The sequence below is a fragment of the Podarcis melisellensis genome, assembly GCF_964234715.1.
Source record: "Podarcis melisellensis genome assembly, chromosome: 7".
NCBI classification, from domain to species: domain Eukaryota; kingdom Metazoa; phylum Chordata; class Lepidosauria; order Squamata; family Lacertidae; genus Podarcis; species Podarcis melisellensis.
The window spans coordinates 3,894,968-3,967,056 of record NC_138539.1 but is presented as its reverse complement, the minus strand read 5'-3'; positions in this window follow the sequence as shown (position 1 = coordinate 3,967,056).

The window sequence follows — 72,089 nt, the reverse complement described above, 5'->3', positions numbered from 1 at the left end:
TTCTATTTTTTTATTACTTTTGTAATTTCTTTTGAAATTTTAATAAATATCATTTAAAAAAAAACACCAGAATGGATCGGTTGGATCTTCTTGCAGTCCATGGGACTCTCAAGAGTCTCCTCCAGACCATAATTGAAAAGCATCAATTCTTCAGTGATCAGCCTTCTTTATAGTCCAGCTCTCACTTCCATACATCACTACTGGGAAAACCATAGCTTTAACTATAAATGGCCTGTAATTTGTCTCTAGGCAGGTCAGCAATTTCACATTTGGGTTGAGTAAGAATTCTTGGGTGGGTGCCATCTGAACTTTCATTGCATCAGGCCACAGGCAGAGGAATCCTCCTTGCTTGGTGTGCTGCCCACACTAAGCCTCTGAGCAAATCTGAATCTGGCTTTTCATCCACTACATTGAAAACCCATCCTGCTATTCCAAACTGGAAAGCAGGCATATGCTACATGGCTCATCACTGATTTTAAAAACTATATCTGGTGTGAGCATTAAAGCCTTTTCTTCTGCTGCTGCTTTGCCTTTATTCAGTCTGCAACCAGAACAGGAATCCCTATGGCTCCCTTCAAGTAACACTTCTGAAGCTATGCCCTTTTGTCTTTTGGGTGGGATAGGGGGAAGATGAGGCTTGCTGAAAGAGAAATTAACTCAGAAGAAATCCACTGCTGAATCTCAGAATCAGCCTGCATGGAAGGAGGAGGGAGGGAGAGAGATTCTAAAAATGGGCTTTTCAGTTCTTCCGTGTCTGGGTAGCTAAATATGATGTCACACCAAGCAAGAGAAATATGAGCTTTCCGCATTCAGAGAGACAAGCCGAGATGAGAAACTGGTCCCAGTGATAGATTTTCTGATTGCTTTGAGCTCCCGGCACCCGGTTTCACTCCCCCTCCCACAAATACATAGATTGCTGTTTGTTTTGTTGTGTTATTGCTCCAGCCAGCTCATCCACAGCTATCATTCACAGAAATGGTGGGGTATTTAATTTCCGGCTGAAGCTGCTTTTGACATAGTTTTTTTTTTCCTTCCCCTTTCTCTCTCTTTTTTTTTAAAAAAAGAAACCAAAACACTACATTCAAGCGTAATCTCTACCCTTAGCAATTGTCTTAGCAAGGCTTTCGGAGCAATCCCATCAAAGCAGAAACACCTGTCGTGTGATCTGTAACCATCACAAAAAAAGTATTTGCAGCATCTTTGACATCATGCACTCTAGGAATGCGGAAAGTGGCCTTGTACCGTAGCTCAGCATTGCCTACAGCAACTGACTGCAACTCTCTAGGGTTCCAGAAAAAAGGGCATTCCCAGTTCTAGCTTATTTTTATGCTGTGAACCACCCTGTGAACTTTGGGTGAAGAGAGGTAACGGTAAAGGGACCCCTGACCATTAGGTCCAGTCGTGACCAACTCTGGGGTTGCAGCGCTCATCTCGCTTTACTAGCCGAGGGAGCCGGTGTACAGCTTCCGGGTCATGTGGCCAGCATGACTAAGCCACTTCTGGCAACCCAGAGCAGCACACGGAAACGGCGTTTACCTTCCTGCCAGAGCGGTACCTATTGATCTACTTGCACTTTGATGTGCTTTCAAACTGCCAGGTTGGCAGGAGCAGGGACTGAGCAATGAGAGCTCACCCCATCGTGGGGATTCGAACTGCTGACCTTCTGATCGGCAAGTCCTAGGCTCTGTGGTTTAACCCGCAGCACCACCGACATCCCTTTGAGACTCCTTAGGGTAGTGATAAAATGGGATATCAAATCCAAACTCCTCCTCCTCCTCCTCTTCTTCTTCTTCTCAGTTCCTTTCTATTGCTTCCTATGCCTGTCCTTCTGCAGCTGATTGCATTCGGAGTCAGATGCAAACACAAATACATTATTAAATGGGTGTAGTGATCGGAGAGCTTTCCCTGGCTCATCTCATAATTAATTTGGTTTTTCCAAGCTGCTTCCCCTGCTCCCTTAGGAAACTTGTTGCTCCAGTCTTCATTACTTCTGGGATGCGCTGGGAATTGGACTTCACACACCTCCCTCTTCGTCAAATTGGGCTGGGAACTAGAGATGGATGAATCTGTCCATTTCAATTTCTCATTTTTTTTTGCCGTGCTAAGTTGACTTTGCCATATTTTTGCATCCGTTTGTGAATCCTTAAAAAAAATCTTTTGGTAGCATTTTCCTGCACATTTTTCCTAATATGCACATTTTTGCAAGCGATCTTCCCCAGTATAAATGCATTTTTGTTGTCACTAATAAAAACACATTTTAATGCACAGTTCCCACAATATACATATTTTTGTGCACATTTTTTCCTTGCTTATGGTTGAAGAACAGTACTGTAAAATTCAGAGAAATATGAATTCTGAAGGAAGGCTGCTTTTCAATTCATGTATTATGTTCAAAAGCACAATTGATGCAAATCCCATCATCATGCCTAGCTGGGACAAACCTCAGAAGGTCCATCTCAAAGGGTTCCTTCTGCAAACAGCTGTATGAGGAGGAGTTCCTTAGGTTCAAAACAGGGATGAGTGACTCAACATAAAATAAACTTGTGGGGTTCACTGCCATAAGATATATTTCAATAAGGATTAAATTTATGGAGGATACGCATGCCAATGGATATTAGTCAATACAGCTTAATGGAATCTCCATGTTCATAAATCGGACACTTCTGAGTGCCAGCTGTTGTGGGGACAAATAATGGAAGAACATCATCACCTCTGGGCACCTTTGTTGGCAAGGTGATGTCTCTGCTTTTTAAGATGCTTATTGTGCATTAAACATAAAATGAGGTAATGATGTATATGATTGGTGAAAACTGAAATGCTTTGTTTGAAATTTTATAAATACCACTGCCCGGACCACTGGGCGGGGTTGCAGTTTTGCGGAATAATCCGACTGTAACCTATTGCTTTGCAATAAACAACATTGGACTCCTAACTCCTCACGTTTCTGAGTTTTATCGGTGTAAACTCAGGAGATCAGCTATTTTCCGGCTTACAGCAGGAAGAGTCACTTGGCACACAGAGCAGACTCTGTTGTCTCCGACACAGCAGACTCTTGCCACTACCGGTCCCCCTGCCTTGAAGTTCACAGTGGCACGCAGAGAGATGAGATATGTGTTAGGCATTTCTTCGTGGTCACATGCCAGCTGGTTCATCTGGACTGCCTGTAGTGGAGCTCAGGAAATTGCGGTGCCAAAGGAATCAGCACCCTGCTGGTGAAATTCCTACCCCCAAGGAGACCGGTCTGGCGCAAACACTGCAACGCTTTCACCTCCAGGCAAAGAGATTTCTTACATCCTCCCTCCCAGACACTCTTTTGCTGCATCAAAGGAAATTGTAGCAACCAATTGCTGAAATGCCAATTAAAGCCAAATTAGCAGAGGCACAAATAATGTTCTCAGCATCACTGGATATTGCCGTGCATCAGGGCTGTCACTTGAACAAGGACTGAAGCATTTGGTCAGGTTTCCTCGCCGCCTTCTGAAGGACCAGTTTGTAGGTACAGCTTCTAGTAACAATTGATCAGGACAGATAAGAGAGAGGACTTCTTCATGTAACACACAGTTGATCTATGGAACTCCCTCCCACAAGAGAGTGTGGTGGCCACCAACCTAGACAGCTTTACAAGAGGATTAGACAAATTCATGGAGAGGGTTATGAATGGCTCTTAGTCATGGTGGTTCATATCTGTCTCCACTGTTGGAGGCAGTGATGCTTCTGAATACCAGTTGCTGGAAACCACAAGTTGAGGAAGAATGCCCTTGTGTTCAAATCCTGCTTTTTCCCCTACAGGCATCTGGTTGGCCACTATGAGAAGAGGATGTGAGATGTAGTTTGGTAGCCATCCCTACCTACTGTGCAAATGAGGTCCACAGTTTATTTGCTGTGTGAATAAGTCATTTCTTTTCTCACTGAGAGCCAGTGTGGTGTAGTGCTTCAGAGTGGTGGACTCGTAATCTGGTGAACCGGGTTCGATTCCCCGCTCCTCCACATGCAGCTGCTGGGTGACCTTGGGCTAGTCACACTTCTCTCGTCTCTCAGCCTCACTCACCTCACAGAGTGTTTGTTGTCGGGGAGGAAGGGAAAGGAGATTGTTAGCCACTTTGAGACTCCTTAGGGTAGTGATAAAGCAGGATATCAAATCCAAAGTCGTCTTCTTCTCCTCTTCTTCTCAGTATGGCTTCAAGTTGTGCTGTGATCCACAAGCAAATCTGGTTTAATTTCCTGCAAAAGGAGGGAGGGAGGCTACCTAGTTTGAAATTCTGCACAGCGCTCTGTATACCAGTGATATAACGATGGTGCTAACATATCAACACCAGCCCAAACGTTGACTTCTTCTCACGAAAGCGATGTTCTCCTGCTGAATGTCAGGTGTCAAATCTTGTCAAGTAGTTCAGACATCAAATGCTGATACTGAATCTTCACAGTAGGCTTTTACGCCCAGAGAGGGTACCCAGGAAATATTTGCCATGGAGATGGGTGGAGGAGAACTGGGATTTGGAAGGAAGGGGTGGTGGGCATTCATTTAGCCCCAGGGCAAAGAATTTGCCCCGATGCTCCCATTCTGCAGTAGAGCAAAATGTGAGTCAGCAAAATCCCCTGTCTGTGGCAAAGTCCCAAGTGCCTATTAGCTAAAGGATTGTTTTCTGGGAGGAAAGAGACAGCTCTTTTGAGTAAAGGTCAAAGGAAATTACACAAGGAACCATCTGGGGATACTTCAGAGCAGTTGTCATAGGCTCTCCTCTGAACATGTTTCCGCTGTAACCATAACCTGTGGCCTTTACACAGTCAGGCAGTGGCGTGGGGGATTGAGAAAGAGAGAAAATCAGCTGGAAAAAGTGTTTTATTCACCAGCGTACATGGCATTGGCTCATTTCCTATTATTTCATTCATCCAGCCAGCCTGGGATTAAAAGAGTCCTGGCAATTACAGCTCATTTTCATTCACTTCCTTTCGTGTGCGGTGGAGTGCAGGATTTGATTCTCTCGGCATTCAGCTGTTCTGTGCCCCCACCTTGGGTCAGCTGCGAGAAGTTTAGGGCAGCAGTGTTGAAAGCCAACTGCACTGGCTCCCGGTGGAGTACAGGGTCAGGTTTAAAGTGCTGGAGGTCCGTTCTTAACCTGAAACTGTTCTTAACCTGAAGCACCACTTTAGCTAATGGGGCCTCCTGCTGCTGCCATGCCGCCGGAGCACGATTTCTGTTCTCTTCCTGAAGCAAAGTTCTTAACCCAAGGTACTATTTCTGGGTTAGAGGAGTCCGTAACCTGAAACGTCTGTAACTCGAGGTACCACTGTACCATCATAGTAGCAGAACCACAACCACAACAGTCTGTTGTGAACCCACTCACTTCACTTTTAGAAGCAGGGGGACAGGAGGATTGCATTCAATGTCCTATGAAGCAATCAGTCATGTAGAATAAGGGTGGGGAAACTGTGGCCCTCCAGATGTAGCTGGACTACAATTCCCATCATCCCTGACCATCAAACAAGTAATAGTCCTCCTCTGTTCTGCTTTGGCCGGACCTGGAGTACTGTGTCCAGTTCTGTCCACCACAATTTAAGAAGGCTATTCACAGGCTGGAAGGTGTGCAGAGGAGGGTGACCAAGATGATCAAGGGTCTGGACGCCAAGCCTTTTGAAGAACAGCACAGGGAGTTGGGGGATGCTCAGCCTGGAGAAGAGAAGTCCAAGAAGCCACATGGTAGCCATCCTCCAATATCTGAAGAGCTGTCACAAGGAAGATGGAGAGAGCTTGTTTTCTTCTGCTCCAGAGGGGTGGTCTCAAACTGATGGCTTCAATTGACAGGAAAGGAGATTCCAACTAAACATTAGGGGAAAAATTTCTGGCAGTAGGAGCTGTTTGACAGTAGAACGGAGGGCCTTAGAAGGTGATGGACTATCCTTCATTGGAAGTTTTTTACAGTCTTTCCCCAAAAGTAAGACATCCCCCCCCAAATAAGACCTACTTCCAATTTTGCCTCTCGCTGTAATATAAGGCATCCCCCCGAAAATAAGACCTCCTTAATAATAAGGCCTCCCTGGAATATAAGGACCCCAAAACTACTGTAAGGCGTCTGACACCTCTGGACCGTAGCGGCAGGTGCCACCGCGCAGCCACCTGCTGCTCACTCTGCCCTGATGGAATCTGGCTGACTCACAATTAGACAATAAATGTGTACCGTATTCTTCTTCATGGGAAAGTAAGACATCCCCTGAAAATAAGACCTAGCGCATTTTTGGGAGCAAAAATTAAAATAAGACACTGTCTTATTTTCAGGAAAACAGGGTAATAGTGGTTGGGTGGTTTTCTTGGATGTTTTAGCTGTGATTCTTCCATTGCAAGGGATGGGACTAGATGGCACTTGGGGTCCCTTCCAATACTACAGTTCTGTGATTCTAATATCTGGATGAAGAGTTTGGATTTGATATCCCGCTTTATCACTACCCAAAGGAGTCTCAAAGCGGCTAACATTCTCCTTTCCCTTCCTCCCCCACAACAAACACTCTGTGAGGTGAGTGGGGCTGAGAGACTTCAGAGAAGTGGGACTAGCCCAAGGTCACCCAGCAGCTGCATGTGGAGGAGTGGGGACGCGAACCCGGTTCACCAGATTACAAGTCCACCGCTCTTAACCACTACACCACACTGGCTCTCTCTTCCCCATCCTTGTCCTAGCTGGCCCTATCCTCTGACATTGTAATGAGTTTCACCTAGCCAGGCTGGAAGTGCTTTTGTTCCGAGTTCCAAGTCCTCTCTGGTCAATGATGCCTCCTTCTCTTCCTCCTCGTCGCCTCTCGGCCCCCGCAGTGGTGCTTGGGAAGGATTCCCACCAAGTTCAACCTTCGCAATATATCTGCAGGGTCAAGAGCTGTAAGCAGGGATGGCGATAATCGCATTAATTAAAAATCCATTATGGCACTTAGTAGCAAATCGTTTGGCTGATATGATTAAGGAAAGACAACATGCCATTATGCCCTCTTTACAAGGTGCAAACATTTCATGGCCTCAGCCGTAAATGACAATGCCTGCCCTGGGATGATGAAGTGTGGCCTTTGTGTAATTTATGGCAATCAGCCCTGAGTTGTTGTTTTTCAAAGGAGAAAACAGAGTGTGCAGGGGGAAAGAAAAGGATGTTTTAAGACCATCTTATCTGATTGGGGATGCGGGTGGTGCTGTGGGTTAAACCACTGAGCCTAGGACTTGCCAATCAGAAGGTTGGTGGTTCGAATCCCCGCGACTGGGTGAGCTCCCGTTGCTCGGTCCCTGCTCCTGCCAACCTAGCAGTTCGAAAGCACGTCAACGTGCAAGTAGATCAATAGGTACCACTCCGGCAGGAAGGTAAATGGCATCTCCTTGTGCTGCTCTGGTTCGCCAGACCCGGAAGCTGTGTGCCGGCTCCCTCGGCCAATAAAGCGAGATGAGTGCCGCAACCCCAGAGTCGGCCACGACTGGACCTAATGGTCAGGGGTCTCTTTACCTTTACTATCCCCAATCATATTTCTATGGAGAAAGAGCTGAGGTTCAAGACCTTTTCCAACCAAAGGTCCTCATTCCCTTATGGAGAATCACCTGTCGGACCCTCAAGCTTCCCTGAAAACTAGGCTTCCACAGACTTCCTATCCCCCGAATTCAGCTGCTGAAATGACTCCTAGCATACAACTTGTCTGAGCTGTTGCTTTCACTAAGTATTGAAATTGCATGTTCCTTGCTCCACTCTTTAACTTGCCTTGATGCTTCGTTAGCTGGGGCTCCCTAGATTGGGTGGAACAGGGTCCCCTGAATTTGTATGGCTGGCTAGTTTCTCCCAGCTGCTATTGCAGGCAATAAGGCCGCAGGTTGTGGCTCAACTTTTTGAGAATAAGAAAATTCCTTCCTTCTGATGGATAGATGGGATGGGGAAAGAGTGTCGCTTAAGTGGCTAGTGGGCAATGAAAAGTGAGACAACTGGGAATTAGCTCCTTGAGTAAGATATCTTTCTCCCTGAAAGAGATTCCTAGTTGCTAGAACTGGGAATTAGGTAGATGACCTGCTCTGTATGGGGCTTTAGGAACAAGTGTGGTCTGGGGTAGGAATGTCAGAGAACTCCAGTGGGAACAGAAATTGCTGGTGTTTGCTTATTCATTCCATGTACAGAACAGAAATCAAGCCAGCAATATATAATTGGTATACACTGTTCTTGTTTCGGACTTCAAACAATATATGTTTTGTCCTTTTATTTGCACTGTGTTTTCTTTGCATTGAAATAAATGCTGCAGGGTGTTTTTGCAGCACCATCTCTCTGGGGTGCAAGCCCGGACAGTGTGTCTGGAGGTCCTGGGCTATCCAGACAACAAGACCCACCCCCCAACCTCACTGAGGCAGTCCAGAGGAAAACAGTGCAATATGTTTGGCACCATCTTGGCTGGAGGAGTTGTCAGAAGGAGGCATACAAGATGCCATCCAAACACCTTAGGGACTCTGTTAAGTTGTGGGCGAACATATCAGACGACACAGCGATTCTTCCAAAGCAGCTCTTTATTTGTAAGCTGGAACAGAACTGCCTGAGGAGCTCAGTCAGCCTGCTTATATGGAGCTCCAGAACAATGTAACTGTTGCCATTTTCTAAAACTATCCAATCACTGAACGTCACTTTCGATCCTTCATTTGCATAACTATCTACAGTATCCCCCTGCTGGCCCAGGGTGAGAACTTCAGTACATAACAGACTCCACTCTGAATTTGTGTAGGGTTTACTCCTTAGTGCCACACCCCATAGTCCCCTTTGACTAGACTTAACCATCCAGGGGTCCTTTACCTTACCTACCTGCATTCTTGCAGTGCAAATAACTTAATTTTTACGGTTTTCAGAGTTCTGCCATTTATGCTGGCCACATGACCCGGAAGCTGTACGCCGGTTCCCTTGGCCAATAAAGCAAGATGAGCGCCGCAACCCCAGAGTCGGTCACAACTGGACCTAATGGCCCAGGGTCCCTTTACCTTTACCTAAGACTACAAAATGCATGATGCATTGAAACAGGTGCTCAAAACCCTGTTCTGGGAGCACAGTCTGTTAACAAGAACTTCTGCTGGTACCCTTTGCAACTGTAAGACCGCAAACCCCACAACAGATTGTGGCTTTGAGCAAAATACCCAACCCATATGAAGACTGTACGATCATGCAGTCTTGAAACTACAAGACCCATGGTGCAGCGTTCACAGCAAGGGGGGGGAAATGTATGCAGAACATATACAAGGCCTATAACTGAATCAAATAAAGAGTAAGACAGCATGCCAAAATACAAAACATAAATAGATGTTTTGCTGGAAATTGCCTTGGGCAGAGGAAATGGATGATGATGGACTTCATCCTGGGATATTCGTGACATCTTAAGTTATCATATCCATCTCACGTTACAAGAAGTGGCCTGCAGTGTCTACTTCAGGAGCAAAACACACTCTGATTCCCCTCAACAGGAAATCTGTGCTGAGTTACCCCCCACTGCTGCCATCACTCTGACAGTTCCTCTTCGTTATTTCTTTATATATACATATTTCTCTTTTTTCTGTTAGAAGTAAATTGAATATGAATTACAGATGTCTGGTGTGTTTAAATTGGAAGTGAAATTTGTGTCCCATTGCCAAGTCAGGTTAAAAACGGAGCCGGCTGCCCAGGCAGCTCATAGCACTTGGCTAATTTAGTCCTGACTGTAAGTGGTTATCATATTTTATGGCAATACATTTTATGGCTTGGATTACTGATATTGAGTGCTACGCCTTTGATGAATTCATTATATATTTCTGAGAGCCTTTCAAAGCCCTCGCACAGCGAGCGAGGCAGATACATCATGCTGCTTTTTATTGCTAAATTGAAATTTTGCAAAAGGAAGAAAAATGGATATCGAAATAGATTCCTGAGAGCCGTGCAATGCTTATGAATTTTGATGCCCTGGGAAACTGGACTTTGGTCCCTGGAGAAGCCAAAGTTTGAAGTGTGCAGTGCAAAAGAGGCTGGCTCTCCTGCTGTTCTTTCAGACTAGCTTGTCAGAAAGGCCGACTGTATCCAAGATTATTTCTTGTTAGGCTGATCTCCCCCAAGTAGACACACTGAAATCGATGGACTTGAGTTCGGCACTATCCAGAGTATGTGCTGAGCATGACAGCTGCTGGCTCCACATGGGATTCAATCACAAACCAGCCAAATTCAGGTTGTACAATGGAAATGTTTTGGTGCCCAACAGCTGCCACAAAGCTGCTTCCTCCAAAACTGGACTTTCATATAGAAAGCTCTGTTTCTATTCTCTTTTCCCCCCAGTACAGTTATACGCCTTGGTACTTGGACTTTTTGGCTCCAGAATGTCGCAAACCCGGAAGTGAGTGTTCCAATTTGCGAACGTTCTTTGGAACCTAAACATCTGAAGAGGTTACTGCAACTTCTGATTGGCTGCAGGAGCTTACTTCAGCCAATCAGAAGCCGCACTTTGGTTTCTGAATGTTTTGGAAGTCGAATGGATTCCGTTCGATTTCCAAGGCACGACTGTACAGTGTTCTGTTTAGGATGCTGTTAGCTCAGCCATAAGAATTACCGTATTTACTTGAGTCTAATGCACCATCAAATCTAATGCATGCCTCAATTTTCAGAACCTTCAAACCAAAAAAAGGTATTTGCTGGCGAATGTAAATGTGCCATCGAATAATGTGCACCCTAATTTCTGCAATGTAATTTGGCAAAAAAAAAAAAGGTGCACATTAGATTTGAGTAAAGATGATATGTCTCATTTCTGTGACAACTGTGCTTCAAAAAGGTCCATATTGAGAGTTCTCCAGTATCTGGCTACGACAAGTTTAGGAGTTATTAACAGCTGAGCAATAAGAGCTGTGTGAGACAAATCCAAAACTATCATGAAAAGTTGGAAAGTAAAGCCACTTTAGGTTCAAGTGAGACAGATGGTTTGGTGTTCTGGCTAATCAGTTGAAGGACTTTGGTCCAGAAGTAGATATTTGTCAGGGTTGGAGTCAGACACAGGTTGGCATGAAAGATGTCAGTGAAGTTAACTCTTTCTTCAAGGAAATGGCATACAACTTGGCAAACCTACCCAGCAGGTCTTCCCCATCTGGAGCAGTTGCCAGGACTGAAGGTCCCTGTCTTCTACCCTTTCTAAGGCTCCTCCTCTCCCAGATGTTTCCCAAGAAGTCTCAAACCTTATCTGTGCACCTCTGGCCTCTGTTCCACCCTCCTCATTATTCTGTATGTTCTTGGAGACCAGGGGAGAGGGGAGCTTGTCACAGCAGGAGACAGAGGCTCCCTGGATTCTTCAGCAGTTTCTTGGCTGCCCACCTCTGCTTCAGCTGTGGGATGTGATCCATGAGAGGCAGTCAAGTACAACATTCCTTGAAATGCTAGAGAAGACATGCAAGGGAATGTTTGGTCCAGTCAGTCAAAACTTCCTGTTCCTCCTGGCTGGAGCATCCATCCTTTTGCATGCTCCTCCTCCTACTCCTCCTCCTCCTCTTCTTCTTCTTCTTGGGACTTCCTTCTTCGTTTGACCAGCTTTTAGCCAGGACTTCTCTGCTACCTCTCAGCTAGCAGAGACAGTGGAATTATTCCACCATATGGGGAATAATGTACATATTTGTAACTAAGTCTGCCTTCAGGGATCCAACTGTGAACTGATGTGAGTAAACTTCCTTTATTGACTTTGAATAAGATTATGGTGTCTATATTCTTTTAAGAGGGATTCAAGGGATCTTACCAGGAATGTACAATTCAATCTGATACAGACTGAATTGTATAACAGTGAGAAGCTCATACGAGCTTGCAACCAGCTATCCGCTGTGCATGTAAAAGGGGAATGTAAACTCTGCTAAGTAAAGAAAGTTTCTAGTGCAAGTTAGGAAGGATATTAATAAACAATATATCCTCTCCTACCACCCTGAACATTCCCACAGCAGCCTTGTCTCTGAACTGCTCCCTGTCACAGGCTCCTCCTGCTCACTAAACCCTGTTGCCCCTCCAACATCCCACCAATCTTCTCCCTCTGACCTCTCCTGTGTCCCACCACCAATGCTCTGGCTCTGAGCCTTCCTTCTCTTGGGGGTTCATGAGCTGGTGTCTCCCACCACTCCTCTTCATCCAGCCAATTCCTGACAACAATCTTTGGACAGTCCCACCACATGTGGAACAAAGTGTTGATTTCTTGTAGGATTGAGACATGGTGGGGGGTGCCATTTTCTGGTTCTCCTCAGGCGGCAAAAATTATTGGACCATCCCTAGACTAGAGCACATCAAAAGTACATAACTGCTCCGTTGTTGTTTTCCTTCTGTCTCTTAAAAAATAAAAACAGCTCCCCAGACAGGCGAAACCAAAACGTATGCGCATGCACACCCACACAACGCCACCTTTCAAGCTCTGCCTTTGACAAGAGCTGGAGTGGTAGCATACTTTGCAGTTGCAGTTAAGTGCAATTTGAAAAGCAGGCAAAAGCAGCTTTGAGCCAGCAAAGCAAAGAAGAATTGTAGATGAGAGAGAAGTGGATTGCTGTAAGGAGAAATCTGACACATTGTTTGCCATGAGATATACAAACACAAACAACGGCAAAGGATGGGATTGGGGCTAATGGCAGCAATTCCCAAGATCTCTCCCAGAAGTCCCCCCTCTCAAAGATCAGCTCTTTGTCTAATAGCTCTGAAGCTGTTTCGCTGAGATTTCTAGCCATTATTGTTCATCTCTTCTTCTGAGAAAGAAAGCTTTATGTAATGTGTCAAGAACTTAGGACTGATTGGTTTGTCAACAGTTCCCTGCTAAGCTGTAGCTCAGTGGTAGAGCATCTGACTTGGATTTAGAAGATCACGGGTTCAATCCCTGGAAGGAACATCCAGGTAGTGCTGGGAATATCCCCTACCTGAAACTCAAAGAGCCACTGCCGGCCAGTGTAGACAATACAGAGCTGCTTTGTTGTTGTTGTTGTTGTTGTTTAGTCATTTAAAGGTAAAGGTAAAGGGACCCCTGACCATTAGGTCCAGTCGTGACCGACTCTGGGGTTGCGGCGCTCATCTCGCTTTATTGGCCGAGGGAGCCGGCGTACAGCTTCCGGGTCATGTGGCCAGCATTACTAAGCCGCTTCTGGCGAACTAGAGCAGCGCACGGAAACACCATTTGCCTTCCCGCTGGAGTGGTACCTATTTATCTACTTGCACTTTGATGTGCTTTTGAACTGCTAGGTTGGCAGGAGCAGGGACCGAGCAACGGGAGCTCACCCTGTCATTGTGGGGATTCGAACCACCGACCTTCTGATCAGCAAGTCCTAGGCTCTGTGGTTTAACCCACAGCATCACCTGTGTCCCTTAGTTGTGTTCAACTCTTTGTGACCCCATGGACCAGAGCATGTCAGGCACTCCTGTCTTCCACTGCCTCCCGCAGTTTGATTAAACTCATGTTGGTAGCTTCGAGAACACTGTCCCACCATCTCGTCCTCTGTCGTCCCCTTCTCCTTGTGCCCTCCATCTTTCCCAACATCAGGGTCTTTTCCAGGGAGTCTTCTCTTCTCATGAAGTGGCCAAAGTCTTGGAGCCTCAGCTTCAGGATCTGTCCTTCCAGTGAGCACTCAGGGCTGTTTTCCTTAAGAATGAAGAGGTTTGAACTTATTGCAGTCCATGGGACTCTCAAGAGTCTCCTCCAGCACCAGAATTCAAAAGCATCCATTCTTCGGCAATCACAGAGCTAGGCAGACCAGAGTATGGGTAGAGATCAGCCCCTATGCTCCTAGTTCATACAGAGGTCAATCTAATCAACCATCCATGCTCAATGTCACTGTCATTTCAAGTGCGCCTCTAACACCTTGACCCTGGAAGTGAGTGCAGAAATGTAGGTACCAAGGCACAAAATTTGTAAATCATGTCCTCACTTTTGATCCATCAATCAGAGGGATTCCAACCAGCTAGCTAGCTGGGTAGCTATTCATTCATTCATTCATTGCCTTTCAACTACAAAGGTGCCTGCAAATGTTACCTGAAGGTTGGCAACATCAACCCCACCGTGTGAGAAGTCCTTGCAGAGGACCACAGTGCCTGGAGACAAACAGTCAGATTGTGCATCCATAGCAGTGACCAGAGGAGGAATGACCGCTGGGAGGAGCGCAGAGAGAAAAAACAGCATGCTGCATCTGAGGCAGCACAACCGGACCCCTCCATCTGCCCCAGCTGCAACAAAACATGTCTCTCCTGTATTGGTCTCTACAGCCACAGCAGGCACTGCAACTTTTCAATGGTTCGACTTCACTCCCAAGACAGACGCATACAAACAAAGCAAAACAAAACAAAACAGAACAAAACAAAACAAAACAAAAAACAAAACAAAAAACACACCATTTATAGCATTAAAGGGAAGCCTTTGTGATTGCACAAAAGTCATCTTTGTGACTGCACAGTTCTCATGATGAGGCCTCAGCAGAAGATCACAGCCCTTTCCTGTGACATCATACATTTCTGCACAATTGACTGCTTAAAGGACACAGCCTTAAAGGGTTTTCTTAGCTACACAGTTTCTGGTTAATATGACGGCTGTGCCTAAGGCCTTGGGCAGATGACCAGCTGAAATCCCACTCTCTCCACATGGTCACAACATGTCATCCATGCATTTCCCATGCACAGATCTGGGGTCCTCAGGTTGGCAGGCTCAGTACAGCTTCCCAGTCCTCTCTCTATACCCCTGGATTGTCCTTAGGTCATGCTGCTTATCAGCCCTGCTCTGTATTTACAACATTGAGTGTTTTTGCCTGGCTGGAATCTGTCCCTGAAATCTGGTAATGCCTCTTGCTTGTCTGAATGGTGTGTGTGTGTAGAAACTCTGACTTTAAAATAAATTTTAAAAAGCTTTGTTGGATCAGGCCAAAGTTTCAGGTAGTCCAGCTTCCTATCCCCACAATGGCCAACTAGATGCCTCTAGGGAGCCCAGTAGCAGGACCTGAGGGCCTCCCTCAACACTCCTTCCAACTTATGATTCCCTGCAAAGCCACTTCCGACTTAGAAAGGAGGTGGGGTTGTGGGCTTCACCCTCCCACCATGCGTGCAGGGGCAGGCTCTCAGCCTCCGCGCGATTGAGGGAATCCCCGACCGCATCATCCCCTGGCCAGCCAATCTGCTGGCCTGGGGTGTGTGGCCTGCTCCATTTAACACAGGCGAAAGCCGGGGATCTCCCTCTTTGCTGCTTCCAGCTGCTCCAGTTTCCCACCCTCTTGCCCTTTAAGGTTTCCATCTTTGACCTTGCTATGGACCTCAGTTGGTCGCCGTTGAGGGGCCTGGTAGGAATTTTTTCCACTTGGCAAATTGGCACCAGCCACTTGGTTTTGCACCTACCTTGCTATGGCAAATCGTCACAACTTTCTTATGTACTTATGTAGATGGAAGGGGGGGAGGTAGCGCCATCACCTGCCCCACATATTGAAGGGTAGTTGGATAAAGGATTCTGGGGGGCGTGGCCCCGTCCGAAGCCTAAGGAGGTGAGGGCCTAAGGCACCCCCCCTAGTGGTGACCCTGGGGGAGTTCCTAGTTGATGTGCATCAGCAGGACTCCCCCTACTGGTGGTTAACCCTTCCCGGACTTCTAGCGGACGGGCTGAAGCTGGATATAGTCGGTTAGGACCAATGCCTAAGCCAATACCTCTCATCACCTGTAACCAATAAAGTTGTGGCCACATTTAGCCCATTGACCTTAAATATCTGTGTCATGTGTCTTTATTTCCACTGGGGGGAGGCGGGAACTCTCCACACAACTAGTATTCAGAGGCATACTGCCTTCAACAGGGACTAGTAGCCATTGTAGTTAACAGCCATGAACAGCCTTACCCTTCACGAACTTGTCTAATCTTATTCTAAAGCCGTCCAAGTCCTGATTCACTGCAATGCAGGAATTCATGCTAAAGAGCCTCTGACACATGGCCACCCAACCTCTGTTTACCCCCCCCCCCAAGGGAGAGTCCATTCCACTGCCAAACAGCTCACACACCCCAGAATCTCCTTACTTGCAATTTGAACTCATTGGAGAATATTGAGTTTAGCCGTTCAACAGCAGGATCCTAACTGGAGAAAGGGTATCTTAACCCACATCCCCATGTTCTCCGCGCTGCCTTTTATCTCATGGGCTGCAGCTTCACTTAATTTAAAACCTTTTGCTGCCATCATGTCTTTTAAACATGAACTCGGGGAAGAGCAGATGAGGCTGCTCCTTCTAGCATTTGAATTGTCAAGGGCAGCGAGATCATGGGGCATGAGCTGTTATATTACACTTTGCAAACATCAAGAAATGAATTGCATTTTTATCTGGCTACTCAATATCGTGATCTGTTGCTACTGGGGAAAGTGGAGGGGCGGGAATGCATTCCTAAACAGTCACGTTGAAGGTCTTGGCTTGCGGGGAGAGAACGCCCCATTTATCCTTCAAAGACCCTGCCTCAGTCTCTTTCTGCAGAGAGCAGCTTCCCAGCCCTTCGCCAAATAAATTCTTTTTTTCTGAATTTCTTTATGACTTAATAAAGCTATAGGGAATACATAATGCCTTTTTTATCAATATAAATTTATCCAGAGAAAAGGATCGGGCCAAATTAAATGACAATACTTTCCATTCTGAATTTATTCGGTTTGGACAAACAAAATACTGATATATTATCCCCCCTCCTCCCTTTTTAAAGAAAAAGAAAAAGAAACAAGAAACTGGTGAGATTGATAAAGACGGCAGGAGTGATGAGTTAAAGTGGATTTTCCTACTTTAAATGCATAGGTTACATTTTCTTTATGCAGTCTTTAAATAATTCATTAGTCCCTGAGACAGTTTTATTAAGTCTTCCAACAGTCCTATGGAATTCCAAGCAGCTATAACTTCTCGCAAGCTTATGGGACAGAGCAGTTAGAATGCTAAAACATACTTAAATTGAAATAGTCATATATTTATGCTGGGAGATTGTATTTTGTCATCGCTACCGCTGCTCCAGAATTGGAGCGCATCTTGAATATTGGATCATGAGCAATCAACTGATGTGATCTCTTCGCTGTGACAAATCGATGGAGGCTTGGCAGCTTCTGACGCCGCCGTTGCGTTCAAAGGACCCAAAGGAATAACAAGCATCCCAGTTTGTGTCCCCTCCCTCTCAAACGTGGGAGAGCCATAGCTGCTGGTCCGTGTAGGCAACATTGAGCTAAATGGACCAATGGCCTGACTCTGTATTATGTCCCTATGTTTTTACCCGGGCTGTCCAACCTTCTCAAAGAACTGCAGGGTGTAGAACCCCAGATATCAGTGTCACATTTGACCTTCTGGGACTCTTTAGCTGGCCTTCAGAACTCTTCTCAGGCCACACCTTTCCTTGTGCAGCTTCACACACTCCCAGAGCAAACTCCATATATCAAGGCATAGAATCATAAAACCCTAGAAGTGCAGAGTTGGAAAGGACCAACCTCTACTTAAAAACCTCCCTTTCCGAGTGAGCCCATTGTTTACAATCCCTGGCTGCTACACACCACCCCAGTCTCCGAGAGGTGAGAGACTCTGTGGGTTCCAGGCTTTAGGCTATATGCTTTATTTACAACTATGCCCAACCTAAGCATAAGGTGGAGGGGCTCACCGCATTAACACCCCCCAAAATATCTGGCTTCTCCAATTGTTGCAACTTTGGGTCCAGCACAGAGCAAGCAGGTCTCTGTGTCTCCAGCTTCCAGCCTGGTTCCAGCTCAGCTGACACACAACCCTTTGGGTATTGGTCTCCTAGCTAGTATCTAGGTAAGACAGGTGGAGGAAAGGCCCAGCTATGAGCCAATGATGATTTATTATTTATACCCCGCCCATCTGGCTGGGTTTCCCCAGCAGCTCTGGGCGGCTTCCAATAGAATATTAAAATACAATAGTCTATTAAACATTAAAAGCTTCCCTAAACAGGGCTGCCTTCAGATGTCTTCTAAAAGTCTGGTAGTTGTTTTTCTCTTTGACAGCTGGTGAGAGGGCGTTTCACAGGGTGGGTGCCACTACCGAGAAGGCCCTCTGCCTGGTTCCCTGTAACTTGGCTTCTCAAGGTGAGGGAACCGCCAGAAGTCCCTCAGCATCATCACTCAGCTGCAACTCTTGCAACTTAGCTCTTTCTTTTGTGATGCTGATAAAGACACTTGAGCGGCCAGCTTGCTTCACCAAGAAACTTGTGTGACTACTTCAGAAATAGAACCACCTATATTAGGTTCTAAGTCTAACTGGGAAGAGGACCCCAAGGACTAGAAGGGACTTGGAATATCATCCAGACTAAAGGTAAAGGTAAAGAGACCCCTGACCATTAGGTCCAGTCGTAACTGACTCTGGGGTTGTGGCGCTCATCTCACTTTATTGGCCGAGGGAGCCGGCGTACAGCTTCCGGGTCATGTGGCCAGCATGACTAAGCCGCTTCTGGCGAAACCAGTGCAGCACATGGAAATGCCATCTACCTTCCCGCTGGAGTGGTACCTATTTATCCACTTGCACTTTGGCGTGCTTTCGAACTGCTAGGTTGGCAGGAGCTGGGACCGAGCAATGGGAGCTCACCCCGTCGCGGGGATTCAAACCACCAACCTTCTGATTAGCAAGTCCTAGGCTCAGTGGTTTAACCCACAGCGCCACCCCCGTCCCATCATCCAGACTGACCTCCCTCAAACCCACAACTGCTTTCAAATTGGAGGAGGATTATTACATTCAAGTCATGGGGGTGTCTGGTTGGCCACTGCGGGAAACAGAGGAGGGTGCAGCTTCAACTGGCCTTTTAGTCGGATCCAACAGTGCTCTTCTTACATTTTTGCTTCCTAGCCAAAGAAGGGACTGAATGGCTCTCTTCCATAATCTCTCTTTCAAATTCGCCTTTATAATATATTCACAATTACTTTCTCCCAATATTTACTGAATAGTCATTGCATGCTCAACATGGAAGCAGAGGATACTTTATTTCAATATTTGATGTTTGTCAGGAGATCTTTGACATTACGTGGCAGCTGACACCATGGGCAGAAACTGAGTCCATTGCTCTTCGTGCAGCACTGAGGACCAGGACAATGTTGGCTGGGGCTGATGGGAGTTGTAGTATAAGATGGGAGATGTAGTGCGATAACTCCTATGGATGCAAACTGCAATTGCAGGGGGCCTGATCCAGATTGAGAACCAAAGCGTTCCGGTCTCCCTACCCTGCCACACACACAATAAGGTCCCAATCTGGATCAGCCCTCACACTGGGAATTTGTGCAAAATATCCTGCACTTCAGAGCACAGATCATATGTAGCTAATGTATCATGTAATTTAGCCCTAACCACCACTATGAATAACAACAATTCTCATGTCAATTGTGCCATGTGTGGAGCCATCCTTTCATTTGTGTGTCTGGAATCTACTGCCTATCAACAAAGCAATGTTATTTGGTGACCTCTACTGTGAGGGACGCGGGTGGCCCTGTGGGTTAAACCACAGAGCCTAAGACTTGCCAATCAGAAGGTTGGCGGTTCGAATCCCCACGACGGAGTGAGGTCTCCATTGTTTGCTCCCTGCTCCTGCCAACCTAGCAGTTCAAAAGCACATCAAGGTGCAAGTAGATAAATAGGTACCACTCTGATGGGGAGGTAAACGGTGTTTCCGTGCGCTGCTCTGGTTCACCAGAAGTGGCTTAGTCATGCTGGCCACATGACCCAGAAGCTGTATGCTGGCTCCTTCGACCAGTAAAGTGAGATGAGCCCTGCAACCCCAGAGTCAACCACGACTGGACCTAATGGTCAGTGGTCCCTTTACCTTTACTGTTAATGACATTTTTTTTCCTCGTTCTATTTTCTTCACACCAAGCCATTAAAGCACAATCTCCACAAGACTATGAATTTTCCTATATTTCTACTGGAAGGAGGATGGCATTGCCACCCCGAATAAGACCCTGAAGAGAACTTCTTGCAAGATTCTGTGGAAACATGGTCGAGATGAGCATTCCCTATGAAGTGATTCACTGTTATCACTTATCTTGCATTTTCCTCAATGTATTTTTGAACCCACTAATCAATTTACTTGTGCTCATTACATTTGATACCCACCAGATTAAAGTTCTGGGACTATAGGGGTACAGATGGTAGATTACGCCCCCAATAAAAAATAGAGTCCATTTTACCAGAAATTGTGCCTTTAATTATATTTTTCTGCTGGAAATCGCTCAAATCCCCCATACGTTCCACTTATCTCCAGTCCTGTCCTGATGGTTTCAGCAAGTGATTCATATTCCAGGTTATAATTTTCAGTCCTTTTTCTTCATATTTTTTTTTTAAGTGACTCATTTATATGCCAGCTCAGAGCCACTTAATGCAAGGCTGCCATGGACCAACATTTTGTTCAATATTGGTTTTCAGCTCATTTTCCTTGGGGTTCTGAGTGGCGGGATGAATCACTCCATCCCAGATTTATTGCTAGCACTCCGCAGAATAGGATGTCAAGTGGAAGTGGAGGGGAGAGGTGCCTGGTGACCTGAGTGCTGGAGTGGGCTGGCATTTTGGACAGTACAGGAAGTTCTCTTGTGGAGAAGGATTGATAGCCAATTCCACGGTGATGCAGCTATTGTGAGTCACCTGATTGATGATAAGACACAAGGACGCAGTATATTAGGTTAATGGGCTAAAAAAGGCCACAACTTTATTGATAACAGCATGTGAGTGGTATTGGCTTAAAAGTAAAGGGACCCCTGACCATTAGGTCCAGTCGTGGCCAACTGGGGTTGCAGTGCTCATCTCTATTGGCTGAGGGAGCCGGCGTACAGCTTCCGGGGCATGTGGCCAGCATGACTAAGCCACTTCTGGTGAACCAGAGCAGCACACGGAAACGCTGTTTACCTTCCCACCAGAGTGGTGCCTATTTATCTACTTGCACTTTGACGTGCTTTCGAAATGCTAGGTTGGCAGGAGCAGGGACTGAGCAACGGGAGCTCACCCCATCACAGGGATTCAAACCGCCGACCATCTGATGAGCAAGTCCTAGGCTCTGTGGTTTAACCCACAGCGCCACCCGCATCCCTGGTATTGGCTTAGGCACTGGATAAAACAACAGAGCGTGACTCCACCCCCTCAGGGAGGGGTGAGTCTATCAAGGGTTAACTACCAGTAGCAGGAGCTTGTTGATGCAACTACAACTAGAAGCGCCCCCTGATGTCACCGGGGGTCGTGCCATGGCCCTAGCCACCAGCAAGGGCATTGGACAGGATCCACTACCACCGGATTCCTTTAACAGAATACCTAAAAGTGGAGGGGTAGGCGATGGCCACACCCTACCCTCCAATACACAAACATATCCCAATGCCTAACCGCCAATACCCAAAATGTTGTGGTGATTTGCTACGAGGTAGGCGAAAAACCAGCAGTGCAATGAGAAGAAGTGGAGTTTGGATTTGATATCCCGCTTTCTCACTACCTGAAGGAGTCTCAAAGTGGCTGACAATCTCCTTTCCCACAACAAACACTCTGTGAGGTGAGTGGGGCTGAGAGACTTCAGAGAAGTGTGACTGGCCCAAGGTCACCCAGCAGCTGCGTGTGGAGGAGCGGAGACGCGAACCCGGTTCCCCATATTAGGAGTCTAAACCTCGTCCCCTAAGCTTCTGCCTGATTGGTTGGCTGCCAGGGGGCGCGGCAGCCAGGACAGTAGACGCAGGGGCTGGAACGCCCGCTGCCAACATGGAAAACGAGTCCCACTCACAACTCCTCCCCTTTGGAAGGAGGAGAGGCTTTGCAGAATCAAGTCTTAAAGAGGGCTGAGATAATGGACAATCCAAAAGAGGTCTCCCAGTCTAAACAGAGGGATGCATAGTTGTAGCTGAGTAAACATAAATGTGCACGGCTTTAAAAGAGGATTGGACCAATTCATGGAGGATAAGCCTATTGTTGGCTACAAGACATGATGGCTTTGCTCCACCTCCACAGACAGAAGCACCAGTACTTTCGAATACCAGTTGCTGGAAACCACAGGAAGAGAAGGCGCACTCGTCTCAGATCCTGCTTGCAGTTTTCCAACTGAGGCAGCTGGTTGGGCCCCTGTGAGAACAGGATGCTAGACTAGATGGACCATTGACCTGAGCCAGTAGGCTCTTGTGGTGTGCTTATGGTGGGAATGTTAAGGAAAGTAAAGGTAAAGGGACCCCTCACTGTTAGGTCCAGTCGCGGATGACTCTGGGGTTGCGACGCTCATCTCACTCTATAGGCCGAGGGAGCCGGCGCACAGCTTCCGGGTCATGTGACCAGCATGACTAAGCCACTTCTGGCGAACCAGAGCAGTGCACCAATATCCTTACCCTCTGTGAATATGTCTAGTCCTCATCAAAGTTGGTGGAGCAATTTCCATAGTTTAATTTGGCACTGTGTAAAGAAGTAAGGTGCTACACTCAATATGCCAGCAAGTTTGGAAAACTCAGCAGTGGCCAGAGGATTGGAGAAGATCAGTCTACATCCCAATCCCAAAAAAGGGCAGTGCCAAAGAATGTTCCAACTACCACACAATTGCACTCATTTCACACGCTAGCAAGGTTATGTTTAAAATTCTACAAGGCAGGCTCAAGCAGTACGTGGACCAAGAACTCCCAGAAGTGCAAGCGGGATTTAGAAGGGGCAGAGAAACCAGAGACCAAATTGCAAACATGCGCTGGATTATGGAGAAAGCTAGAGAGTTCCAGAAAGACATCTACTTCTGCTTCATTGACTATGCAAAAGCCTTTGACTGTGTCGACCACAACAAACTATGGCAAGCTCTTAAAGAAATGGGAGTGCCTGATCACCTCATCTGTCTCCTGAGAAAACTCTATGTGGGACAAGAAGCTACAGTTAGAACTGGATATGGAACAACTGATTGGTTCAAAATTGGGAAAGGAGTACGGCAAGGCTGTATATTGTCTCCCTCTTTATTTAACTTATATGCAGAGTACATAATGCGAAAGGCTGGGCTGGATGAATCCCAAGCCGGAATTAAGATTGCCGGAAGAAATATCAACAACCTCAGATATGCAGATGACACAACCTTGATGGCAGAAAGTGAGGAGGAATTAAAGAACCTTTTAATGAGGGTGAAAGAGGAGAGCACAAAATATGGTCTGAAGCTCAACATCAAAAAAACAAAGATCATGGCCACTGGGCCCATCACCTCCTGGCAAATAGAAGGGGAAGTAATGGAGGCAGTGAGAGATTTTACTGTCTTGGGCTCCATGATCACTGCAGATGGTGACAGCAGTCACGAAATTAAAAGATGCCTGCTCCTTGGGAGAAAGGCGATGGCAAACCTAGACAACATCTTAAAAAGCAGAGACATCACCTTGCCAACAAAGGTCCATATAGTTAAAGCCATGGTTTTCCCAGTAGTGATGTATGGAAGTGAGAGCAGGACCATCAAGAAGGCCGATCACCGAAGAATTGATGCTTTGGAATTATGGTACTGGAGGAGACTCCTGAGAGTCCCGTGGACTGCAAGAAGATCAAACGCATCCATTCTTAAGGAAATTAGTCCTGAGAGCTCACTGGAAGGACAGATCGTGAAGCTGAGGCTCCAGTACGTTGACCACCTCATGAGAAGAGAAGACTCCCTGGAAAAGACCCTGATGTTGGGAAAGATGGAGGGCACAAGGAGAAGGGGACGACAGAGGACGAGATGGTGGGACAGTGTTCTCGAAGCTACCAATATGAGTTTGACCAAACTGCAGGAGGCAGTGGAAGACAGGAGTGCCTGGCGTGCTCTGGTCCAAGGGGTCATGAAAAGTCGGACATGACTAAACAACAACAACAACAACAACAAAGAACTACTTTCTTTTGTCCATCCTGCCCATTCAGCTGGGAATCAGAAGCACGCTGAAAGTTTCAGTGAGTCCCCTTTGGCTTTGTCCTAGATTTGCTTGACAATACCAAGTGGATTCTGTGCATGGCATCTACTTCCCTCCCTAGTTTTGGTCAATGACGGCAAAAGTTGAAATTAGAAGCAAGGCTTCTCGTGAGAAGGCGGAATGCTGGATGACGTATCCTTGACTCTTCCTAAAAAAACTGAAGTTATGTAAGGGCCAGAGCTGTGTTCAAGAAGGTAGAAAGGTTTGCCCCTCCTGCAGGTAAGGAACAATAGTCCGCATCACCTGACAAGCGACTCAATAGATCTCCTGCCTGGCCTCTTGGCCAAACCACCTACTGACTGTCTTTACATACATATATATAGATAGATAGATTATGAAAGTGCTAAATCTGTATGAGAGAAAAGTAAAATAGCATTGTACACAAGCAGAGATTGAAAGCTGGGAGAATGCTCGAGTTTCCTTTGTTGGAACAGTTGGGTCCGCATTGTGCAGATCCATTTGTTTCCTCCTCTGCATTTTGCGACACAACAGCTACAAAGCACCCCTGGGATTCTTGCTATTATAATACAGGAAGTGTGTTGCACCGTGGCAGCCCGCAACTCCCTTCACACGGGAATGAAGCAGCGCAAATATGCTTTTCCTCACTGCAGAATGGAGATCAGGAATGTGAACCCAGGGAATGTGTGATAGGGACCAAAGCTGGGGGGGCTATGGGTATACCAATGAATTTAAGTTACAAGAAAGGTGTCACGGTCCGGTTCATGGGCGATCGAAGTCCTGGTATGGGACGTCAGGACCGGGGGCAAGATGGTAGGGTAGGAGCAGGAACGGGGGTCCAGAAGTCAGGAGGCCAAGAGTCTGAGGGTCAGAGAGCCGGGAGTCAAGAACCCAAGGGTCCAAGGGTCAGGAAGAAAGGAGTCACAAAGTCAGGGGGCCGAGGATCAAGAAGCAGGGAGTCAAGAAGCCGAGGTTCAAGGATCAGGAAGCAAGAAGCTGAATGCAGCAAGGTAGGAAGTGTGTTGCTGTGTGAAAGAGCTGAAGGGAAATGCTGGCCTTATATCCCTTCTCAGCTCTTGCCACCAGGTGCTGTGAGTTACCAATTGACCTCACCTGTGAGGCCGCGCCTTGCCTCTTCAGGACAAACTTAGCAAGGCCCCAGTCCTGCAGAGTCCTATTGGTCACAGGGCCTGGCTGCTGCATGTACTCCTGACAAAAGGAGATTCTGACTAAACATCAGAAAGAACTTTCTGACTGTAAGAGCTGTTCGACAGTGGAATGGAGTCCCTAGGGAGATGGTGGACTCTCCTTCCTTGAAGGTTTTTTAAGCAGAGGTTGGATGTCCATCTGTCATAGATGCTTCCTCTGAGATTCCTGCACTGCAGATGGTTGGACTAGATGACCCCAGGGTCTCTTTCGACTGCACAATCCTATTGTTCCTTCTTAGTCATTGCTTGGGTGTGTTTGTCAGTGCTGCTTCTCTTCCTCCTTGACATGAATGTGTGATTCACGGGACCAGCAGATCTTCCTGCTTTCCGCATCCCACATGCTGTTTATGTTTTGTTGCTTTGGTTCCACACAACTGCCTCCTTGTTGTGTCTTCCTCGAAAGGGGAGTCTTCCCTCTATGCCTACACACTCAGACGCAAGAGCAACAGAGAGGGATGCACGCAAGAGACTCCGTCACCTTCGAAAGGGGCTGACAGATGAGGGCAATTAGTATTTCCCCAGTGTCTCCACAAGAGAAAATATCAGTCATGCTCAGCAGAACAAACCAGCAAGTTGATGCACACGCTGTTCTCCTTGTGGGGCAAACTGTGGTTCCTGCATTGCAGGGGTTGGAGCAGATGGCCATTGGAATCCCTTCGAACTCTACAGCTCTATGATGCTAGGATTCAATAGAAGAAGAGGAGGAGGAGGAGGAGGAGGAGGATTTGATATCCTGCTTTATCACTACCCGAAGGAGTCTCAAGCAGCTAACATTCTCCTTTCCCTTCCTCCCCCACAACAAACACTCTGTGAGGTGAGTGGGGCTGAGAGACTTCAGAGAAGTGTGACTGGCCCAAGGTCACCCAGCAACTGCATGTGGAGGAGCGAGGAAGCGAACCCAGTTCCCCAGATTACGAGTCCACCACTCTGAACCACTATACCACACTGACAGAAGAGAAGTTGTGTTTGTCTTGTTGCACCCTAAGGACATGGCAACAGCATCTCCAGGACAGGTTTCCGACACTGGCTGCTTCATTAGACACCTATTAGGAACATAATGAAATGGCATTGCAAGAAGAGTCAAGGCCAGATATTTTGCAGTCTGAGAAGATGGTCAAGGTCGCCTCCCATTCATATTGATGGCTGGTAGACACTGTTAGAATTCCTGCTCCATGATTGCAGTCACATGACGGTATATGTTTTGACTCCACAGATTAGGAAGTGACGGAGACAGGATGTTTGTGTCACTGTGTTTCGTGAAGTGGGACTATTGTCCTTTGTTCTTTTTCTCTTTGCTGTCTGATGCTAGAGAGAGAGGGAGCCACATTGCAGTGCTCCATGTGTGTTTATATGTAAATAAAGTAGATTAGCCAAAACGCTGAGTTGCTGAGGTCTGTTATGCAGGTGCGCAAACTCTACGGATCCCTAAGTGTGCCGGTGTCTGTTGGCATGGGTCGCTGTGATGTTCGGGCTGAAGAAAGCTTGTGAAGCTCACAAACGAAAGGCCAGGAGGCAGAGAACATGCCAGTCAGGCATGTGTCTCTGCCAGGGTTCTACTCGAGTGTAGGCTGAGCTCCTGACTGCACTGCGGGAGACTGTACTGAGGAGGAATGGTGGGGACCACCCTCCCGCCTCTTGAACCTTCCAGGGAACAGGAAGGCAGTATTGATTTGCAGCAGTGGTTTGAGGAAGGTCACAGCTCAGAGACAGGTGAACGGAAGAGTTGGGAGGTGTTGGGAGAAGAGGGGGGAGGAGACAGAGACAGAGCAGCCAGCTGAGACATTATCACTGGAAAGCATTCCCGATACCCCTTCTCCCAGAACCTGGCGTGCATTGAAAGTGCAAGAGCAAAAGACTCAGAGACGATTAACCCCTGGCAGCAACCGTAAAGGGAAATGTTGTTGCTAGGAAGGGAGAAGGGAGGAGCCCAGTTGGAGCAACACTATTATCTGAGTGGCTGCACCCTCCATATTTCTCTGTGAATCTTGAATAAATACATGGGTAAGAAAGTCTGGCATCCAGTCGTGAGGCAGGGCAACTGGATTCCCTTGAAGTCTGACACACAATGGCCTTCACAGCTGGAGCTATTTATGCTTCTGGGCACCAGTTGCTGGAAACCACAGGGAGAAAGGATGCTCTTGGGCTTAAATCTTACTTGTGGGTTTCCCATGGGCCTCTGGTCGGGGGAGGCCCCTCTTTCAGTCCCAGCACCCTGTCAGACATCCCTGGAAGGGGTGGGGAGAGGGCCTTCTCAGTGGTGGTTTCTCCCAGACTTGGGAACTTCCTTCCTAGAGAAGCTAGACTGGCTCGCTCCTTGCTGTCCTTCCGCCAGCAGTCAAATACTTTCTTATCCCAACAGGATAAGGGGGACTAACTAAAAAAAAATTAGTCTAAATAAAGCCCTTTCCTTGAAAATAAAATAAAATAGTTCTTGACTGTTTTACTCTCTGTATTTTAATAGATTGGTTTTATTTTGTTTTTACTAGAGCTTAATAACTTTTGACAATCATCATTTATATGTTTTTCAGCTTTTTGGCTTTTATCTGTGGGCAACGGGAGCTCACCCCGTCACAGGGATTCAAACCGCTGACCTTCTGATTGGCAAGTCCTAGGCTCTGTGGTTTAACCCACAGCGCCACCCACGTCCCATGACGCGGGAATGTACCAGGAAAAAAAATTTGGACATGTAACTGCGCCGAGAAACACAGCAGAAAAAAAGCCCTTTGTCTTTTTGTTCATTGTCAAATGCCACAGATCCTTTGATCCAGCTCTATTTTAATCGCCCACTTCTAATTTTGCTCCAAAATTGGAGCTCTCGTTGACCTTTTCTCAGGCTCCACTGGTTTCATTAGTCTGACTAATTAACCAAACTGACACAAGACCAAAAAAAAGAGAGAAAGGAAAATGAAGAAGAAACATTATGGGAAGAGCTTGTCTTCTAGCTGACTTCTGCAGTGAAACGAGATGCTATCGGGAGAAACTGGAGCTTGGTGAATAAAATGCAATGGGTGTGATTTTAATCTAGACCAAGTCAGGTGCATTTAGAGTGCATTGAAAGCAACTGGCAGAAGCAAAGGATTATATCCGGTGTTAGAAATACTCAGAGTAGACCTATTGAAGACCTAGGGTTCATAGAATCATAGAACTGGAAAGCTGGAAGGGACCACAACGGTCATCTTGTCCAGCACCTTGCAATGCAGGAATCATTCACGCAACGTGGGGCTCAAATCCATTAATTTGATATTAACAGTCTCATGCTTTACCAACTGGGCTATCAGCTTGCGAAAAAGGCTTTTAAGCTCTTGGTGTTGCTTCTGGGCTCTAGGAGAGTTAGGATTGCTCTGGAGAGATCTCATGGCACAATCTGACTTCCTGAATGAGAGCATCCCCACCAGACCTGAATATAGTTGAATCAATCAATCAACCAATCTTTATTACGGTCCAGAGACCCAACAAATCGTTACAAAGCAATGCACAATTCAGACAGCCTACCTCCAGGTTAAACAAGTGTTTTGTTCAGACTTAAAGATAGGGATCATTGGTTCTTGCAACCACCGATAAAAACTTCGCCACTGCTAATGTTCTAGCGTTTGTCCGGTCTTCCAATAGGAACCTGACATAGTGAGCCTCTGATTTTCCCGGGAAAGGTACCAGCAAGGGTAATATCAGTTCAGCCCTGGCTTGCTCGTATTTCACACAGTGCAGTCTCCAGCCCCATCATTCTGCCTGGACACTGAGGTCCAGTGCTGAGGGCCTTCTGGCGGTTCCCTCCCTGCGAGAAGTGAGGTTACGGAGAACCAGGCAGAGGGCCTTCTTGGTAGTGGCACCCGCCCTGTGGAACTCCATCCCAGCAGATGTCAAAGAGAACAACTACCAGACTTTTAGAAGACATCTGAAGGCAGCCCTGTTTAGGGAAGCTTTTGATGTTTAATAGACTATTGTATTTTAATATTCTGTTGGAAGCTGCCCAGACTGGCTGGGGAAACCCAGCCAGATGGGTGGGATATAAATAATAAATTATTATTATTATTATTATTATTATTATTATTATTATTATTATTATTATTATTATTTGGGGACCCCCAAGAGAGTGGGGCCCTAAGCTATAGGTTGCTTAGCTTTTACATAAATCTGGCACTGGGTGTATTTGGTTTCTGGGCAGATGGAAGTGCCATTTCTCATTTTGAAAATTAAGCAAGTGTGTGCGCACACACACACACACACCACTTCAAGGTTAAGGAAGCAGCACTGGTATACAAACCCCTCCAGTCCTGATGTGCTCCACCAACAGCAATGGCTTCTTTTATCCCAGCAGATTTATACCCCCAGCAGAACAGAGCCCCAGCACATTCTGTGACAGATAGCTTAGGACCTTGGAAGAATCTTTGATGAAGAATGTCAGTTATATCCGAATAAGCTACCATGATATACTTGCCTGTCAAAGGCAGAAGAGAATTTCCCCATCTGTCTTGCATGTTCCTATTCACTTCCTCCTCAGCATTGATTTTCTAATTGTTGGCTTGCATGCAGCCTGAACTACTCACCACAGCCAGCGCGGATTCAAATAATACCTGAACTCAAGCTGTAATATCGACCGGCACTCGCATCCCTGCATTGCCTTTTCGGTCTCAGTTAATATTTAGAGGCCTGAGGCTGCAAACCTATACCCACTTACCTGGGAGTAAGCCTCACTGAGAGATCAAGGGACTTACTTCTGAGTAGGGGTGGGAGTGAAATTAAATTCAATCCATGTTTTAAAGTGAATCTAACCAATTCCCGCTTTCTCAAACAGTGCATGACCATCTTTTGGTTTTGTTTTTCAAATGTTATTAAGAATATAGCAATGAGTTAAAGAAAGAAAAAGAAAATATAAATTAAAACATTTTAAAAGGCAGAGAAAAACAATAACAAAATGACAATAAAATATAATTAAGATTACGGAATTAATCTAACATACAGTGGTACCTTGGTTCTCAAACGTCTTGGAACCCAAACACTGGAAACCCGGAAGTAAGTGTTCCAGTTTGCAAACTTTTTTTGGAAGCCGAACATGCTCCGTTTTGAGTGTTATGCTTCCGATTTGAGTGCTGCACTTCTCGTTTTTGCTATTTATTTTGCATTTCTGTTTTTGCGGCTCTTTTTTGTTTGGTTTTTCTGACTGTGTCGTCCCCTTCTCCTTGTGCCCTCCATCTTCCCCAACACCAGGGTCTTTTCCAGGGGGTTTTCTCTTCTCATGAGGTGGCCAAAGTCTTGGAGCCTCAGCTTCACGATCTGTCCTTCCAGGGAGCACTCAGGGCTGATTTCCTTCAGAATGGATAGGTTTCTGGGACTGGCAGAAATGACTGGCAGAATCCGAGACCAGGGAAGAGAGACAGCGGAAGAAGATTGGAAGAAATTTAAGGACTATCTTAAGAAACATTGCAAAATTAATGAATGTTAGAATGACGTTGGTTTAGAAATTATGTGGTTTACAGCTGTAATGGTTAAGTAAAAAGAAAAGAAAGGCTAAAAATTAAATGGAAAATAAGGGAGAGGATTTGCTGAATTAATAATTAGAAATTGGAATACAGAAAGGGGAGGTATGAGGAAGTCGGGGAAGTAAATTACAAGAAAATAAGGGATTGAAATTATACTTGTTTTTGTTTGTTTGTATTGTTGTTTTGTTTTGTTTTTATATAACTTTAATAAATATTTGTTTTGTTTTATATAACTTTAATAAATATTTTTTTAAAAAAAAACCAGAATGGATCGGTTTGATCTTCTTGCAGTCCATGGGACTCTCAAGAGTCTCCTCCAGCATCATAATTAAAAAGCATCAATTCTTCGGCGATCAGCCTTCTTTGTGGTCCAGCTCTCACTTCCATACATCACTACTGGGAAAACCATACCTTTAACTCTACGGGCCTTTGTCAGCAAGGTGACGTCTCTGCTTTTAAAGATGCTGTCTAGGTTTGTCATCACTTTTCTCCCAAGAAGCATAATATATCCTCTCCTGCCCCCCTGAACATTCCCACACATTTAAGGAAGGTGTGAAGCAAGGCCAGTGAAGGTTGTTGCCTGGCTAGCACCCCAAAGCTGAGTGAGAGGTGCCAGGAAGACTGCAGTCAGCCCCCAGAATGAACCCCCAACCTGAATTTACAACACCCCCTGCTGTAAATTACCCCACAAAGTTATCGATTAAAGAGCCAAGCTCTATCAGTAAGAGCTGTTTAAAGGTTGAATGGAAGGTGGTAGACTCTCTTTCACTGGAAGCAGAGGCTGGGTGGCCTTTGGTCAGGGATTATTTAGCTGCTTTTCCTGCATAATAATAATAATAATAATAATAATAATAATAATAATAATAATAATTTATTTGTACCCCAACCATCTGGCTGGGTTTCCCCAGCCACTCTGGGCAGCTTCCAAAAAGGATTAAATAATACATCAAAATGTCACACATTAAAAACTTCCCTGAACAGTGCTGCCTTCAGATGTCTTCTAAATGTCAGGTAGTTGTTTATCTCTTTGACATCTGATGGGAGGGCGTTCCACAGGGCAGGAGCCACCACCGAGAAGGCCCTCTGCCTGGTTCCCTGTAGCGTTGCTTCTCGCAGTGAGAGAACTGCTAGAAGGCCCTCAGCGCTGGACCTCGGCGTTTGGGCAGAACGATGGGGGTGGAGACGCTCCTTCAGGTATACTGGATGTCCCTCTCCAACTCTACAAATCTGTGATTCCAGGATAGGTAGAGTCTCCTTTCACATTAACAAAAGAAATTGATGGTGTGAATCACAGTGGGGCCTATCGAGCTCTAGATTTGTAATATCCCCTCCCCAAATAAAAGATGGCTCCCTTGCTATTTGGTGGCTGGCGTTTGTGAGAGAGAGAGATTTGGCAGAGTTTTGCTGCTAAAAATAAACAGAGCTCACTTTTCAAGCTGTCTGAATGGGAGACCTTTTGGGAACCATTTATAAGCTGATCTGAGCTCCAGGGTGGGGAAAAAGGAGAGCATATGTGAGATAATTAAATGATCAGCCATTTTTTGGGTGAGGGGCTGAGTCCATCCTAAACTGCACGCCGTTCTTCTTCTGCAGTAGCCAATGTATCTTTTCTGAGAGTCGGCTGATTCTCCAAGGTCAGGGGAAGTTCCATGCTGCAGATCAAGTAGCGGAATTCATCTCTCCAAAGCGACCAGCTAGCATTTTAATCACTGCAGTGCCACACGTCCCCTGCTTCCCAGAGGCTGAACTGCCTTAAATATTGCTTCCACCCATTACCAGCCAACACACTGCTCATATGGAAACCAATGTTCTAAAAGAGTAGAAATAAAATATTGTTCGTCTTTGCCACTTTGATGGAAAATATTTTAAAGAAAAAACTTGTGATTTTGTTTAATGCTTTCAACCTCCAGATAAAATTTTGGTAGTTTTCAGACATCACAACTTATACAGCATCCCCCCCCAAAAAAAACACACCCTACAATTTGAACTTCCTAAAAACAGAGTCCTTTAGTTTGGGAATACTATTTGCAATTCGGCTGAGTTTGAGTGACAGGTGACATTCAAAGACTGGTCTTGGATGAGGCTGGGACTAGTAATTAGGAATAACATTGGAGAAAACTTTGAAACAGCTCTCACCAGCTGAAAGTCCTTTCTTGTAACTTGAATCCATTTGTTTGGGTCCTGCAGAAAACAGGCTTGCTCCATCTTCCATGGGACAGACCATTAGATAATTTGGAAATGGCTATCTCAGTCTTCTCTTCTCCAGGTTAAACAGATCCAGTTCCCTCAACCATTCCTCATAAGGCTTGGTTTCCAGACCCTTGATCTTCCTGGTCCCCCTCCACAGGTGAAAAAAACCATTCACAGGCAGGATAGGTAAAAGAAAAGACTTTTTCATGCAGTTCATATATCAGCTATGGAACTCACTCCCACAGGAGATAGCAATGGCCACCCACCTAGATGGCTTAAAAGTGGATCAGCTCAAGGTGGATCTGCTGATGCCTCTAGAATGTAAGAGCCTGGTGCTGGATCAAGCCAGTGGTCCATCTGGTCCAACCTGCTGTTCCCACAATGGCCAACCAGAAGCAGTGATGACCACCAACTTGGATGGATTGGATAAATTCACGGAGGAGAGAGGGCTATTGATGGTCACTAACCATGGGGGCTATGCATGCCAGTGTACTGGAAGAAACAAAGATCCCCAGTGTCAAAGTGATGATTCTTCAACATCAACTTCGTTGGACTGGTCATGTTGTGCGGATGCCTGATGATCGTCTTCCAAAGCTACTACTCTATTCCCAACTTAAAAATGGAAAGCGTAATGCTGGTGGTCAACAAGAGAGGTTTAAAGACTCTCTCAAGGCAAATCTTTTAAAATGTAGTATAAAGACCGACAATTGGGAAACACTTGTCTGCAAGCGCTCCAGTTGGAGAACAGCCTTTACCAAAGGTGTCATGGGCTTTGAAGACACTCAAACTCAGACGCCAGGGAGAAACGTGCTAAGAGGAAGTCACGCTTGGGAAACCCTCATCGTGATCAACTCCCACCCGGAAACCAATGTCCCCACTGTGGAAGGACGTGTGGATCCAGAATTGGTCTCCACAATCACTCATGGATAATAATAGTTAATATTAATAATTATTAATATTAATAATAATAACCTGCCCATCTGGCTGGGTTTCCCCAGCCACCCTGGGCGGCTTCCAACTGAATATTAAAAACAATACAGCATCAGACATTAAAAACTTCCCTGAACAGGGCTGCCTTAAGATGTCTTCTGAATGTCAGGTAGTTGTTTATCGCTTTGACATCTGCTGGAAGGGCGTTCCACAGGGTGGGCGCCACTACCGAGAAGGCCCTCTGCCTGGTTCCCTGTAGCTTTGCTTCTCGCAATGAGGGAACCGCCAGAAGGCCCTCGGCGCTGGACCTCAGCGTTCGGGCAGAACGATGGGGGTGGAGATGCTCCTTCAGGTATACTGGACCGACGCCATTTAGGGCTTTAAAGGTCAGCACCAACACTTTGAATTGTGCTTGGAAACGTACTGGGAGCCAATGTAGGTCTTTCAAGACCGGTGTTATATGGTCTCTGCGGCTGCTCTCTGTCACCAGTCTAGCTGCTACATTCTGGATTAATTGCAGTTTCCATGTCACCTTCAAAGGTAGCCCCACGTAGAGCACATTGCAGGAGTCCAAGTGGGAGATAACTAGAGCATGCACCACTCTGGCAAGACAGTCTGCGGGCAGGGAGGGTCTCATCCTGTGTACCAGATGGAGCTGGTAAACAGCTGCCCTAGACACAGAATTGACCTGTGCCTCCATGGACAGCTGTGAGTCCAAAATGACTCCCAGGCTGCGCAGTCACTTATGGACTCATAGTTAAAACCATGTTGATGGAAGACCATCTTACTCAGCTACGAGTGATGGCTAGAGAAGAAGACGAAAGAAGAAGCTCTGCGTCCACTGTTGGAAACAGCACTGCTTCTAAGTACCAGTTGCTGGAAACCACAGGAAGGGCCACAGCTCAGTGGTAAAGCCCCTGCCTAGCAAGCAGAAGGTCCACAGGTTCAATCCCCACCTGGCATCTCCAGGTAAGGTTCAGAAGAGATTCCTGCCTTAAACATCAGACAGCCACTGTCACTCAGTGTAGACAATAGTGATCTAGATGGGACTCAGTGTAAGGTCGTTTCCTGTGTTTCCAAGTCTTTATATATATATATATATATATATATATATATGCAGGTTTTGGTGTCCTCGGGTGTCTTCCCGTGTAAAAGTTGGGGTGTCTATGCGACGTTTCGACGAGGTCTCACTTGTCATCTTCAGGCTGGTGCTTTCGGCTTCTTGTTACTGGAACAGAGCAGGATCTCAGTGTTTGAGTTCCTATAAATACTGTTGAGGGGGTGTGGTGTATAGCCTCCAATGTTCTGGGCAGAGAGGAAGTTCCCAGGCTAGTGTGCCTTTTCTTCTTTTGTTCCTTAATTACTTGAGGGATATCTTGAGTGATTTCTTGAGTGATATCCTGAGTACCACTTAGGTGGGTCATTAGGTGTGGATTAGTTGCTAAAGTCTTTGTGTCTTGACCTCTTGAACTTTGTGAAGAGTTTTTCTGAGAAGATGGCTGTACTGCACTTAGTTGTGCTCTGGCTTGGCTTCGTGTATAGGGGCGAGCTGTGGTTTTGTGGCCTGTGTCAGCCAGATCTGTGTAGGGATTGCAGGGGGGTGCAGCATCCGGAGGTGCCACCATGGTTTGGCTACTGGATGGTGTCTGTAATTTATCTGTGGAGAGGGTCTGGGTTTGGGTCTGGTGTGGTTGATTGGTGATGGCGTTCTGTGTGCCTCTGGATCTGGTGTCAGTTTTTGTGGGGAGGGCTAATTTCCAGATGTCTGGCAAGCGGGATGTGTCGTCACGCTTGTTCATGTTGTGAGGGTGTTTCTCTATCTCGATGGCTTCCATGATTATTCTCTTGTGGTGATGTTCCATGTTAAAGAGCAATTTGGAATCTGCAAAATTAATTTCGTGTCCTGTTTCTTTCATGTGTTGGAAAAGAGAGGAAGTTTTTTCTTCTTTTTTGACGGCATTCTTGTGTTCTGCGATACGTGCATTTATTCGTCTGTTTGTTTGTCCAATGTACGTGGCTGGGCAGACTTTGCAGGGTATTTCATAGACCCCTTGGTTTTCCAACTGGATTTTATCCTTGGGGTTTCTGAGGATATTGGCTATTTTTTGGTTGGTGCAAAAGGCTGTTTTGATATTGTGTTTATGGAGGATTTTGCTAATTTTATCTGTAGTGCCCTTGATATAAGGAAGGAGGGCCATGCCATTGTTTTCTTCTGTGTCTTGGTTTTTGGGGGGTGTTTCTTTTTGAAAAGGCACACTAGCCTGGGAACTTCCTCTCTGCCCAGAACATTGGAGGCTATACACCACACCCCCTCAACAGTATTTATAGGAACTCAAACACTGAGATCCTGCTCTGTTCCAGTAACAAGAAGCCGAAAGCACCAGCCTGAAGATGACGAGTGAGACCTCGTCGAAACGTCGCCTAGACACCCCAACTTTTACACGGGCAGACACCCGAGGACACCAAAACCTGCATTCCTGTACCCGTGAAAATCTACGAAAGCATATATATATATATATATATATATATATATATATATATATATGATATTTATTAAAAATTTTAGAGGTACAAAAAGAGAAAACAAAAAACATCATTTTAAACAAAAATAAGATAAAATACAAAAAGGAAAAAAGAAAAAAGAAAGAGCAGAGAATTAAAATCCATAAGCAAAAAGAAAAAACAAAGAAAAATACAACAAATCTTCCCATTACTTATCTTTCATTTCCCTGACCTCCTCACACCTCCCTCTTTTGTATTCTAGGTCGATTATCCATTTCAGCAAATCCTTTCCCTCTTTTCAAATTTTTGTCCTGTAATTTGTCTTGATATTAATATAACTCTACTTTCCCTCCTTTCACCAGTTAGCAGTCTGTTTTTTCCTAAGTCTTTGTAACATTTCTGCTAAAATCACATAAATTCATTCCAACATCATTCTAACATTCATTAATTTTGCAATGTTTCTGTAAATAGTCTTTAAATTTCTTCCAATCTTCCTCCACCGACTCTTCTCCCTGGTCTCGGATTCTGCCAGTCATTTCCGCCAGTTCCATGTAGTCCACCACCTTCATCTGCCATTCTTCCCGGGTGGTCCTGTGTTTCCGAGTCTTGTCTTCGAATCCTGATTGCGGGTTTTCCACTGGGCCACCTGGTTAGCTGGCTCCTGTGAGAACAGGATGCTGGGCTAGATGGACCACTGGCCTGATCCAGAAACCTCTCCTTATATTTCAATGCTTGACACTCCATAAGAGGAAAACAGCAAATCCCACCCCAGGGATTTTTGAGCGGCTGGTAGAATTGGAGGAACAAAGGTCTTGGGCCGAAGGATTAAGGCTTTCTGGGAGATGATCTATAATGAATTGAAGAAGGTACTTAAGTACACTTTCCCTAAGAAACCAGAGGCCTTTCTCCTGGGCATCGTCGGCCAATTGGTGTCAAAGAAAGACAGAACTTTCTTTATGTACGCTACAGCAGCAGCAAGAATACTCATCGCAAAGCATTGGAAGACACAAGACCTACCCACCCTGGAAGAATGGCAGATGCACGCAATGGACTATATGGAAATGGCGGAAATGACTGGCAGAATCCGAGACCAGGGAGAAGAGTTGGTGGAAGAAGACTGGAGGAAATTTAAAATTTATTTACAGAAACATTGTAAAATTTTTGAATGTTGATGACATTGAAATGAACTGAAGGGGTTCTAGCAACAAGGTAAAGAATAAGATTGGATTGATAACAAATAAATTAATTGGATATGAATTTGCTGAACAATTTTTTTAAAGGGGATACAAAAAAGGGAGGCGTGAGGAAGTCAGGAAAATAAGTGAATCAAAGATGAGAATTTAAAAAGAGGGATTTTTCTTTTTTCTTTTTCTGTATTTTTTGTGTTTTTCTTGTGTGTTTTTTTTCTTTTTTCTGTATGTTGTTACTCTTAAAACTTAATAAAATATTATATTTAAAAAAAAAGGTCTTGGGCTGAAATACGAGGGGAAAGATAAAGGATAAGGAGAGGCAAAGAGCTCTGAATATGACAAGATTGGAGCCTCAGGTGGATCCAACAGAGGGAACCAGAGCAGGCTTTGATGTTTGCGCATTTAGCAAAACGGTGGAATTCCAAATGCATGCAATCTTTTTCCCTCCCCGGTTTCTACACTCGGCAGGAGCAAAACTCCCTGTGCCTAACATGGACTTTCCTTGCTTGTTATTTTCCGTTCGGTGCCTCGTTATTTTATTTTATTTAACCACTGGCGGATCAGCGGCTGCGTCCTTCTATGTAGATGGAAGAGCAGTGCCCCCTAGTGGCGTAAGGAGGGAACTTCCCACCAACTCCTTTCTCAGGATGCATTTTCGTCCTTCAAATCAGCAAAAAAAGGAATTAAGACGCGCTGGAGATTAGCTAACCTTGACGTAGCCCCCAGGAACAGTCTAGAAAGCTAATCCCCCACCCTCCCAAGGCCCAGGGAGAAAAGGACCGAGCTTAGCTTAGGTGGGAACCAGTCCAGCAAAGTTGTCCTTCAAGCGGCCTCTTGTCTCCTGGCTCCCCTATTTCAGTGAATAAGATCAGCTTCTGGAAATGCTACTGGTATCTGACAAGGGAAGTGGTTTCTGGGGAGGTTTTTGTTTTTTTTTGCTGCTGAGTGAAACTGAAACAAACTGGGGAGGAGGGGAAATCAAAGCAAGAATGCACTGGTGTTGAAATGAACAAAGCATCCAGGCATTTTGAAAACCTGGATTTGGTCACCCAGAGAGCAGACAACCTTCAGAAAAGGAATCAGAGACATCACTTTGCCAACAAAGGTCCGTGTAGTTAAAACCATACGGTTTCCCCCAGTAATGATGTATGGAAGTGAGAGCTGGACCATCAAGAAGGCTGATCGCCCAAAGAATTGATGGTTTTGAATTCTGGTGCTGCAGGAAACTCTTGAGAGTCCCATGCGAGAAGATCAAACCTATCCATTCTGAAGGAAATCAGCCCTGAGTGCTCACTGGAAGGACAGATCCTGAAGCTGAGGCTCCAAGACTTTGGCCACCTCATGAGAAGAGAAGACTCCCTGGAAAAGACCCTGGTGTTGGGAAAGATGGAGGGCACAAGGAGAAGGGGACAACAGAGGTCAAGATGGTTGGACGGTGTTCTCGAGGTGACCAGCATGAGTTTGACCCAACTGTGGGAGGCAGTGGAAGACAGGAGTGCCTGGTGTGCTCTGGTCCAGGGGGTCACGAAGAGTCGGACACGACTAAATGACTAAACAACAACAACATCCTGGCAGAGGACAAGGCTGGCAAGCTAGAACCCCAAGCACTCCATGCTGAAGATTTCAGATGTGATACTACTACTACTACTCATAATAATACTATTTGTACTGGTTGCCATAGTAATGGAGTGAGTTCAACTTTTGGAGACAGTTTTAGCACTTAATTCACCGTTTGCTGTAGCATCAAAGGAGAAGCTGAATGCAGACACGAACGACTTTCTACTGTCAGCAACAACAGCAAATTTCCGGGGCCCTGAACTTACCTGATTCCTCTTGTCGAACTTAAAAGGGGTGGGAGCCTCTTGAAATTAATGTTCCCACATGAAGAGCCATTAGCATCCGAGACACATTTAGATCAATTATATTATTTCCAATCAAGGCTATTTCTCTCACCCATTTGAACTACATTTCCCCAACGCGCCTTTGCTTCAATTATGAGCAGCTGTGATTCATTGGGACCGGAAGACAGGCTGGCTTTTAGACAGTCGCGAAATCACAGAGATCATAAAACTGCGTCAGAGTTCGAATACACTCCCCTCCCCCCAAAAAAGGTCCTGTATCCATTTTTTAAATAAATATTTTTTATTGAAAATTTAAACAAAACATATTATCCAAAACATATCATCCTTAATTTCCCCCCTGTTTTCCCCCCCTCCCTCCACCCTCCCACACAGAACACCCCCCGCCTGCCCACCCCCCGACTTCCCTCAGTTCCAGTCTTTGGTTTCTTTGTGAATCCTTAAATTATTTGGCTAATTATTGTCAATAAAAAGTTTGTGAATGTTTATTCAAAACCTGCCAAGGAGTCCAATTCACTTTGTTACATCTTCAAATATTTTGTAAAGGGTTCCCATTCATTTTTAAAGTCACAGTTATGCTTGTCTCGTAGCTTATGTGCATAGTCCATCAGGTTTTCTTGCCATGATTCTTTAGTTGGAATTTCTTCAGTCTTCCATCCTTGTGCTATTAAGAGCCAGTGTGGTGTAGTGGTTAAGAGCGGTAGTCGATTCCCCGCTCCTCCACATGCAACTGCTGGGTGACCAAAAGCTGTACGCCGGCTCCCTCGGCCAGTAAAGCGGGATGAGCACCGCAACCCCAGAGTTGGCCACGACTGGACCTAATGGTCAGCGGTCCCTTTACCTTTACCTTGAGGTACAGGGTGGGCTATTTCAAAAGTCTATATAAGGGCTTGCATACCATTGTTCTGGGTCCTCCTCCATTCCTGCGTGTGAGGGGAGCACCCTGTTGCAACAGTTTAATAAAGATCAGGCTGACTAGCCGTTTTGCTTCTCAATATTCTCTGGTTGGCCTCTGTTATTTTCTCCTACCGATAGAAAACCTACATAAGGGCTCTATACCCAGGTGTTTAAGAAAGCCCAACAGAGGCTCCATCTCCTCAGAGTATTGCAGAAGAACAATGTCAATCAACATTTGATGATCTCCTGCTACCAGCCCACAATAGAAAGTGTCCTTTCATACTGCATCATGGTGTGGTACGCTGGTTTGGCATCAACTGATAGGAAATGCTGAAAGAGGGTGGTGAATACAGCACAAGATATTATGGGCTGTCCTGTGAATCTACTGGATGACATTGTGGAAGAACGTTGCCTTGGGAGAGTGAGGAAAATTCTCAGGGATGATTCACACCCTGGCCGGCACTTTCTTGATCTCCTGCCCTCAGGCAGAAGATATAGAAGCCTGATTAGTCACACCAACAGGGTAAAGAACAGCTCCTGTCCGTGGGCTGTTAGGCTGCTGAATGAAAAGATAACAACAGGGCAACTGACTTTTGGGTTTGGTGGGTGTGCATCAGTAAACGAGGGGAATTAAGACTAAGAGAGATGAGTGGGGAGCTGAGTGCTTGTGTAATCTCACTGTATACAAGTTGTACAAGTGACAATAAAGGATTTCAATTTCAATATACAGGCTTTTGGGTACCCATAAGGGATAAAGGAGTTTTTTTTTATTATAATGGGGGTCAATGCTAGCAATGTGTGAATGAGACAGAATGAGGGGGGTGCTGGGTAGATCCAGTTTGCCAGACAGTGTGGTGTAGTGGTTAGAGTGTTGGACTAGGACCGAGGACACCAGGGTTTGAATCCGCATTTAGCCATAAAGCTCACTGGGTGACCTTGGGCTGGTCATTGCCTCTCAGCCAAACCTACTTCAAAGGTTGTTGAAGGGATTAAATAAGAAAGGGGAGAACCGTGAGCACCATGAAGCAAAAAGGTGGGATATGAAATGCAATAATGAGGAGCTGGAACTCGGAACAAAAGCACTTCCTGCCTGGCTAGGCGAAACTCATTACAATGCCACAGGGTAGGGCCAGCTAGGACAAGGATGGGGAACAGAGAGCCAGTGTGGTGTAGTGGTTGAGAGCGATAGACTCGTAATCTGGTGAACTGGGTTCGCGTCTCCGCTCTTCCACCTGCAGCTGCTGGGTGACCTTGGGCCAGTCACACTTCTCTGAAGTCTCTCAGCCTCACTCACCTCACAGAGTGTTTGTTGTGGGGAAGGAAGGGGAAGGAGAATGTTAGCCGCTTTGAGACTCCTTCGGGTTGTGATAAAGCGGGATATCAAATCCAATAAGCCTTCAGTTCTGCTATAAACTGAAATTGATTCATTTTTAAAACCCAATTCATTTTTTAAAAAACTCACCCTAGTTGCACCCCTTTCCTTGCCTGGAAAACCCGTTTGCTGAACTTCTCCTATGGATGGGCAGGTTTGGAACATATGACAATAGCGAAATCCTCTCTGGTTTTAAATTAACAGACCTGCCTCCTCTTCCTTGCTACATGATCATTCCTCCCGAGGAGGAAACAAAACATCTTGTTTGAGCACTTCATATTAATTTAGCTTTCCTTGAAAGCACAAGGCAATAATATATTTTTTTATCTAAAAAAAAGAAAAAGAAAAAAAGGTTAACAGATTTAAAGCTGCTGTTCCATTAAATGCCTGTCATTTGTATCTCATACCCAAGCAATCATCTGTAAGTCATTCCAACGGCTTTATGAAAACACACAACACCTATTTTCTGTGAGTTATTTTAAGTGACACTTGGTAAATGCACAGTGATCAATCAGCCCCTTGTAAAATATTGGCTTCCAAGCTTGAGCTGTTTATAAATGGAAGGAAAAGGGGTCTTGAGAGGCAACAACACTTTCTAGCAAGCATGATCCATGGTGGCCACTGAGACGAGGCCAGTATGTAACTTTCCCACCATTGTGGGGTCCCATAAACCCTCTTAGCGCACCCATGGCCACCCAGACATTGCTTTCCAACCCTCTTTTAAAGCCATCCAAGTTGGCTTCCCTGACTTAATCCTGGGGCAGGGAGTTCCATAGTTTAACAAAGTACTGCGTGAAGAATTACCATACTTTTCAGTGTATAAGACTAGGGTTTTTTTTACTAAAAAAATATGTTAAAAGGGGGGGTAGTCTTATACACGGGGGCAATCTCCCCCCATTTTCTTAGTGTTTCCAAAAATAGGGAGCATCTTATGCACGGGTGGGTGCGTGTTATACATGGAAAAATACGGTACTTTGTTTTCTCTGTCCTTATCTTCCAGCATTAAGCTGCATGGGATGTCCACAAATTCTAGTATTGTGAGAAAGGGACTGAGGGGTCAGAGCTGGTGCTCTTGACTTCTATTGTGTCGTTCATGCAGAGACTAAAGACTCAGCTACAATATAATAATAATAATAATAATAATAATAATAATAATAATAATAATAATAGAAATCATAGAAATAATAATTTATTATTTATACTCTGGCTGAGTTTCCCCAGCCACTCTGGGTGGCTCCCAATCGAGTGTTAAAAACCATACAGCTAAACAATACTAAAAAAACAACACTAAACAATACTAAAGAAAAAGTGTTTTGTATGCATTCTAGCACTCTGACACCAGGTGGCGCTGGGGAGTCCCGTCTTTCACCAATGTGATTTCCCACTGGGAGGTTTACAACGCATTTCCCCAAAACACATTTTTGTTTGTGTGTCTCAATCCAGCCTGTTGTCTTTCTCCATGGACTTTCCTTGGCAGGGATACTGGAGTGGCTTGCCGGTTTCTACTCCAGGTGATGGAGGAGACCCTTGAGAGTCCCGTGGACTACAAGAAGATCAAACCTATCTATTTACAGATAGGTAGCCGTGTTGGTCTGCCATAGTCAAAACAAAAAAATTCCTTCCAGTAGCACCTTAAAGACCAACTAAGTCAGTTCTTGGTATGAGCTTTCGTGTGCATGCACACTTCTTCAGATACACTGAAACAGAAGTTAACCAGACCCTTCTATATAGTGAGAAGGTCTCAAAGTAGCTGTTTTACTACAAAGGAATTTCAGAAATAGACTGGAAAGAGAAGCTGCTGAATTGCAACTTATTACCAAACTTAAAACCATGGAGAGACCTGGTCTGAACAAAGACATTGGATTCTTATCTAATTATTCATGACAAAGCCATTTTACACCTTCTCACCCCTTGCTTTTTCCTGTAAGACCTATTGCAGTCGTTAAGAGTCATCAACAGGCTCATCACGGCTATCTGCCAATCACCCATTCCTACCACCCTTCTGAGTAATACCCCTCCCCACCTTCTCACTATCTATTATTAAGGAAAAACCTATCTATTATTAAGGAAATCAGCCCTGAGTGCTCACTGGAAGGACAGATCCTGAAGCTGAGGCTCCAAGACTTTGGCCACCTAATGAGAAGAGAAGACTCCCTGGGAAAGATTCTGATGTTGGGAAAGATTGTGGACACAAGAAGAAGGGGACGACATAGGACGAGATGGTGGGACAGTGTTCTTGAAACTACAAACATGAGTTTGACCAAACTGCAGGAGGCAGTGGAAGACAGGAGGGCCTGGCGTGCTCTGGTCCAGGGGGTCACGAAGAGTCGGACACGACTAAACGACTAAACCACAATAAGATCCAGCCTGAGAGAACAGTTTGGAGAGACTTTTATCAGGAAGGAGTATTCGTTAGAACTTCCTTCCCCAGGATCTTTTTGGCCGATATACATATCTAGTGGCTTTGAGACTAATTCAGTGAGGACAGGCTTGTCAATAGCTATTGGTAGAAATAGCCAGTAATGGAACCCCCACCCTCAGGGGCAGTCTACCATTGACAGCTAGATGACCAATGCAGAGCATGATTGTCATCAGCTTGTCTTTGGAGAGATCCCAACAAACATGCAGTCCGTCGCTGTTAAAGATGAATCTTTGGCCTGTTCCACTAAGCCAAGTCTTAATGTGTTGCCGTCTGACTTTCTACGCTTATTGTATTCCTCTGCGAATGGGTGTCTGCACATGAAAGCGTGCCTTGCTTTCAAAAGGCTGAGAGAAACAATATTCAATTGTCCTCCACTTATCTCCTTCGCTCATATTATGGAAACAGGGCCCTCGGATAGATGGAGAGATTAAATAATGGCTGTGGTGCATTAACGATGCTGAACGCTTCGAAGCAAAGCCCGCTGTGCGATATTTTTTAGAGTCTGGGGTTGTTAACTCTTGTTCAGGAGCCGAGGCAGAAAGATTCTGTTAAGAGTCAGAAAGAGGGGGGGGGCGGGATTCTGTATGTTTTCCACAATCTCTTTGCCTCGAACCCTCTTCAGCAATTACAGCCAGTGCTGCATTTACAGTGGTGCCTCGCAAGACGAAAAGAATCCATTCCACGAGTCTCTTCATCTTGCGGTTTTTTCGTCTTGCGAAGCAAGCCCATTAGCGGCTTAGCGGATCAGCTGTTAAGCGGCTTTGCGGATCAGCTGTTAAGCGGCTTAGCGGATCAGCTGTTAAGCGGCTTAGCGGATCAGCTGCTAAGCGGCTTAGCGGCTTAGCGGATCAGCTGTTAAGTGGCTTAGCGGCTTGGGGAAAGGGGGGGAGGGAAAAAACCCCGCAGGAACTCGCAATACATTTTCGTCTTGCGAAGCAAGCCCATAGGAAATTTGTTTTGCGAAGCACCTCCAAAACGGAAAACCCTTTCGTCTAGCGGGTTTTCCGTCTTGCGAGGCATTCGTCTTGTGGGGAACCACTGTACGTATAAGCTAAACAAGCTATAGCTTAGGGCCCCACTCTCTTGGGGGCCCCCAAAAAAATTAAAGGGGAAATAACTGGATGTACGTTTCCAAAATATGAGATAAAAAACAAATAAAATAAAACCTACATATAGCAACAGTGTTTTGTGTTGTGTAGGCTTCTATGATGCAAGTCATGGGCCCCGGCTGCTCCCTAAAATATCACTGGTTTGCTCATTTCTATATATAGGGTGCCTACTTTCTGCATGGACTGGTTGCATGGCAACATGTGCAAATGGTTTGAGATACCTATTAGGTCATGGATAGGCAAACTAAGGCCCGGGGGCTGGATCCAGCCCAATCACCTTCTAAATCTGGTCCACAGATGGTCCGGGAATCAGAGTGTTTTTACATGAGTAGAATGTGTCCTTTTATTTAAAATGCATCTCTGGGTTATTTGTGGGGCATAGGAATTAGTTCATTCCCCCCCCCAAAAAAATCTATAGTCCAGCCCCCCACAAGGTCTGAGGGACAGTGGACCGGCCCCCTGCTGAAAAAGTTTGCTGACCCCTATATTAGGTCCATCGATGACCATATAGCATATATTCAACACAAAAAACAGCAACAATTTGTTATTGACAAAGGACAGCTGGACATACAGTGGTACCTCGGGTTAAGAACTTAATTCGTTCCAGAGGTCCATTCTTAACCTGAAACTGTTCTTAACCTGAGGTACCACTTTAGCTAATGGGGCCTCCCACTGCCGCTGTGCCGCCGCTGCGCAATTTCTGTTCTCATCCTGAAGCAAAGTTCTTAACCCGAGGTACTATTTCTGGGTTAGCGGAGTCTGTAACCTGAAGCGTCTGTAACCTGAAGCATCCGTAACCTGAGGTATCACTGTATAAAGGACCCCACTACCTTCAGTAGCTTAAGGCCTCATCAAACCTAAATCCAGCTCTGATTACAGCACTGGGTTTATCTTTATCCAAATATAAGGGGTGGCCCAAACGTTTTCCTGCCTGCGATAAAGGACAGAATTACCCCACCAGCACCTTCCAAGGATCACAGCTGAACTATTTCAGTGCTTAGAATCATGGAATTGTGACATTGTCGAGTTGCAAGAGACCCACAAGAGTCATCTAGTCCAACCCCCTTGTGATGAGGCAGCATCTCCCACCCTACTTGAGGTCCGCAGCCTTTCTTAAGGAACAAAGGGTGTGGCACTTGTCATGAACCCCGGTTGTATTTCCACGTTACCCCTAGTTCACATGCCTTGTCTTTTCCATGTCTCGGGGACCAAGGAAAGTTTCCTCCAAACTTAGGAATCATTTGCAATGATGGAATGCTCCCCCCTCTGGGTGGCGCTGTGGTCTAAACCACCGAGCCTCTTCGGCTTGCCAATCGGAGGGTCGGCGGTTCGAATCCCCACGACAGGGTGAGCTCCCGTTGCTCTGTCCCAGCTCCTTGTCGCGTATTCTACGCGAAGCTTTCAGCAGAGACGCTAAGAGTTCCAGGTTTGTCCAGTTCTGTCTTTTTTAATGTGAGCTATTTACACAGGCATGTACAAAAGAAACAGTCCATACAGAGTACTTACAAACGAATACTCTCCTCCACCACAGCTCTACAGCACAACCACCATACAGGACAACCACCACACCAACCACACCACTGTTACACAGGCTTTCTTTTTAAAGCAGGTGATACTAATTACACTCCTGCTGAGTCACTCTGACCCAGCAGAGTATTGCATCATCCTGAAGCCTGCAGGCTTATCCAGTATCCTGCAAATCCCAACACTCCTCCTTAAGTCAAAGGCTTGAGACCTAATAATTCTCTTAAGTCTCGAAATTTAGGAGCATCCAAACATTTTGTATACAAATCTGCCACATTATATTTTGTGTTACAGTGCTGTACCTTTAACACATTTCTTTCCAAAGCATTTTTCACATTTCCGTATCTTATAGCTATATGTTTGCTCTTGCTTTTAAAGTTCTGTTGGTTAGCAAGCTGTTGTGCAGCCATGTTGTCACTTAGCACAGTGATTGGCATTTCAGAAGGTATTCCAAGCTCTTTTGTTAGGCAAGCAAACCATTCTATTTGTGATACACATTCACTTATGGCTGAGTACTCTGCTTCACAAGTACTTGTGGCAACAAATGTTTGTTTCTGGGATTTCCACTGAACCAGGGCATTTCCAATATATATGGCATAGCCAGTGGTAGACTTTCCATTTTCTCTGTCCCTCCAGCTGGCATCAGCGTATGCATACACTTGCTGATCATATCCTGTATCCAGCACCAGTTTGTAATCTTTTGTGCCTTTCAGATACCTTAGGATTCTTTTAAGTGCTAGCCAATCTCTCTGAGCCGGGTCTGCACTTCTTTGGCTTAACATGTGCACTGCCAATGTTATGTCGGGTCTTGTCCAACAACTTAAATATAACAGAGAACCCAACAGAGAATGAAACGCTGTTGCATTCTCACATTTTTGCCCTTCTGGTTCATTTTTGTACTGGGTAGTTATGGGAGTATCAACCTCATTTGCCCTCTCCATTCCATATGTCTTTAGTAATTTTTCGATTTTTTCCTTCTGACTCAGAGAGTAGACGCCCTCTTCATTTCTCTGAACCTCTACTCCTAAGTAATTCTGAATCTCTCCCAAATACTTCAGTTTGTATTTGTTACCTAGGCTGTTTATAAACCAAGACACTTGCTTTTGTGCAGTTGTTATCAGACAGATATCGTCAACATACAAAAGTAAATAACAAACACTTCCTTGCACCACTGCTGAATATAAACAGGAATCAGCCAGGCTTTGTTTGAATCCCATCTTTTTCAAAGTTGTGTCTATGCATTCATGCCATAGACGTGCACTTTGGTGCAACCCGTATAGTGCCCTTTGCAGCTTTAACACCATGCTGTCTTTTTCCAGCTCATAACCTGGTATTTGCTGTAAATACACCTCGGCGTCTATAGGAGCATTTAAATATGCTGAGGCAACATCAAAATGATTAACTTTTAACCCTCTCAGACTTGCCATTGCTAAAACTGATTTTACTGTTTCAGCCTTTGCTGTTGGGGCAAACACTTCATCATAATGTATCATTTTCCTTTGTGTAAAGCCCCTTGCCACCAACCTGGCTTTCCTCTGACAACTACCATCAGCCAGCTTTTTCACTTTAAAAACCCACTTACAGCTTATGGGCTTTTTACCTTCAGGCAATTCTGTAGGGACAAACACATTGTTGTTTAGCAGAGAGTTATACTCTGCCTGCATTGCCTTTAACCACGCCTCTTTCTCTAGAGTAGGTAACTCTTGCACTTCTTCAAAGTTTTCTGGCTCAGTTACACAAACCTGGTTTATGGTGGCTGGGAACCCATAACGGTCTGGAGGCTGACCTTTATTACTTCTTGCAGACCTCCTTGGTTCATTAATCTCATCCCTTGGGCTACCTTCAGGACTGCTTTTGGGGTGGATTGACTCTGTAGATCTACCTCCTCCTGTCCCTGTTGCACTTTCTTCTCTCCCCTGCTCCATACTAGCAGCTGGAGAAAAATGCTCAACCTTTACCTCCTCCCTTTCAGTTTCTCTGGGAGAGTTGTCAATTCTCAGCTTTGTTTCAACTGCCTTATCAGGTATGCTCGGCAGTAAAACTTTTTCTGGCAGCAGGTTTGCATGTATCTTGGGCCAATTTCTTTGCTCATTAAAGCTGGCTGATCGACTATAACTCAAAAGATTTTTATCATCTTCAAACCTGTAAGCTTTCGTACCACTTTCATACCCAAGAAATAGCAACTCCTGTGCTCTTTTCCCACCTTTTCTTCGGTTCTTTACAGGTATGTCAACCCATGCCTTTGTCCCAAAGATTCTCAAATGTTGCAAACTGGGACTTTTGTTATAGAGAATTTTATAGGGTATGTCATCTAGTACCCTTGACCACAAGCGATTCCCAATATAATTTGCGGTCTTAATACTCTCAGCCCAGTACTTAATTGGGAGATTTGCATCTGCTAGCAATGCTTTCATTTGTGTCTGCAAGACACCTCCCCTACGTTCTGCTACTCCGTTCTCCTGAGGCATCGCCACATTGGTAAGCCTATGTTTGATCCCTTGGGAACGCAACCAATTTCTTAGGGAGCTTGCCATAAACTCTCCTCCCCTGTCTGACTGAATAGAGCACACCTTTTCGCCAAGTTGCCGTTCTACCCTTTTTACCCAGAACTTCAAAGTTTGGGCAACGTCAGACTTTTGCTTCAATGGATAGACCCAGCCAAATCTAGAATAGTCATCCACTAGGATCAAGCAGTACTTGTTATGGGAGACACTTGGTGGAAAAGGACCAGTTACATCAGCATGAATCAACTCCAGTGGTTTTTTGGTTTCTCTCTGGCTTGCTCTTGCTACTGGGCAAGCCCTGCTTTTAACCTCCTTGCAGATATTACAGTCTAAGTAATTATCACAACTTTTTATGTTTTTCATCCCCCCACACAACTCCAATGTTCTGTTCAGCACCTTATAGCTAGCATGAGCCAGACGCCTGTGCAGGAGATGAATACACATATCATGGGTTGGGACATTTTGCACATTAGCAACCTTAGACTCACACTGCAGTACATACATATTAGCTCTAAGGTTAGCATTTGCCAACACTGCCCCATTTTGCTTTATCTGGCACTGGTCTCCCACAAAGTTTACTTCAAAGCCTGCTTTTGCCAAGTCAGGAATGCTTAGGAGATTGTTTTGCAAACTAGGCACACACAACACACTCCTGAATGTGTGTCCCAGTTGTGGGAACACAACCTCCCCCTCACAAACCACATTAGCTTTCTGGCCCGTAGCAAGACTTACATGTTTTTTGTTTGAAGCCCTAGCATCAGTTAGCAGTCCTTTTCTTTTACAAAAGGTTTGAGAAGCTCCACTGTCCAGAACCCACAGCTCTTCATTTTCTTGACCATCTGCAGACACCCAAGCGGTAGACTCTCTCTGCTGCCTCTTGTGCTTCTGCTGTTTTTGTTGTTTCCTCGGGCAGTCCCGCAGCAGATGTCCACTGGACTTGCAGCAAAAACACCTTTTTACTCTGTTGACCACCGGCTGGTCTGCAGTAGCTCCTCCTGGCTGTTTCTCCGGCTCCCGACACCTCTGCTCTTCCCGGCTGTTGTTCCCTCTGGGATGCTCCAACAGCTGGGCTGAGGTCATCTTTCGCTCTGCACGCCTGTCCTCCTCTGCATACAACCGTCCGGTAACGTATTCCAGAGTCAGCTTATCAGTCTCTACAGACTCGAGGGAGTTGACCAGCATATCATAGCTGTCATCAAGGGAACTCAGGACTATAAAGACTTTGTCCTCTTCCCCCACAGGCCTCCCTCTTAAGGCTAGCTCCTGGAAACAGCCTGTTAGGAATTTTAGGTGGTTTACCAGGGAGTCCCCCGGTTTCTTCCGACACCGGTACAGTCTCCTGGTCAGTGTTATCAGTGAGCCAGCTGTCTCTCGCACATGGACAGCCTTGAGCGCATTCCACGCCTCACTTGCCGTCACCTTATCAGCTACGTAGACTAGCTGGCTGTCGTCCACTCCAAGGATGATCGTAGCCAAAGCTTTCTCATCCTTTTCTAGCTGGGCCTCTGCTAGTGCCAGCTTTTCGTCGTCGTCCTCATCTTCCTCAGGGGGCTGCGGTGGAGTTTCCACCACCTTCCACAGTCCCTCACGCTTGAGGAAGTGTTGCATGCGGACCGACCAGATGCTGTAGTTAGTGGCCGTCAGCTTCTCCAGCAACACGCCAGTTCTGGACTGCTCCATCCCTGCAGCTCACCTCCAGCACCCACGGCTAGATACCTGCCACCTGTACTCTTGCGCAGCGGAAGCGTGCTGGGCCCATAACCCTGTCGCGTATTCTACGCGAAGCTTTCAGCAGAGACGCTAAGAGTTCCAGGTTTGTCCAGTTCTGTCTTTTTTAATGTGAGCTATTTACACAGGCATGTACAAAAGAAACAGTCCATACAGAGTACTTACAAACGAATACTCTCCTCCACCACAGCTCTACAGCACAACCACCATACAGGACAACCACCACACCAACCACACCCACTGTTACACAGGCTTTCTTTTTAAAGCAGGTAATACTAATTACACTCCTGCTGAGTCACTCTGACCCAGCAGAGTATTGCATCATCCTGAAGCCTGCAGGCTTATCCAGTATCCTGCAAATCCCAACACTCCTGCCAACCCAGCAGTTCGAAAGCACACCAGTGCAAGTAGATAAATAGGTACCCCTGTGGCAGGAAGGTAAACGGGGTTTCCATGCGCTCTGGTTTCCGTCATGGCATCCCGTTGCACCAGAAGCGGTTTCGTCCTGCCGGCCACATGACCCAGAAAGCTGTTTGTGGACAAACGCCGGCTCTCTTGGCCTGAAAGTGAGATGAACGCCACAACCCCATAGTCACCTTTGACTGGACTTAACCATCCAGGGGTTCTTTACCTTTAAAAAAGGTAAAGGGACCCCTGACCATTAGGTCCAGTCGTGATCGACTCTAGGGTTGCAGCGCTCATCTCACTTTATTGGCTGAGGGAGCCAGCGTACAGCTTCCGGTCATGTGGCTAGCATGACTAAGCCACTTCTGGCGAACCAGAGCAGCGCATGGAAACGCCGCTTACCTTCCCGCCGGAGTGGTACCTATTTATCTACTTGCACTTTGACACACTATCAAACTGCTAGGTTGGCAGGAGCAGGGACCGAGCAACGGGAGCTCACCCCGTCGCAGGGATTCTAACCACTGACCTTCTGATTGGCAAGTCCTAGGCTCTGTGGTTTAACCCACAGTGCCACCCGCGTCCCTCTTTACCTTTACCTTTGCTCTCCCCACTAATGCTGTCCATTTATTTACCTATTGCATTTAAATCCCACCTTCTTCAAGGAGCTTGAGGTGATGTGCATGGTTCTCCCCCCAGCCCCTCTTCATTTAATCCCCACATCCACCCTGTGAAGGTGGGTTAGGGAGGCAATGACTGGGCATTTGTGGGGATTTGAACCCTAGACTCTCCCAGGTCCTAGTCTGGTACTCTAACCCAGTGGTGGCCAAACTTGGCCCTCCAGCTATTTTGGGACTACAACTCCCATCATCCCTAGCTAACAGGACCAGCAGTCAGGAATGATGGGAATTGTAGTCCCAAAACAGCTGGAGGGCCAAGTTTGGCCAGCACTGCTCCAACCACTACACCACACTGCCAGATTTATTTCTCTACTTCACAGCCTTTGGAGAAAGCTTCGTGTTTTCAGAAATGTTTCCCTCCAGTTGGCTGAGATTTTAATGATTTTCATTTATGCTGAGCCACTGAAGCTGGCTCTTTCATGTAGGTGCTTCAATATTGTGTTCTTAATATTCTTTCTATTTAGTTTTGACAAAATCGGAAAATAGAAAGAACCTCCCGAGAGGCAGCTGATACCTTCATACAAAGAGCAGCACAGAAAAGAACTTGAAGCTGTGACGTCTCTGTCTACAAGAATCGGGAATGGCATTGCAAAGGGATCACCCGCCAGGAGTGCGGAAATGTGGGAAGTATTTGACTCAGCTTGCATTTAAAGACAAACCTGTCGAACGCTTCCCTAAAAGGATGCAAACCGAAATGCAGCCAAACTTTGAAATTCATCCCTCTCTGAATTTTGTCATGCAGCCAAGAAATGTACATGAATATGCTTATATTGGTGAAATTATTATGCACAAAAATGCATTATATTAGAGGGCATTGCTCTGTAAAAATGTGTGTTTCGGGGGAATTGCATACAAAAATGCTTAATAGAGCCTTTGCATGGAGAAGGTCCCAGGACTAATTATTGGTGTTTCCAATAATTCCAATAATAAAAGGATTCTTTGAATCTACTTAAATACTGCTGAAGAAGCAAACAGCTTCTGAAAAGTGGCATGTCTCTTCAGCATAGGGTTGATATATCCAATATACCTCTAGCTCACAAAAGTGCTACCCCTGCAAATTTTGCCGGTGATGGAGGGGCTGAGGCTAAGAAATTATTAAGATCCCATCCACTCATTTCTCATCTACAAACTCCACCCCCCATATTTTACTATCTAGAAGACTGTCCTTTATTTCACTGCACTTTGATATGTAAAGTGGTGCCTTTGATCTGCATGTTGTTGTTGTTGTTTAGTCGTTTAGTCGTGTCCGCCTCTTCGTGACCCCATGGACCAGAGCACACCAGGCACTCCTGTCTTCCACTGCCTCCCGCAGTTTGGTCAAACTCATGGTGGTAGCTTCAAGAACACTATCCAACCATCTCGTCCTCTGTCGTCTCCTTCTCCTTGTGCCCTCCATCTTTCCCAGCATCAGGGTCTTTTCCAGGGAGTCTTCTCTTCCCATGAGGTGGCCAAAGTATTGGAGCCTCAGCTTCTCGATCAGTCCTTCTGGTGAGCACTCAGGGCTGATTTCCTTAAGAATCGATAGGTTTGATCTTCTTGCAGTCCATGGGACTCTCAAGAGTCTCCTCCAGCACCAGAATTCAAAAGCATCAATTCTTCGGCGATCAGCCTTCTTTATGGTCCAGCTTTCACTTCCATACATCACTACTGGGAAAACCATGGCTTTAACTATACGGACCTTTGTTGGCAAGGTGATGTCTCTGCTTTTTAAAGATGCTGTCCAGGTTTGTCATTGCTTTTCTCCCAAGAAGCAGGCGTCTTTTAATTTCGTGACTGCTGTCACCATCTGCAGTGAACATGGAGCCCAAGAAAGTAAAATCTCTCACGGCCTCCACTTTCCCCCTTCTATTTGCCAGGAGGTGATGGGACACAGACATGGGTGAAACCAAAACATTCCCACACTTATTCACACAGCCTAACAAATGCTGTTTGGGGTACTTATCTGCAAAAGCAGGTGTGCTGTTTTAGCTTGGGGGGTCTGAATCTCTGCTGCATATCCTGTCCTTCCAGGGAGCACTCAGGGCTGATTTCCTTCAGAATGGAGAGGTTTGATCTTCTTGCAGTCCATGGGACTCTCAGGTGTCTCCTCCAGCACCAGAATTCAAAAGCATCCATTCTTCAGCGATCAGCCTTCTTGATGGTCCAGCTCTCACTTCCATACATCACTACTACATTTCCATGACAAAGTGTTTGGTAGTGTTTTGTCTAGGTCAGGTCTGCTTAAATACCAAAGTAGAATGTGGCCCTGCTTAATCTGGGGTAAAATGGTATGATTTCAATGCCTCCCCTTGCTCTGCAGGGCATAGTTTAAGGGCAGCACCGCCTCTTCAGCCTCTCTCATTTCCAGATTTTTCTTTCTTGGTGCAGGAAATGATGCAATGGGGATGATGCAATGAGAGGGGAGGTGGAAAAGAAACCTTTTTTTCTCTTGCTCAGTCATTCCTTCCGGTGGCACTATATTTAGTGCCTTAGCGAGCTATTAAAAGCGATCTCAGAGTGACTCGCAGTGATTGCTATCCTCATCATGTGCTTGGTGATATCACACAGGTACACTCAGAGTCTTGCGTATGGCGATGCTTTAGCAACAAAGAAGACATTCTTCAGTTTTGCTCTCTCACCTTTCCAATATCAGTCCACATTTCCACATCACTTCGTATTCTTTTTCTGAATCCTGGTTTAAAAAAAATTATATGCATCAGCATCTTAGTGGGAATTTATCCCGATATACTTGTTTTTCTGCACGATTTATCTGAATATACACACTTTTGCAAAGCGATTTCCTCAAACAGAATGCATTTCTGTATGCTATTTTCACTAACATATGCAAACAAACAAACAAAATACATTGTTAGGCACATTTTATCCTGGGATATTCATTTCCGTATACATTACTTGGCTAGAGAACTGCATTGCAAAATTCAGAGAAGTGCAAATTTTAAATGCCCTTATATGTTTTATTTATTGAATTTGTATAGTGTCCTTCAGCCACAAGTCTCTGGGTGGTTCACAAGGCGAAATCACAACAGAGAAATCACAAAATATGTAATAAAAATAAGAACAACATAAAACCGATAATCACCCCGCTCCCACAACACATTTTAAAAAGCATCACATGTCGATCAGCCAAAAGCATGGTTGAAGAGGAATGTTTTTGCCTGGCACCAAAAGGTGTATAATGCAGGCACCAGCCGAGCCTCCTTGGGGAGAACACCCAGCATCGGGAGATGTGAATAAATGTTTCTCTCCTACCTTTCATCCTAGGACTGTGATAGTTTCCAGTTCACTTCCCCATAGGACGCGGGTGGCACTGTGGTCTAAACCACTGAGCCTCTTGGACTTGCCAATTGGAAGGTCGGTGGTTCGAATCCCCGTAATGGAGTGAGCTCCTGTTGCTCTGTCCCAGCTTCTGCCTACCTAGCAGTTCGAAAGCACGCCAGTGCAAGTAGATAAATAGGTACCACTGAGGTGGGAAAGTAAATGGCTTTTCCATGCACTCTGGTTTCTGACACGGTGTTCCGTTGCGCCAGAAGCGGTTTAATCCTGCTGCCCACATGACCCGGAAAGCCATCTGCGGACGAATGCCGACTCCCTCGGCCTGAAAGCAAGATGAGCACCACAACCCCATAGTCACCTTTGACTGGACTTAAGAATCCAGGGGTCCTTCCCTTTACCTCACTTCCCCAAATCCACTACAAAAACATAAGGGGCAAATGGTAGCTAATGTTGTGCATCTTAACGATACTGAGCTGTCAAACCAAGCTTCAAAATTTCACTTTTCGTATGACCTAACAAGATGGCCTTAAGCCAAGCATTCTTGGCCTAAGAGCAACCTGTAAAATGAGGATAATCATATCAGAGTATCTCACAAGGTGGTTACAGGAGGATTGCTAAGGCAGCGCATGTCAAACCATCTATGAACATGCAGAAGAGTTTTGCATAGAACACCATCATCTAATGTGATTAAAACTAATGCAATTCTAGGCTGAATCAAGGGAATCACCATGTCTGGATCAAGGGAAGTCCTTCCTCTTGTTTGTTCTGCAGTCTTCCAACAGTTTGCATCATTGGATGACCCTGGGTTCAAATATTATAAGATGGGAGAACAAAAATCTCTCTGCTCCCACCTCATTCCAGCACACCCTCTTCCTTCCCGAAACAACTTCCACTCCTTGCCTGTCCTATGAGGGACATCTGTCAGGCTCTGGGGACTCAGCTTCTTCTCCCCTTTGGCCGTAGATAGGCAGGACAAGTAGATAAGCAGTAGATATAGGGACGCGGGTGGCGCTGTGGGTTAAACCACTGAGCCTAGAACTTGCCGATCAGAAGGTCAGTGGTTCAAATCCCCGCAACGGGGTGAGCTCCCGTTGCTCAGTCCCTGCTCCTGCCAACCTAGCAATTCGAAAACACGTCAAGGTGCAAGTAGATAAATAGGTACCGCTCCGACGGGAAGGTAAACGGCGTTTCCGTGCACTGCTCTGGTTCGCCAGAAGTGGCTTAGTCATGCTGGCCACATGACCCGGAAGCTGTACGCCGGCTCCCTCGGCCAGTAAAGCGAGATGAGCGCCGCAACCCCAGAGTCGGCTGCGACTGGACCTAATGGTCAGGGGTCCCTTTACCTTTACCTTTAAGCAGGACAAAGCAAAAAGAGTCCCTTACCATTTAAAGAGTCTTTAATGATCACAGCAAAAGAACAAAGCATCCATTCTAGGAATGAAGGTGTTCCCAGCTAAAGATTCCACTCACTTCCCCCCTCGTCATTTCCGTCTTGCAACCTGATCTCCAACCATTCTGCTTTTTGTGCAGCCACCTTATCTGTGCAAAGTGACCTTGGACTGATATACTGAATACTTTCCAGTAAGAGAGAGTCTGTTAGCTCTCTCACTATTCCTCTTCTTCTTCGCTTTGCTGTTCACCCCCCAGTTCTTCCCAACTTTTGTCTTCTGAACTATGCCCCTCTGCAAACCACTGTTCTAAATCTATACTGCTCCGCCGTTCCTGGGCAGCTTCAGGATCGTGGTCAGGATCAGGGCGAGGGTGAGGCTCCCACCATTCCTCATCAGAGCTGTACTCCTCAGGCTGGTCTCTGACATCATCTTTTCAACCACAAAGAAATGCCAAATAGCATTGCCACATAGACAGTGACACCAACGAGACCCTCTCTTCCTCCTTGTTTTCCTCTCTTCCACCTCTTCCTTCCCCTTTGCTTCTCTCCTTCCACTCCCATCCCTCCCTCCTCCCTCCATCTTCCTCCATCTTTTTATATTGGAGATAGGCAAAGCTGTCAACTTTTCCCTTTTCTTGCGAGGAATCCTATTCAGAATAAGAGAATTTCCCTTTTAAAAAGGGAAACATTGACAGCTATGACGATAGGTCTGAGAGGCACCTTCTTCAGAAAGTTAGACTGCGACTCTCTGCGATGGTAGGACTTGTCAATTTAGAAGAAACTATGGGATGGGGTTGGGTGGGGGTGGCAAGAGAGAGACGAGAACAGATCCGTAAAGAAGCATGGGAAGGATTAGTCTCCCTGGGGGGGGGGGGGAGGGAGAAATCAGTCTGGAGGGAAAGTTTAATTAAAAAGAGCAGAGTTTTTAATTACCAGGGAAATGTACTTGAATGGTTGATTTGCATAATCCCAGCGGCAGTGGGGGAACAGGCAGGGAGAAGATAAGGTTTTTCGTTTCCTTTACAATCGTTCTCTTGTTCTTTGCTATCTCGCTGAAAGGAACTTTGATCCCCAGCCCTTCCCTCCAACAGCAGCCCTGACTGCCATCTTGCATCTTGCAGTCAGGGACTCCTGTATGGAGGGCTGGGGCAGTCTGTTGCTTTGGGGGGGGGGGTGCTTGGTGGAAACAAAGGGCTTTGCTCCTTTCTCAGAGACATCCACTGAAATGCAATTTCCCCTCCTGTAAAACACGCACGCACACACAAACACACACTTTCTTCTTGTTGTTAATGTTGTCAGGAAACATGAACTTTTCAGGCGTTCAGCTAATGTGTTGCAATTGCCTTGGGGAAGGGTCTACATTGACCACACCCACTGCTGGCCCTCAGAAGGGTGGGTCGCCCCCAATGCTGTCACCCCAGCTGTGGAAGAATAGAGGGAGCTGGTAGGAAGACATTTCACAACTGAGTAATGTGTGTGTGTGTGAGAGAGAGAGAGAGAGAGAAACGTTGGCCACATTCATAGCATACTTTTAAAGCACCACAATACAGTCATACCTCGGGTTACATACGCTGCAGGTTGTGCGATTTTGGGTTGCACACCGCGCCGAACCCGGAAGTACTGGAACGGGTTACTTCTGGGTTTCAGTGCTTGTGCATGCACAGAAGCACTAAATTGCACTTTGTACATGCACAGAAGCACTGAATCGTGACCCATGCATGTGCAAACACGGCGCTGCGAGTTGCACAGATCACGTTCGCAACCCGAGTGTCCACTGTATCCCTTTAAACAGTCACAGCTTCCCCCAATTAATTGTGGGAAGTGTAGTTTATTCAGGATACTGACACTTGTTAAGGTAAAGGACTATTAGGTCCAGTCGTGGCCGACTATGGGGTTGCGGCGCTCATCTCGCTTTATTGGCCGAGGGAGCCGGCATACAGCTTCCGGGTCATGTGGCCAGCATGACTAAGCCGCTTCTGGTGAACCAGAGCAGTGCACAGAAATGCTGATTACCTTCCTGTTGGAGTGGTACCTATTTATCTACTTGCACTTTGACGTGCTTTCAAACTGCTAGTTTGGCAGGACCAGGGACAGAGCAATGGGAGCTCACCCCGTCGCGGGGATTCAAACCGCCGACCTTCCGATCCGATCGGCAAGCCCAAGGCTCAGTGGTTTAGACCACAGCGCCACCCGTGTCCCTGACACTTGTTAAGAGTCCCCTGCAATTTCCAGAGTGGTTTAATGGTCAATCTCTCTTCAGTGAATCCTAGAATCTTAGACTTGGAAAGGGATGCCAAGGGAATGTCAAGTCCATCCTTGGCATGCAGGAATCACAATGAAAGAATCCCCGACAGATGACCCTCCAACCTCCAAAGAAGGAGAGCCTACCACCTTCTGAGGGAGCCCATTCCACATGCGACGTCATGTGCGCACAATGGCCCCTGCCCTCCAATATTGTGCGCAACTCAGTGCCTCTGATCTGGAACACTCTGGAGCCGGGGAGCGGGGAGCTGAAAAAATAAAAAATAAACCTCCAATGGTGAATTTGAAGAAGAAAATATTACTATCTGTATTTGGGCTGAGGGGCTGGGAAATTTACCAGAAATAGATCCTTCTGATAACAAGGAGAGAAGAGAAACAGCCCGCAGGGGAAGAGAAGTTTAGCTATAGAGGAGCTACCTCAATGGAGACAACAGATAAGACCCTGCTCCTATTCAGCTGTTTGTTTGCTTCCTTGTTCAGTGTTTTGAGTCTGAAAGGGGTTGCGGGTTGTATTGAAAGCCCTTCCTCACCCAGATCGCTTCCCCTGATGCTTTGAAGTGCTATTCACCGCCTCCGGTCCATTACTTAGCCATGATTAAGTGTGCCGTAAGTCCCCCTCTTCCATTCTTCCAAAACAATTTTCTAGGCTTTGTCAATGGCACTTCCCCCCCCCCCAGGGTGGGGGGAAAGATGAGAGATAAAAGCCAATCAGGCTTTAGATCCAGGGAATGTTTTCACAGACAGAGAGAAGAGGACGGCGATTATTGCGGCAAATTATAGACCATCTTCCCTGGGTATCTGTGTAGCCGGCTGAGCTGAAAAAAGAAAATTTTAAGTGCAGGATCCGAGGCCCACAAAGCAAATATATAACAATAGTGCTTCAAAAGCTATACAGTCATACCTCATGTTATGTTTGCTTCAGGTTGAGCATTTTCAGGTTATGTCCCACGGCGACCCGGAAGTAACGGAATGGGTTACTTCCAGGTTTCGCTGCTCGCGCATGCGTAGGTGCACAGAATGACGTCATGAGCATGCGCAGAAGCAGCAAACCGCGACCTGCACAGACATGGGTTGCGTTCTGTTCAGGTTGCAAATGGGCCTCCGGAATGGATCCCATTCACAACCAGAGGTACCACTGTACAGTGGTACCTCAGGTTAAGTACTTAATTCATTCCGGAGGTCTGTTCTTAACCTGAAACTGTTCTTAACCTGAAGCACCACTTTAGCTAATGGGGCCTTCCGCTACCATTGTGCCGCTGGAGCACGATTTCTGTTCTCATCCTGAAGCAAAGTTCTTAACCTGAAGCACCATTTCTGGGTTAGCGGAGTCTGTAACCTAAAGCGGATGTAACCTGAAGCGTATGTAACCCGAGGTACCACTGTACATATAAATACATATATATGAATAAAGTTCTTGAAGGTGATCTGAGAGGTAAGAGTAGATTTACCAAGAGGTCTAGTCGTACATGAGCTAGAGTGATATCTAGATTAGCAACTAAATCTGGAAAGTATGTACCGTATTTTTCTCTGTATAACACTCACATTTTTTCTCCTAAAAAGTAAGGGGAAATGTTTGTGTGTGTGTTATTGAGCGAATGTGTGGTCCCTGGAGCCGACTGGCCCGAGTACAGGGGCAAAAATCAGGCAAAAATCAGATCGCGGAGGAGGGAAGAGAGGAGGTTGCTGCTTTCCTGCATTTTTCCTCAGGGTCTTACTGCCCACTGTTTTCAGTTGCTGTGTTTGCTCAAATGTAACAAAGAGCAGGGAAATCCCCTGCCCTCCTGGCTAGGAGTGCAGCCGACAGCCACCACCTCCTCCTCTCCATGCTCCGCTGCTGCTGCTGCGTCCAGCATCGCAGGCAGCCAGAAAATGCAGGTGGGAGAGAGACAGAGAGAGAGAGAGAGAGAGAGGGCTGGCTTGGGGGGGGGGGAACTTTTGCCTTCCTTTCCTCCCTCCCGTTAAATCCCTCTCCTGCATTGTTAGCCAGCTGCTTCTCCGCACACCCTTCTCGTGCTCCTTGTCCCTTCTGTGTTTTTCCTTCCCTCCCCACTTAAAACATGGTTACAAAGCACCGATCCACATGGATCCTCGGGATCTTTGCATTTGGTCACCCCAAATTCACCATCAGATCACATAGCATGTCTGTCCATGGCTACAGCCTGCACCAAAAAAATCACGCACCCACTGTTGCCTGGGGCTGCAATGGTGCAAAAACGTGGTTACAAAGCACAGATCCACATGGATTCTCAGGATTTTTGCATTGGGCTACCCCAAACTCACTGTCAAATCACATGTCTGTGGCCACAGCATGAAGCACAAAAATGATACATCCACTGTTTCATTCAGAATTTTTTTTTCTTGTTTTCCTCCTCTAAAAACTATGTGCGTGTTATGGTCAGGTGTGTGTTATCGAGCGAAAAATACGGTATTTAGCAGATTGTGCCCATTACTTTGTAACCAGGGCCCTCTCACCCATAGGTGCTAGGGGTGCGGGACACCTGGGTGCTGGGCTCTCAGGGGCGCCGGGCCGAGAGTCCACAGCCCAAGAGTTGAGTCTGGGGAAGAGCCCACCCATCGGTCAGAGCACTGCAGCGAGCTCTTCTGCTGCGGCAGGCTCTGTGTTGCGAGTTTGAGGGTGTGGTGGTCCCGTGGGTTAACCGTGAGGCAAGGTCCGAGTCCAGTCCGAGGTCGAGGGTGCAGGATGGAGGCAGTCCGTCAAAGCTGAAGCTGGGTCCAAGGCAGGGAGTCAGGTGAGGTCAGGAGCTCCGGCAGAAAAGCAGGACAGGGTTCAGGCAGGAACTGGCTTCCAACAATGTTGCTCCCGCAACTTGGGGCTGGGGCTGTCTGACTTTTATCTGCCCCGAGGCATAGGGCGGCCCCGGTCCACAGGTGACTCACCTCTCCTGGCCTGGAGGCGAGCACTCCTCCTGCGGGAACCTAGTTCCCTCCGCCTCTCTGCCCTGAGCCTCTGCAGCTCAGGAGAGGCTGGAGGGTTACTGGACCCAGAGGCAACCTCAGCTTCCTCTGATGGGGCTGAGAGTGGAGCACCTACAGGCAATGGGTCCTCCATCACCTCAGGAGCCAGAGCAGACTCAGCTGGTGCCTGCACCTGAGGATCCAGCACAGGTGAGGACCCTTCAGGCTCAAGCCCCAGCCCCAGCTCAGCTGGTTCTGGAGGCAGGGAATCCTGTGCAGGCTGGGATTCCTCAGGTTCAGCCTCCGAGTCCAAATCCCAGGCCATCACAGGGGGCAACCGAGCCAGCGAGATACTGAGGCGGCCGGCTCTGCCCTCCTGCACACCTGGGACTGGGCAACCTGGGGGGGGGGTGCCGGGTGGATCTTTGCACCCCGGCATCGCATATGCTTAAGACAGCCCTCACCCAGACCTCCATCCCAGGGGCACTGGATGTCATGTGCTCTGGACACTGTTGGATTACCTATCACATCTGACCATTGGTCATGCTGTCTGGGGCTGATGGGAGCTGGGAGTCCAAAAAGATCGTGAGGGTCACACGATGGCTACCCTGGCTTTATTCCAATTGTGGAGACAAGGGGTTGTTATCTCATGGTGACTACCCTGAGGCAACAACCTCCAGATTCCAGGTGGCTAAATATGCTCCTATTTTGGCACTGCTAAGGCACTAAGATGCACAAGGCAATGTTTTTAAAATACTGCTGCTATTTAAACAATCATTCTCCCAGCTAAAGAGGCAAATGAATTTAGGAGGAGGAAAGGGAGGGGGTAAGGGAGCAGTCAAAAATTGCCTCCAAGCTACTAATTAGTTAAAACATTGACAAAGGCAAATAATTTTTTTGTTTTTTATTTTAATACTGGCAGCTTCCTAACCATGAAATTCAAAGAATAATCTCCATCTGTCCAGCCAGGAGAAGTTTGCAAGAAGCAAGTTCATTCTGAACCACATGTCCACCTGCTCAAGTCTTTTAATCTCTTTGCAAATTTATTTGAAGAAGGCAGGCAAGTTTTATGTTGTAGAGCAATCAGTTGTTAAAAAGTATCCTAAACTTCTGCCTGATCGCTTTCCGTAAGCAAATCAGCCTGATTTCTCCCGATGTGGGGTGCTGCCTTGACTGGTAAATGAAGGAAACAGATAGTATTCAACACACACATTTAAAGAACTAATCAGATCTTACTGCCAGGCACTGCAATTTCGCTGATGGGAAACTTTTATGACACCTTCCAAAGCCCCAAAATACACATGGGTGGGGGAGACTAGCAGAGAGAAGGTTAAGATGAAGAGGGCTTGCTTTGCATACAAAAGGTTCAATCCTGAGCATCACCAGGTCGGACTGGGAGAGACTCTTCGTCAGAAACCCAGCAGTACCACTGGCAGTCAGTGTAGACCAGTGATGGCCAAACTTGGCCCTCCAGCTGTTTTGGGACTACAATTCCCATCATCCCTGACCACTGGTCCTGTTAGATATCAATGATTGGAATTGTAGTCCCAAAACAGCTGGAGGGCCAAGTTTGGCCATCACTGGTGCAGACCAAACTTCCAAGCATCTGGTCGCTTCCAGATGTTTTTGACTCCAACTCCTAACAGCCTTCACCAGCAACTGAGAGACTTATATGCTCTGGTCTCCTAAACCACACCCAGGCCACAGCTTCTGGCAGTAAAGGAGTCTTAAAGGGTAAAAGGGACCCCTAACCATTAGGTCCAGTAGTCACCAACTCTGGGGTTGCGGCGCTCATCTCACTTTATTGGCCGAGGGAGCCGGCGTACAGCTTCCGGGTCATGTGGCCAGCATGACTAAGCCGCTTCTGGTGAACCAGAGCAGCGCATGGAAATGCCGTTTACCTTCCCACTGGAGTGGTACCTATTTATCTACTTGTACCCCACAACTGGGTGAGCTCCCATTGCTCGGTCGCTGCTCCTGCCAACCTAGCAGTTCAAAAGCAAGTAGATAAATGGGTACCGCTCTGGCGGGAAGGTAAACGGCATTTCTGTGTGCTGCTCTGGTTCACCAGAAGCGGCTTAGTCATGCTGGCCACATGACCCGGAAGCTGTATGCCGGCTCCCTCAGCCAATAAAGTGAGATGAGCGCCGCAACCCCAGGGTCGGTCACGACTGGACCTAATGGTCAGGGGTCCCTTTACCTTTACCTTTACTTTGACATGCTTTCGAACTGCTAGGTTGGCAGGAGCAGGGACCGAGTAACAGGAGCTCACCCCATCGTGGGGATTCGAACCACCGACCTTCTGATTGGCAAGCCCTAGGCTCTGTGGTTTAACCCACAGTGCCACCCGCATCCCTAGGAGTCTTACTCACAGGTAAGAAGGAGATTGCGACTACACATCAGGAAGAGCTCTCTGTGGTTAAGAGCTGCTGTACAGTGGAACGGACTCCATCGGTAGGTGGTGGACTCTCCCTCTTTTCAAATAGAGGTTGGGTGACTATCTGTCAGGAATCCTTCAGTTGTGATTCCTGCATTGCAGGCGGGTCAGACTAGATGCCCCCTGAGTGCCTTTTCTAACTATAATTCTATGATTCTAGATTGCGTGACAAGCAGTGCATTTCTGCCCGTATTCCAAAGTCTTGGTTGTGACGCAATAACACATGTGCCAGACAAAGTCTTTCAAGGGAGGGGGGAAAACGTTCAATATTTATGTGATTGCATGGCAACATGAATGTTTTATCATTCGGGAAGTTGAAAGGTTCGACTCCCTAAAGACAAAAGCAGAAGAGCAAACGGATCCTGATCCCTGCTGTGTTCAGGCAGCAGCTTGTAGGATAAAAAGTGTCTGGGTCTCAGGCTGTCAAAACATTGGAGAAACTCCATACTTTTCAAATATGAATTTTTATTAGTTTTCACATTTTTATACATTTTATCTCTAACCAATTCATATATCAAATTACAAGGGTCTCTGAACCTTCAGACTTCCTGCCCTCCCTCCCCTGGGTTCATATATCATAAACAAAATTTTTTGCATCTTATACTTTTTCCAGTTGTTATATATCCAATAATAATAATAATAATAACAACAACAATAACAATAACAACAATAATAATAATTTTATATATACCCCGCCCTCCCCGGCCAGAGCCAGGCTCAGGGCGGCTAACACCAGTAAAAATTACAGTAAAAACATAATAGGGGGGAAACCCCCAATTTAAAATACAGGTTAAAATGCAATTTAAAATGCAGCCTCATTTTACAGGTAGCCCATAGATCAAAACCATAAGGGGAGGGAAACATAAGGGTCAGACTGAATCCAAACCAAAGGCCAGGCGGAACAGCTCTGTCTTACAGGCCCTGTGGAAAGATGTCAAGTCCCGCAGGGCCCTAGTCTCTTGTGACAGAGCATTCCACCACGTCGGGGCCAGTACTGAAAAGGCCCTGGCCCTAGTTGAGACCAATCTAACCACCTTGTGACCTGGGACCTCCAATATATTGTCATAATCAAGTTCACATTACAAATGTCATTACAACGCTACCAATGATTTTAACTGTTTACCATTGTTTTTTAAAAAAATAAACTACAAATTTACTCCAGTCTCTTAACAGATACTTGATCTTCTTGGTTTCTGATCTTCCCCACCAGTTTTCGCCAATTCTGCATATTCCATCAATTTCATCTGCCAGAAACTCCATACTTCCGTTGCCGCCATTGATTCCTCACACTGCTGTTGGCAACAGGTAGCCATTCCAAGGCTGGTGTTTGCCAGATCCAGGTAACAAACTCAGGATCCGTTTACTCACGAGATCACCTTACCCCATATGGGCCCACTTGGCCACTTTGATCTGCAGAATTGGCACCACTACAGGTGCCACATAATATCCATTCTGCATTGGTAAGAAATCAATCTTTTAGTGTGGCAGCACCTTTGGAACTCCCCGCCAATTGATATCAGGCATGCGCCATCCCGGTACTCTTTTCAGCTCCTGCTAAAAAGTATTCTTGTTTAGACAAACTTACCCAAATGTTTAGAAGATTGGTGTGAGTGTTAATCTGTTTTTGGTCCATGGTTAGATAAACTTTTTAAAGGTCTTACAATACTGTTGTTAATTTTTCTGAGTGATATTTTGTTGGGCCTGTTTGCAAGGTGATGAAGCTATTATTTCAGAAGAACCTAAGCAGCTCGATAAGGGATGAGGAATCTCTGGACCTCGAGTTTTATCAGGCAAGCCTGGTTACTTTGGCAAAGTTGTGTCAACGTACCCCACCTCCAGTGTCAACAAATATTGAGCTCTGCATTGCAGTGCTATGAAAAGAGGAGGAGCGGTGAAACCTATTGTAAACAATTAATAATACGCAGCAGAGATTCAGATCCACCAGGCTAAAACAGCACACCTGCTTTTGCAGATAAGTACCCCAAACAGCATTTGCTAGGCTGTGGGAACGTTTTGATTTCACCCATGTCTGTGTCCCATCACCTCTGGCAAGCCAGACTGAATTCCGTACAGTGGCACCTCGGGTTACAGACGCTTCAGGTTACAGACTCCGCTAACCCAGAAATAGTACCTTGGGTTGAGAACTTTGCTTCAGGATGAGAACAGAAATCGCACGGTGGCAGTGGGAGGCCCCATTAACTAAAGTGGTACCTCAGGTTAAGAACAGTTTCAGGTTAAGAATGGACCTCCAGAACGAATTAAGTTCTTAACCCAAGGTACCACTGCATTGTCTTAAGAAACTCACACAAGTTTGCAACTACAGTGGTACCTCAGGTTACATACACTTCAGGTTACCGACGCTTCAGGTTACAGACTCCGCTAACCCAGAAATAGTACCTCGGGTTAAGAACTTTGTTTCAAGAAGAGAACAGAAATTGCACGGTGGCGGCAGGAGGCCCCATTAGCTAAAGTGGTGCCTCAGGTTAAGAATGGTTTCAGGTTAAGAATGGACCTCCAGAACAAATTAAGTTCTTAACCTGAGGTACCACATAATATACGTGCTATACGTGAGAAGGGGAATGTAAACTCTGCTAAGTAAAGGAACTTACAAGTGCAGGTTAGGAAGGATATTAATAAACAATATACCCTCTCCTGCCACCCTGAACATTCCCACATTTAGGACCAAGAGCCTGAGTCAGGTTAAAGCAGCTTCCTTTATCCCTAGGAAAATGCTGTGAAAGAAATGCGCTCTCTCTCTCCCTGAAGTTATAGTATATGTGTGTGTTTCTTTTTAAAAAAGCCAATATGTCCTGTGGCATTAACAAGCTTTAGGAGGGAGGAATGCACAGGGGGAGGGCACAAGTTTGTGTTTTGCTTGCAGCAGATGTACAATTTGTCCCCTTGCCACGAGAAACAACCCCTTGATCCGTCAAAAGGAATGAGCCTCTCGCGAGTTCCTGATTGTTGCAACATCCAAAGCTCTCCCCAGAGACGCCCCCATTGTTTGTGTTTTCTATAAAGTGAAAGACGTCTCTCAGTTGCCCTCCAGCAGAGAGGGTTGCAGTAAAGAAGACAGCAGATGGATGAGAAAGGCTCTGGGATCTGAGCATCGCCTAGGCTTCCCGCTGAAGCCTGCATCCCGATGCTCAACTTTTCAACTTCTACCTGCAGGGGGGATTGTAAGAGTTCGCTCCTCCTTTTGTCTGCCCAGTATCTGCCTCCCTGCAGAAAGGCTGCTGGCTGCTCTTTAGAGCTGCCAGCTAAAAATAAACTCAGGCAATCTGTATTCCGGTAGCCCTGCTGTGTGGCTCCAGGTCTCCTTTGCATAAGCTTTTCCTTTCCCCCCCTCCACTCTAGCACGCTCTCTGTCTTACGTGGGAGCAGCATATAGAAGAAGCAGGTATGTAAAGAACGTAAAAAGTGTCTGGTGGCTGGATCAGGCCAATAGTCCAGCATCCTGATCTCACAGCAGCCCGACCAGATGCCTCTCCTGGGAAGACCGGAAGCAAAACCTGAGCCCAAAAGCTGGGTGTACTCTGTGTCACATGCACACTTGTTGTCGTTTAGTCTTTTCCGCCTCTTTGTGACCCCCTGGACCAGAGCACGCCAGGCACTCCTGTCTTCCACTGCCTCCCGCAGTTTAGTCAAACTCATGTTTGTAGCTTCAAGAACACCGTCCAACCATCTCGTCCTCTGTCATCCCTTTCTCCTGGTGCCCTCCATCTTTCCCAGCATCAGGGTCTTTTCCAGGGAGTCTTCTCTTCTCATGAGATGGCCAAAGTACTGGAGCCTCAGCTTCACGATCTCTCCTTCCAGTGAGCACTCAGGGCTGATTTCCTTAAGAATCGATAGGTTTGATCTTCTTGCAATCCATGGGACTCTCAAGTGTCTCCTCCAGCACCATAGTTCAAAAGCATCAATTCTTCAGCGATCAGCCTTCTTGATGGTCCAGCTCTCACTTCCATACATCACTACTGGGGAAACCATGGCTTTAACTATACGGACCTTTGTTGGCAAGGTGATATTTCTGGCTTTTTAAGATGCTGTCTAGGTTTGTCATCGCCTTTCTCCCAAGAAGCAGGCGTCTTTTAATTTTGTGACTGCTGTCACCATCTGCAGTGATCATGGAGCCCACGAAAGTAAAATCTCTCACTGCCTCCATTTCTTCCCCTTCAGGATACCCATGGCCACTGGTCCCATCACCTCATGGGAAATAGAAGGGGAAGAAATGGAGGCAGTGGGAGATTTTATGGATCACTGTGTTGCCATGGTGAAGGGGCTTGAATAACTCAGAGAAGCTATGAGCTATGCCGTGCAGGGCCACCCATGATGGCAACCCAAGATGGACCCAAGTTGGGCAGTTTCCAACAAAATATTAAAATACAGTAATGCATCAAACAGTAAAAGTTTCCCTAAACAGGGCTCCCTTCAGTTGTCTTCTAAAAGTCAGATAGTTCTTTATTGCCTTGACATCTGCTGGGAGGGTGTTCCACAGGGCAGGCGTCACTACTGAGATGGCCCTCTGCCTGGTTCCCTGTAACTTGGCTTCTCGCAGTGAGGGAACCGCCAGAAGGCCATCAATGTTGGACCTCAGTGTCCGAGTAGAACGATGGTGGTGGAGACGCTCCTTCACGTATACTGGACTGAGTCCATTTAAGGCTTTAAAGGTCAGCACCAACTTGACCTTTTTTCCCCTATTGTCAATTTTTTAATTAAATTTTAAAATATTTACATATAAATTCCAGATTTCAAATTTGTTCTACGTTTCTCTTTAAACTTTGACTCTCCAACACTCCCTCCATGCTGCTCTTAATCCCATTCTCTGACTTGACTTTTTAATTTTTTTAAAAAAAATGACAATGAGCAGGGTTTTTTTTACAAAGAATGTTGAATTCTCTGCCAGGGATCCAGTTTCTGCCATGCAGTTGTGACCACTTGAAAATGACACAGCTCAGGAAGTTTGAGACTGAGACTGTCTGCCGTAAGAAAATAAGGTAATTCTTTTCAGGTTGGAATTGGATGGCATCCACAAGCCAAGCAGGAAGTAGACAGAGCCCTGCCTATCGGATCCACCATGGACTTTCTCATTCCTTATTATCAAGGACCAATTGGGATAGTTTTTTTAAAAAGCATTGCTCCACCCACTTTTGCCTCTGGCCCCACCCACCAAAGCCATGCGGCCCTCAAAAGACTGTCCAGGAGGGAATGTGGCTCTCTTGGGATGAAAAGGTTCACTGCGCCTTGAATGAAGACTCCATTACTGTGGAAAGTGAAAAACAAGAGCAGTCAAGTACAACATTCCTAGAGTGAACATGTCTACACATGGGAGGAATGTTTGTCCAGCCAGCAAGTAAACTTCCTGTTTCCTTCTGGGCTGGGACAGACTTCCTCTGCATGTGACTAGAGGTGGGCGTGGCCTCACCTGTGCAGGTAACAACAAAAGCACAGGGCAGGGCAGCCATCTCTCTCTTTGACTACATGCATCGAAGAAGCAACATCTGCTTAGCCAAAGATGCTCTCTAGGCCTCCAGCCAAGGGACAAAGGAACTGTCTCCTTATGAGATAGTTTCCAGGAGTATATTACTTTTCTAAGCTGAGTCTGCCTTCTGGGATCCTATTGTGAACAGAATGATGTGTGAGTAAACCTTTTTATACTTTTATAGAGGACTGTGTTGTGTCTTAACTTTTATGAGGGAAAAAGGGGGGAAATACTACAACAGTTATTACAGAGGCTTTAGTGACCCTGAGCAAACGCATCCGCTGCAAGTTTTAAAAGGGGGGTGTTACTCTGCTAAATTGTGAACTTGTTAACACAAGTTGGAAAGGCTATAATCAAACAATATATCCTCTCCTGCATCCCTGAACATTCCCAATATTACGTCTCCAGTGCTCAGCCACCCCCAAGAAACTGACCCTAAAAAGGCAGTCGAACAGCTCTGGGCTGGGGGTAGAGTAGGAGCAGATCCCTCATGAAGAGACAGATCATGTATCCATGATCACAGAGAGAGCAGGAAGCGAAGCAGGCCGTTTTCTGCGAGCCATCTTTGAAAACTAATAACTCTGCCAGCATTTCAGCCCAGCCAAGCCTGAAGGCGCAGCCTGACCACTTAGTCTCTCTGACAGGAGGAAATTTTCTCAGTTCCAAGCTGTCGCTTTGCATTAGAGCAACTCCCTTCCGCCGCTGCGTTGAGTGTCAGCCGGACAAAAGCAGAAGCGCCAGGCCACGTGGGCGAATGCCGATGACCTTTCGCTAACCAGGAGCCTGGCTTGGCGCTCACCTCCCGCTGCTTGCTCAGAAGCCTTCAAAGTCCTCCTCTCAAGAAAAGTCAAATGTGGTGTGTAGCCAGAGGCCCTTTATTCCTCAGCATCCTCAGAACTTTTTGTGAGTCGAGGACCCACCACCCACATAGGATTATCATAAGACACAAGACACATTATTTTAGGTTAATAGGCAAAATTAGGCCACAACTTTTATTGGTTACAGCTTGTAAGTAGTATTGGCTTAGGCATTGGATGAAACAGCAATACCAGACTCCATCCCGCTCAGCAGGGAGTCATTTCAGGGTTAACAACCAGTGGGAGGAGCTTGTTGATGCAAATACAACTGGAAGCTTGGTCAAACTCATGCTGGTAGCTTCGAGAACACTGTCCAACCATCTCGTCCTCTGTCGTCCCCTTCTCCTTGTGCCCTCCATCTTTCCCAACAGCAGGGTCTTTTCCAGGGAGTCTTCTCTTCTCATGAGGTGGCCAAAGTCTTGGAGCCTCAGCTCTAGTGAGCACTCGGGGCTGATTTCCTTCAGAATGGATAGGTTTGAGTACGTTTCCGAGCACAATTCAAAGTGTTGGTGCTGACCTTTCAAGCCCTAAACGGCATCAGTCCAGTATACCTGAAGGAGCGTCTCCACCCCCACTGTTCTGCCCGGACGCTGAGGTCCAGCGCTGAGGGCCTTCTGGCGGTTCCCTCACTGTGAGAAGCGATGTAACAGGGAACCAGGCAGAGGGCCTTCTCAGTAGTGGCACCCGCCCTGTGGAACGCCCTCCCATCAGATGTCAAAGAGATAAACAACTACTTGACATTCAGGAGACATCTGAAGGCAGCCCTCTTCAGGGAAGTTTTTAATGTGTGATATTTTAATGTATTTTTAATCTTTGTTGGAAGCCACCCAGAGTGGCTGGAGAAGCCCAACCAGATGGGTGGGGTACAAATTATTATTGTTGTTGTTGTTGTTGTTAAGGGACAGAGCCTTGGTTGACGCGGCCCATCCTTTGAGGCCCTACTTACCTCTGTGGCCAGATAAAATCTCTGAAAAACCCAAGTACAATAAAACAACTTTAGACCAGTTGACAATATTCTGAGGTTTTGTTTTTTTACACACACTACACACATGCACACACACACACACATACACGTATATCACAAACCACAGTGTCCCCCGCACAGTGACTGCTGCAATTATCTTAAGCACCCGCGCTGTTCGATGCGCTATAAAACGTGTCTGGCTCAGGAACGTTGCCATGGAAACAGTCCATTAAAAATGAATTTTATCTGTTATGTTTTCTGTAAATGGGCAAGCCGCTTAATGGCCTTTTACTGCTGCGCTTTGCCAGAACAGATTCAAGTTTAACCATATTTAATTCTCTTGTAATTTGTAACGGCAAAAGCTCCCACTTTGTCTCTCTTCTTTCCCTTCCCTCTTTTTCTCTTTTACGACGGGGATGATAATCTTTATTATTGTGCCATCCCATCGTACGGTTGAAAGGGTGATTCAGGAGGGCTCCGAGGCCTGAATGAGACACAACACTGCCGTCAAAAGAAGAAGAGAAGAGCAGGCTGCTTTTGGGCAGGAACAGGGAAATGAGATGGGTAAATTTGATTAAACATTCCGGAGCCATCATTTTTTACATGAGATGGATCAGAGTTGGTACCCAACAGCATGTGGAGGAGCAGGAGGCCATAGAATCATAGAATTGTCGAGTTGGAAGGGACCCCAAGGGCCATCTATTCCAACCC